General features: G+C 48.8%; 1 protein-coding gene across 2 annotated transcripts; it reads right to left on the minus strand.

Annotated features, from left to right (window-relative positions):
* Window positions 1-19,744: 19,744 nt before the first annotated feature.
* LOXL1 (lysyl oxidase like 1) lies at window positions 19,745-44,292 on the minus strand. 2 transcript variants are annotated; one of them, XM_081293177.1, is made up of 7 exons: window positions 42,805-44,292; window positions 27,954-28,062; window positions 24,913-25,050; window positions 24,294-24,450; window positions 23,851-23,946; window positions 22,196-22,311; window positions 19,745-20,061 (listed from the first exon to the last, which is right to left on the minus strand). In XM_081293177.1, exons 1-7 carry the CDS (start codon window positions 43,964-43,966, stop codon window positions 20,055-20,057), a joined length of 1,785 nt encoding a protein of 594 aa, XP_081149303.1. In that variant the 5' UTR covers window positions 43,967-44,292; the 3' UTR covers window positions 19,745-20,054. The 2 variants fall into 2 exon arrangements, with proteins under 2 accessions (XP_081149303.1, XP_081149304.1); XM_081293178.1 differs by lacking the exon at window positions 23,851-23,946.
* Window positions 44,293-71,069: the final 26,777 nt, after the last annotated feature.

The raw sequence follows: 71,069 nt of genomic DNA on the forward strand, positions 1-71,069 counted from the left end.
AAACTTTTATTAATTTTAATTATTCTGTAGTTTTTAAACTTTGGAGCCAAGGTTTTTCAGGTTTTTAACATTTAGGCCTCTGAAAAGCTCAAGCCTTTTGGGGAGTTACTGCTTCGGAAAAATAAGTGATCCTAATGGCACAGCCCAGAGAGCTATAAAGATTAAAAGTGGGATACTAGATAAAAAGCACTTAGCACATTGTTTGGCATACTCTAAGCATCCAATTAAAATATAGTGATGTTATTAAACATATTTTAGCACATATACTCACATATTAATTCATTTGTTTGTTTAAAAAATTTATTGGGCCAGGTATGGTGGTGCACACCTGTAATCCCAGCAGCTCAGGAGCCTGAGGCAGGAGGATGGTGAGTTCAAAGCCAGCCTAAGCAAAAGCAAGGCGCTAAGCAACTCAGTGAGACCCTTTCTCTAAATAAAACACAAAAAAGGGCTGGAGATGTGGCTCAGTGGTCAAGTGCCCTGAGTTTAATCCCTGGTATACCCCACCCAAACCCTTCATCTACAGTAAATAGTCCACCCAAAAAAATTATTGGGCTGGGGCTGTAACTCAGTAGCAGAGCACTTGCCTAGCATGTGCAAAGCCCTGGGTTCAATCCCCAGCACTGAAAAACAAAACAAAAAAAGAAGGGTTAGGGGTTAGGTACTCACTCTGTGCCAGACAAGGCAATGATCTAGGTGGTAGTTCTGTAGCAGTGAACACACTCAATCTAAACAACTACTCTGGGGACTTTACGTTCTAGTTGGGAGAACTAGACATAAACAATAAACATTAAAAATAAGAAAGCTCACACAGTATGTTAGGAGGCCATAAGAGTCTTGGGAGAGGGCCTGGCATGTTCCAGAACAGCCAGGAGTCCAGTGTGGTTAGAGCTGCAAAAGGTGGAGAGTGGCAGGTGAGGCCAGGGTTCGGGTTGGGGGGCTGGGGCCCTCTTCATGTGAGGCCTTGTAGGCTATTATAAAGACTCTGTCCAATGGGGATTCACTGGAGGGTCCTGAGCAGAGGAATGTGAGAGGTTGAACATATGAAGGGAAAATATATAAAACAGAACCCACAACCTGCCACCACCTGCCTAGGAAACCAAACCCTTCATCTACAATAAATAGTCCAGGAATCCAGGATGCTGTAAGTCAGACTCACAGAAGAAGCCAGATGCTGTCTCTAGTAATAATCTAGGGAGCAAAAAAACTTCTGTAGCATATAGTCCCAAATAGTAAGGACTTTATTAATAACTGGCAGCTTCCCTAATGTTTGTCCCTAATTCCAAGTTAGGACGAACCAGAGAAAGCCAAATTTGTACCCCCAATCCCATAAGGTACCACTCATAATTACCCTCTTCAGCTTCCCGATGCCAATAGCCTCCTTCACACCTGAAACCCTCCTGTTTTTCCACTGTAAGATTTCCCACCCTTCTGTCTGTCTTCCAGTCGCTGTCAAAATGCAAGCTCTGGTGGTCAAGTCCCTTATGGCAATTTCTGAATAAATAGGTTTTATGTTTCTCATTTGATTGGTTTTTAGTTATTTCTGCAAATGAAAAACTCGGTCTTACATTTTTAAAATCTGCTCTCTTGAGAATAGATTGTAAAAACAGAAAGACCCACTGAGAATCTGTTGCTATAGTTTAGACAAGAGACAAGAGGCAAGGGACAGGCTTGTAACAGGACAGGCTTTGTATTCTGGTTACACTTTTTTTACATGCGTGAGAGTCTCACTAAGTTGCTTAGGGCCTTGTTGAATTGCTGAGGCTGGCCTTGAATTTGCAATCCTTCTGCCTTAGCCTCCAAATTGGCTGGGATTATATGCCACTGTGCCTGCCTCATTAAACATGTTTTAAATTTCTTACTTTGAAGTAATTATAGCTTCATGAAAGTTTGCAAAGGAATGTACAGAGAAGTCCCACTTGCTGGCTCATGCCAACATTCCTACAACAGCAAAACCACGGAATCAACATTGGCATAATCCACAGAGTTTATTCAGATTCATGAGTTGTATATGCACTGATTTGTGTGTGTTGTTTGGGTGTAGCTGCAGGAAATTTAAAGTTGTATGTATAATGGGAAATACAGATGGTCCCCAAGATGGTTGAACTTATGATTTTTCAACTGGTAGTGCAAAAGTGATAAGCATGGAATATAAACCATACTTTGGATTTTGAATTTTGATCTTTTCCTGAGCTATTGATCTGCAGCCTGATAGTCTTATGATGCTGGACAATGGCAGCAAACCACAGCTCAGTCAGCCACCAGATCCTGAGAGGACAAGATTGATCCTCTACGGAGCACTCTGTGGCTAGGCAAGGATATTCAGTAGGTAGGATAATTCACACATTTTCAATTTAATAACTTTTTTATTTACAGTAAGTTTATTAGGATGAAACCCCCTTTGTTAGTAGAGAAATGTCTGGATATATTTGGTCTTTATCCTGGTTCCTGGCAGAGAGCTCCAAAACCCCTCCTAAAATTTCCTGAGTGATAGAGAAGTATCTTTAGTTCTTCACAAGCCCCTTTCAAACCCTCTGAGTTTATGCCAATGGTGGGTATTGCAGAACCCTAGATAGCACCAGGAGGCAGGCAGGTCACCAGAAAGACTAAGTCATAATGGTTAGAGCTAGAGGTTTCAGCCCAGTTCTACAGCCTCCCAGAGGGAGAGGAGCTGGAAATGAGTTCAATAGCCAATGACCAATGTTTTAATTAATCAAGCCTACATAAAGGAATTTCTGTAAATACCCTAACAATGGGTTTTGGAGTGTTTCTGGATTGGTAACCACATGGAGATGCTGGAAAGGGTTGTGGCTGGAGTAGGCAAGGAAGCCCCTCCTTGCCTTTGCATCTCTTACATTGGCTACTTCTGAGTGGTACCCTTTATAACAAGCCAGGGATAACAAGTTAAATGTTTTCTTGAATTCTGTGAACAATTCTGGTCAATAATCAAATCTGAGGAACAGGGATCATGGGAACCTCCAAATTTGTAGTTAGCCTGGAAGAAGCAGAGGTGATCTGTTGCATGGTACTACTTGTGACTGACTTCTGAAATGGGAGCAGTCTTGGGGGGCATACATGAACTCTAGGTAGCTAGTAGTCAGAATAGAGATAAATCATCGAACATTCAGTTGGTGTCTGAGAAGCAGAAAATCGATTGGAGTTGGAAATGATACCACTTGCTTGGTGTCAGGCAAAGAGCATAGGGTCACTTTTGTGCAGCCTCGAGTTGCCTTCACAACAATCCAGTTTTCATTTGAACCATGACCACAAAATTCCCTGGCACTAACCCTTTAAACCATTCCCTCCCCTCCCATCCTTTGCCCCTGAAAATCACTTACCTGTTCTGTCTACAATTACATCATCTCACAATTGATACACAAATGGAATCATACAGCATGCATCCCTTTGAAATTGGCTTTTGTGGATACAGCATGTTCGTTACTTGGATCAACAGTTCATTTGTTTTCATTGCTAAGAAGCAGTCTATGGTATGCACAACAGTTTGTTTAACCGTTCACTTTTTTGAAGGGCATCTAAGTGTTTTCTGATTTGGGGCTGTTACAAATAAAGTTGCTCTGAAAATAAGTGTTTCATAAATTGCAGGAAAATAGTGTTTATTTCTCGGTGCAACAGTGCAATTTCTGGGTCCTATGGTAAGTTCATTTTTTGTTTTGAAATGAACTGGTTCTGTTGAAGATAGAGTCTACCATGATCAGCTGCTAGATTGGATGTGGGTGAAAAAAAAAAGAAGTGTGTGTTTGTATTGGGGGAAGATTCCAACCGTAGATGAGCAAACATACTTGGAACCATGCTGGAGCCTGGTAAGGACTTGGTGAGCACCAGCCACACCAGAAGAAGCAAATGTGACTCAACATGGAGGAATGAGAAAAGCCAATAAATAAGACACTGTAAGCTGTGAACATTGCCCTGGAGGGTGTTAAGGGTCACTCAAAGGACACCTAGTGTATGGAAACTCCTTTGATTATTTGCATATGTTAAAAGTGAAAGGCACACATTGGCTTCCTCTGAGGATGTAGAAAGCCACAGGAGAATGTCACTCCCATTTTAACAATAAGATAATTTGCAAAACCCATAATTTATTAAAGCTGGCAGAGAGCTGAGATCCAGACAACTAGAGAACTCAATTCCAGAGGGACAAGCCCCTCCCAGGAATGACTGGCAGGACCTGCTGTTTTGCCATGGTGGGCATGTGAGGGCAGGAGTGTGCCTCCCCAGTGGACTCTCTTGCATAGGTTTTCACTGAATGTAAAGGAGAAAGCCCCTGTGGTGGTGGGAAGAAGAGGTAAGAAGTGCTGCAGGGTAGGAGGACAGGCTCCACACCCCACCAGCTTCCCTAGCACGGAGCTCTCAAGCAAAGCCACAGCACACTGGCTGGCCCCAGGGCTGCAGGAAGAGAGGCAGAAAGAAAGACCCACGGCATCTGGGGCGGACGTGACATTATACACCACCCTGTGGAAGTGGCAGGAAAATTCTTGTCAGATCTATCAGAGGTGGAGGGCACCAGCGACAAGGGTAGGCAAGCTGTGAATATCCCAACTTCCGAGACCCAGAACATACACTCCGCAGAACTGGGACTAGGAGAACCACGCAACACCCCACCAACCCAAACACGGACCCACACTCGATGCAAACTGCCTCCATCGCCCACTTAACAGGGAGTAACAGCAACATCACTTACCACTAGGGGGCGAGCAAAAGCGCAGAGAATGTCCCGCCACAGAAGAGGCAGGCTGGGCGTTGAAAACAGGATGGAGCTGTAACCCAGGCTATGACAAACTCACCTTAAATTCAAAGATCTAGGCAGGCTAAAAGAAAAGGAAAGGGGGTGGGAGGAACATGTCATGCAAACACTAATCAAAAGAAAGCTCGAGGGCTGGGGATGTGGCTCAAGCGGTAGCGCGCTCGCCTGGCATGCGTGCGGCCCGGGTTCGATCCTCAGCGCCACATACCAACAAAGATGTTGTGTCCACCGAGAACTAAAAAATAAATATTAAAAATTCTCTCTCTCTCCCATCCAAGTACTAACCAGGCCCGACCCTGCTTAGCTTCCGAGATCGGGCGCGTTCTCTCTCTCTCTCTCTCTCTCTCTCTCTCTCTCTCTCTCCTCTCTCACTCTCTCTTAAAAAAAAAAGAAGTGAAACTGTCGATTAAAAAAGAAAGAAAGAAAGAAAGAAAGCTCAAAGCTGTGCACTGCAGGGCATGCCTGTAATCCCAATGACTTGGGAGGCTGAGGCAGGAGGAGGATCGCCAGTTCAAAGTCAGCTTCAGCAACTTAGCAAGGCCCTACACAACTCAGTGAGACCCTGTCTCTAATAAAATATTTTTTAAAAGGGCTGGGGATGTAGCTCATAGATTTAGTGCCCCTGGGTTTAATCCCTGGTACCCCACTTCCACCCCCCCCCCCAAAAAAAGAAAACAAACCTCAACTGCCTATATTAATTTCAGCCGAAGTAGTCTTCGGAGCTCAGAATATTCCCGGGAGTAAAGGACTTTACATAAAGGGGTCAGTTCATCAAGGAGATTTAACAATTCTCAATGGATGTGCTCTGGAGAACAGAGTCTCGGGATTCAGACTGATAGAACAAGGGAAAGAAATGGACAAATCCACTTCTCAAAATCACACAGAACAAGCACATAAAATGCATCAGGAGGTTGCGGGTATAAGTCAGTAGTAGAGTGCTTGCTAGCATGCGTTTGGCCTGGGGTTCTATCCCCAGGACCCAGGAGTCGGGGACAGGATGTAGGGGGAAGAGAAAAAGAAAAAAAAAATCAGGCCTTATGTGGGACACTTGTACAATACCATTAGCCAACATGATCCTATTGACATTTATAGGATGCTCCACCCAACAACAGCAAAATTTACATTCTTTTCAAGTACACGAGGAACTTTACCAAGATAGACCACATTCTTCTCCACAAATCAAATCTTAACAAATTAAAAATAATTGAAATCATACAAAATACATTCTATCATCCTAATGAAATTAAATAATAAATCAGTAATAGAAAGATACCTGAAAAAATCTTCAAGTATTTAGAAACCAAACAACACACTTTTAAATAGTTTATGGTTTTCAAAAAAGAAACCAGGAGGATAATGAGAGATATTTTAATGAAATTAAAATAAAAACACAGAGCATCAAAATTGGTGAGACACAATTTAAAGCAGTGCTTACAGAAAATCTTGTGATATTATTTAGGTAAGGATTTTTTAGATGAGCTGAAAAGCATAAGCCATAAAAGAAAAAAACTGATATATCAGCTCTCATCAAAATTAAAAACTTCTGCTCAAAAAGGACTAGTAAGAAAATGAAAAGACAAACCACAGATTGGGAGAAACTATTTGCAAAATACATAACTGATAAAGAACTTGTATACAGAATAAAGAACTCTTCCAACTCAATAATAAGACAAACAAGCCAATTAAAACTGGGCAAAGGATTTGAACAGAAACCTTGTTGGAGAACAGACGTGATATCCATAAGCCCATAAACAGAGGCTCAATTTTATTATTCACTAAGGAAATGAAAATTAAAACCACAATGAAATACTACTACACACCTACTAGAAACTTAGAAAAGATGAGAAGTGATGCTGGAGAGCACAGTCATAGTATTTTGGAAAACAATTTTGCAGTTTCTTATGCAGTTAAACATATGTATATTGTGTGACTCAGTGACCTCATTTCTGACTATTAAGCCAAGAAAAATAAAAACATATATGTCCACCACCCAGAGACCTGAGTGTGAATGTTTAGAGTGTTGTTGTTGTTGTTTTCTGTGATGGCCTCAAACTGGGAACAACCCATATATTCATCTACTGGTAAATGGGAAAACAAACTGTGGTATGTCCAAGGCAGTGGGATAAAGGGACAAAGTACTGGTATGGCAACATGAACGAATCTTGAATGCATTATATCAGACAGGAGATATATACAAAAGCTTTGTGTTGCTGTGACCAAAATACCTGACAACAACTTAGAGGAGGAAAAGCTTATTTTGAATCACAGTATCTGAGATTCAGTCCATGATGGGCAAGTTCCATTGCTCTGGGCCCCAGGTGAGGCAGAACATCATGGCATAAGGGCATGGTGCAGGAAGGCTGCTCAGCACATGGCAGCAGAGAAGCAGAGAGAAATGTCAGGGATAAAATATAAACCCCAATGGCATACCATCAATGACCCACCTCCTATAGTCACATCTTACCTGCCTTTAGTTATCACCCAAACAGTCCTTTCAAACTGGGTTGGACTGATTAGGTTACAGCTCTCACAATCCAGTCATCTCTGAATATTCTTGCATTAACACACAGGAGTTTGGAGGGACCAAACCACAACACATTGTCTCCTAAGCTTTTTTCTTTGAGGTAGCACAGCATAGAGAATAGAATAAATAATGTATGGTATGTTTCAAAATTCCAAGATAGTAAATTTCAAAAGTGCTTACCACACACACACAAAATATTTGAGGTGAAGGTTATGTTAATTAGCTTGATTTAATTATTTCACATTATACCCATATGTCATAATGTCACTTTGTACCCCATAAATATATATAACTATAATTTGTCAATTTCCAATTTAAAAATTAAAAGTTTAAATTAGAAAAAAAAGCATTGTGTTCAGTGAAAGAAGAGAGATACAAAATATTACACCCTCTGTGATTCCATTTATGTGAAATTATGGAAAAGGAAAAACTACAGGGATAATAAACAGCTTTGTGGTTGCTAAGAACCAGGGGTAGTGGGTAGGGATTTGACTATGAAAAAGCATGAGGGGACTGCAAAGGGTGATGGGATTTTTCTCTACATCTTGATTGTGGGGCGATTTGTGTATTTCTAGCTTTGCATATATTTTTCAAAACATCACACTGTATACCTACAAGGGTGAATTTTGCTATATGGAAATTCTTCCTTCGTATACCTAAATTGTATTAAAAAAATGAAAGAGACAATGGCTGTGAATCAGAGATGAGACGGCCTCTGAAGTTACACAGCCTGGAAATAATCATGTATCCCTGAAATAGTCCAGGGGAACCAGAGACTTGCTCCCCCTGGTGGCCTTCTAGGAACAGCGACAGTTTGCTTCAGGCTGAGAAGCTCCCAGGCTGCTGGCATGGGTGCACTGACAGCTGGATCAGGTCCTCTGGGCTCAGAGTTTGGTTGCCCAGGGCACTTCAGGCTCTGTCGCCAAGTTTTGGGGGAGTATGACTACTGATACAGCAAAGAGGGGCTTCTATTAGGATTTTATTTTGCAGCGATGGGGCAGTGAGGACAAGGTCTCCCTGCTTCAGCCTTCCTGAGTAGCTGGAACCACAGGCACCTCCATGTCTGGCTAAATGGACTTGATTTTTCAAAAAAATTTTTTTGGGGGATCAAGGGCTTTGTGCATGCTCTACAACTGAGCCACATCTCCAGCCCAAGAACTTAATTTTTAAAATCAGATGTTATCCAGCCCTGCGCAAGGAAGAGCACAAACTATTAAAAAGAAAAACAAACAAGCAAATAAGCAAAACCCCCACTTAAGTACTTCTCCAAAATAAGAGAAATGTCAAATTATCATGCTCACAGGATATTCCAGCTAGCTACAGTTGCAAGCAAGCAGCAGCCATCCACCTGGTAGTCATTGCATACAGTATTTTTGCTAGCCTTGCAGATTGGCTTCTTACTCTCTCTGCTTCCTGAGAGGGGCACTTAGGACCACACAAAGTAGATGTTATGTCCAAATTACAAGGACCCAGATCTCAGCTCCCAGTTGTCCTAGCACAGATCCAAGTTACAGGAGACCCAAATGCCAGCTGGACCAGGCAATAGAGTGGTGTGGGTTCAGGTTGCCAACATTTAATCCAGCACTTTCATATCCATGGCCAGACGTAAGATTGGTCTATGGTCGTCAGTGTGAAGGTGGGTGGGCTAAGATGGCTTATCTTCACCAGATTTGGTGTCAGGATTATGTTAGCTTCATAAAATCAATGGAGACATGTAAAAATCAATTCTATATTTTTCCCTATATACTCTGGAAGAGTTTAAACAGCAGAGAAATTGCCTCTTCTTCCAGTTTGAAAGAACTCATGCTAAACCTGTCTAGGTCTGATGTCTTTTTTAGAGATGACAACTTTTAAATTTTCTTCTCTTTAATAGGTCTTTTAGTGTTGTTTACTCCTCAAGTTAAACTTGGCAATTTATATATTCCTAGAAAAAATTATTTACTGTTGAAACACTCCAATTTATAAGCAGGCATGAATTCTCTTGCATTTCAAAATCCATCTCGTGGCTGAACTACATTCTCTTAGAATCCTACTTTTTGTATTATTACTACATTTATGACCAGCTGATGGTTTACTTTAATTTGCCTTTCCCCCTTTCACTAAGAACAGTCTAATTCTGAATTATACTACTTCCGGAAGGAATTATGCTTCTTCTTACCCATCCTCTTTTTTCTTTTTTATTTTTTGTACCAGGGATTAAACCCAGGGTGCTTAACCACATCCCCGGCCCTTCTTTATTTTTTATTTTCAGATAGGGTCTTGATAAGTTGCTTAGGGCCTTGCTGAATTGCTGAATTGAACTATCAATTCTCCTGCCTCAGCCTTCCAAGCTGCTGGGATTATAGGCGTGTACCACTGCACTCAGCTGTCCATTCTCTTTTTGAGCCGCTGTTTCTGAGAGGAAGGGGATGAGAATTTGGACCATGGTCTGGCTGTTCCCAAGTACAGATATCTGCCTTTTTTCTGACCCCAAGATTCCTTTGAGGATCCAGGGAAACCATGCTCTTATCTCCAGAAATGTGCCTGTGTTTAAATCCTGACTCCCATCCTGAAGGAACCAGGAGAAGTCACATAACCTCTCTGTTCTTTAGGTTCCCCATCTGATGGGGGGAAAATAGTGCTTCCCTTATGGAGTCTCTGTGGGGATTACACCGTTTAACCTTTGCTTATAGCATTTAGAGCAGAGCCTGGCACATGCCAAGTGTAGGAGAAGTTTAGCTATCATCGTCGTTATTATTCCTGGTGTTTTTCCTCTTTAGTGTCTTTTTCTCTTCCCCATCCACAGGAGCCCCTTGTGCTTCCCCACCCCAAGGGCCGGAATCCAAACTGGCTTCTGTAATCTAAGGCACAGGGTGGGACGATGGAACGCTGGAACATGGAACAGTGACCCAGAAGGGAAGGGGAAAGGAGGGAGTAGTTAGGGAGGGGAGGAGAAGCCCAGGAAGGAGGCTGGAAAGCTTCCCCAGACTTGGGCGGTGGCCTCATGGTTCTGCCAGCGGCGAGGACAGTGTCCAGCTCCTGGCAGTGCTCTGGGGAGGTGTGAACCTCGAGGGACATGGCTGTGTGATATCCTTGTTCCCAAGCTTTGCAGGAAGCAGAGACACAGGACACAGCCCTTGGAGGTTCAGTCAGCCAGTCTGTGCACAGTGATGGGGAACTGCGGACCACAGGGCCCCCTTCTGATGTGCCAGGCCACAGGGCCACCCTCTGGTAATATGGCCTCAAGGGTAAGAAGAAAATGACTCAGGACATTAAATGTCCCACTTGGTATCCAGGGGGCTCCAAACAGATTAAATCTGATTTTGAAAAAAATTTTGTAAGAAAAGCTATGTCATATAACCAGGGTCAGGGGGGAACCCAAATCCATCTCTGCTTCTCTGCTTTCCAGGTGCGGTGTTTATCCTTACTGCTCTTCCAGGACTTTCTCATTCTTCTCAGAGTGAGATGCAACTTTCAGAGTGACATGTATCAGGTGCACCCTTGTGTCCTGGTGAGCTGGCTGCTCACTCCCTCATGCGCAGGCTCCGGTGAGGCTCCTAGGATTCAGTCAGTGCCTCCCATTCTCTCTGCCAGCTGGTGCCAACCCTGGCCAGGCCTGCCCACAACACTGCCTGCATGACTCAGCCTGGGAGTTGCAAGGTGTGCGGCCACTTTCCAACACACTCTGTGGCTGTGGCACACTGGATACAGCCGTGGTGGAGAGCCACTGTGTAGGGCCCTGCGAGTGACCAGCTCAGAGGTGGCATGTGGCAGTCTAAGAGGACCTTGATCTCTCTTGCCTTGATCCCAAAGGGCAGGAGATTACTGGCAGAGCTAGGAAGTAGCCCCCTACCCAAGGCTGGAGGGGTGTCCCCAAAACCCCTTAGGAAGTGCCAAGGGAATCACAGCTAACACCAGCTGGTCCAGGGGCTGGGTGTCAGAGTGAGCCACACATGTGGGCCAGCACAGAACATCATGAAATCATGCAGAGATCTCCAGTGTGAGGGGGGCCTCAGACTAAGGAGCTGATGGGTCCTCTTTCTCCAGAGTCAAACTTTGAAGTCTCTTTTTTCATGGGGTCTGTGAACATCCTTTGTAGATCCCTCGCCTCTAACCAAGCAGCCTATTGAAGTCCCTCCTCGAAGTCACTTTGAGGATTATCAGACTCTTGGTCTAGCAGATGGCACATAGGGCCTTCCCTGCCATTCACACCTGAATTATGGAATGTCTTCGTAACACTGGCCCAATTACAGCTTCTCACAATAGGGGGTTATGTGTGGCTCAAGAAGAGACAGGACACGCCCTAGACGAGGAGTGCCTCTGCCCTGAGTAGAGGGGACACGGCCTGGAGCTGTGTCTGGGGCTGGGAGAGCAGAGAAGGTAAAGCAGTGGCCTGGATGGACATCTGGTTCTAAGGTGTCCCATCATGCTGTTTTTGCAGACCACCTACCTTGTCCAAGGCAGCCAGGCACTCTGTCTCCTCCAGTGAGCTTTCCTGAAAGTGCCAGGCTCAGCTCCTAGTTTGGGGTCTAATGTCCCTGCTTCAGACCCCAATAGTGGCATTCCACAAGCTGGGTGATGCCCCAGAGAGAACTAGTCCTCAGCCTTAGCAAACTCTCAGCCTGGCTGGCTACCAAGTCCAGCGGTGGCCCCGCAGCCTGCCTCTTGCCTCAGGATGGACCTTCCCTCTTGTTATCCTTTTCTCCCTCCCTTTCCTTCTCTCCCCTCTCTTCTCTTATTCTTCCCTGTCCCCTTCCCTGCCAGACTAGAATGAGCATTGGGGGTCAAGGAGCTTGGCCCCTTCAAGATGCAGGTAGGGACACTGAGGCCCATTGGAGGGGAGAGTTAGGGCCACTGGCATTTCCTCTGCTCTTTCTGTCCTTTCCTGCTGAGGGCCATTGCCAAGTAGGAATGACGCATCGAAATTTCCTTGCCAGCGTACCCCATGTTAAATGGACTTGCCTTGGAATTTTGCTGTTGACATTGCATGTAAGGTGACCTTGCTCAAGGACCAGGGCAGATCCGGGTTTAGAGCTGATCAGGTTTGAGGAAGTATCCCGGTCCTTGGGTTTAGGGCGTTCCTGGTTTAAGACAAGTTTAAGGCGTTCCCAGTTTAAGACAATAGGGGTTTTAGGGAAGTTTGAGGTTGAAGATTATTGTTGCTGGGAATAGGGCATTCCTGCTGCCTGAGTTCCCGTTGAGTTCTCGTGAGATTCAGAAAGTATTTGGAAAAAAGCCTCGTGGAGTAGGTGAATTGGGCGGCGGCAGAACTGGGATTTCCCCAGAACGTGTGTGGAGGCCGGTGTGAGTTCGGGAATAAAGAATTGCTGTTTGAATCTACAAGGTGTGTGGTGGCTCGTGATTCTGTGCCCAGCCAAGACATTGGCATTTGGTGGTCTGTACACGGAGCGTCTGAAACTTGGAGGTAAGTGAAATTGCTCGCCCCTGAGGGAAGGCGAGAGAATGGGTGACCATTTCAAAAAACAATGTGTTCTTGTTTTGATTTATTTTGTTTTTATTTCAAGCTGCCTATCCCTAGAAATTTCTCAGGCAAACTGGGAAAAATGGTTGGCTCAAGGTTTGAAGTTTGTCAGCCCCAAGGAAGAGAAAATTGATACAGCGAATTTTTATTCCGTTTTTGTTTCATTCAGTTGCGGTTTTGTTTTGTGTTATCTTATTGGGTTGCGTTATCTTTATAGTAGATTAGAAATTAGTAAAAAATAAACTGAAAAGGTGTTAAGTAAATTGTTAGAGGTTCAGACCATGGAGAAAGACATTTTAGATCAAGCAAAAGAGAAGGTCTCTCCAGCTAGTCAGACAGAGGAAGAAAATTTAAAGGAAAAGGGGTTATTAGGAAAAAGGCCACAACAAGAGGCTGTTACTAACTCCGTTTTATTACCAGAGGGCGTAATTCAACCAACAGCCCCACTGATGGAAACAGCTGAGTGGCCCTCAAACCCCGTAGTTGATAAGTGGGATCCTGAGACAGGACCTCAAAGATTAGCATGCCCTGTACTTGAACAGGTAGAAGGGCAGCGAATTCACCGTGCTTTAGATTTTAAAACAGTGAAGCAGTTAAAGGAGGCTGTAACAACCTATGGTCCCCAAGCTCCCTTCACGGTAAGCATGGTCGAGTCCATTACTAACTTGGACATGACGCCAGCAGATTGGGCTAGCATGTGTAAATCTGTGCTCAATGGAGGACAATATTTGTTATGGAAGGTTGCCAATGAGGAATTTTGCATGGAGACAGCTAGGCAAAATGCAGCAGCCGGTTACCCTCAAAGAAATCTAGATATGTTGTTAGGAAAAGGACCTTATGAGGGTCAACGGCAGCAAATTGAATAGGATCCTGCTATATATGCACAAATTGCTGCAGACTCAGTTAGGGCATGGAAGACTTTACAAGGACATGGAGATTTACAAGGTCAGCTATCTAAGGTAATACAGAGAGCTAATGAACCTTACGCTGAATTTGTAGATAGGCTTATTCAAACAGCTACCAAAATTTTGGGGGATACAGATCAAGCAATGCCATTAATAAAACAACTGGCTTATGACCAAGCAAATCGTTGCTGCAGAGAGGTTATTAGACCATGGAGACATGAATATTAAGTATATCAATGGGACCATCATGGTATCCTGTAGAAGGATTTTTCTTCAACAAGAAAGAGATGGCTAGTTCTGTTTACTAGTCTAACATCTTGGTTTTTACAGACATCTGATTAATTTACAAAGCTAAAGTGTTAAAATATCAACCACTAAATATAAAATCAAGTACTCTTTACTTATTAAGTTCCATAAGGTAATATATTTAAACATTATGTGTGTTTTCATAAATTGGTAAATAGAAAAAAGTTTAATATTGCTTTGGTCTGTGTCTTTGCTGAAACAAGGTTACTAAGTCTTAAGATTCTATCAGGTGTAATTTATATACAAAGAGTATAAGAAGTTTCAGTTGGGTTTCAATTATAGTATTATAGTACCATAAAAAACATGAAAGTATTTCATCTTATTAAAGTGGAGTAATTTGTCTAAATCAGAAATTTTATAAGGGTTGTTTCAGAATGTGAATTTATATAAAGGGTTAATGGTTAAAAAAGAGATAAAAAGATTCAAGATGTGGAAATATATTTTAATATAAAAGGTTAAAGGAAAGAGAAATGTTTCTAGATGAGATAATCTCTGTTTTAAAGTAAAAAGTTGTAAATGCCATTTAAAAAGATTTTGAGGAAACTAGACTTACTTTAAAAGCTTGAGAAAGGAAGAAAGAAGAAAAAAGGTATTTGTACATGGCAGATTGAGACAAAGCTTCTTAATGGAGTAAATTTAAAAAAAAAAGAGCCTTTGGTTGAAAGGCAGCCATGTAAACTAACATTAAAGCAATTTAAACAGAATCTAAGCCTCATTTAAAAGAGTGAAGTTGTAGGTTGTGAAAAAGTACATTTAAAAGTACAGTATAGATGATAATTGGAAGGCTTTAAAAGGTTAAATTGAAGGTGGTCGAGATACCTTCATGGCGGAAAAAAGATTGCTTTACTCATCAAACTATTAAAATGTACTTATTAAAGCAAAAAGAGGGAATTGGAAAGGGGTATATATCCCCCAAAGATAAACTTAAAATAACCCTTTTTACTCTAAACTTTCTAAATTTGGATTCATCAGGACTTAGTGCTTCGGAAAGACATATGTATCCGAAAAATGTACATAAGCCTAAGGTACTTTAGAAAGATATTCTAACAGGACAATGGAAAGGTCCCGACCCAGTTATTGTCTGGAGTCGGGGTTCCGTTTGTGTTTTTCCACAGGGAGAACAGCAGCCGATTTGGATTTCAGAGAGATTAACTAAAGCAATTTCTACAGAAAAAGAAGATGATTTGACTCAAATCCATAACAGCTGATATCCAGAGCTCCAGCTTGGCTATTCTTACATCTGTGACAGTGATTAACCACGGTGCTTTTTTCAATATCTATTTTATTATTGCATTTTTCCCACATCATAAAGTTCTATTTTTTTTTTGAGCTCATACAAACCTAGGTTAATGTTTTTCTGATAAGTTTTATTTTTTGACTGTTTTATTTTTTGACTGTGGAGTTTTTAAACATTGCAATGGAGATTTCACCTAGGTAAAACTACAAGGCCTTTATCATTGTCTTATGTGTTGTATGTTATGTGTGCACTGTTTTGTGTTGTATGTCTGTATGTGTGTATGTCCATATTTCATATATGAGGAGCGCTCATGAAAAAATGGATCCGAATTTTATTTTTTATTCACGTGATTTAAATGGTTTAATTTAATTTAGGTAAACAGCTGTTAAGGATTGTTTTTAAAGGTGGTTAACAGATCTGTTTGTTTACTAATTTAAATTAGGTAAACAGCTGTTAAGGATTGTTTTTAAAGGAGGTTAACAGATCTGTTTGTTTACTTTCACCCTTCCTTTTCATTATATTTAATAATTCTGTTCAGGATAATGTCTCTTTAGCATCATTGCCAGAATTCCCATCTCCATCCCAGTGCTGGTGAAGACTAAGATAAAACCAAACTACAGCTTCTATGATAGCTATCACAGTAAACTGTATAAACTGATGCATCGATGAATATAACTCAACAAGTAATGCTCAATCAAGGACTCAATTTACTTTGGGAAGAAATGGACATATTGATAGACTCTTCCACTTTGAACTGCTTGCAGAACTTGCCTGGACTATATATCAGTTGCATGCATTGTGAAATATCGTCTGGTGCAGCGAATTGTGGTAGTGCTGGCATATCTTTGCTGATGGTGTCACCAGTGATGTAATTTCCTTGCCAACGCACCCCATGTTAATTGTGGTAATGCTAGCATATCTTTGCTGATGGTGTCACCAGTGACGCAATTTTTCCAAAGGAGCCGTCAATTGCCTTGGTGTCGTGGCATTTCTGTATCCTCCTCCCTTCTACTAGTGATGGTCTAAAATTTGGGGGCCAACAGAGGTGAGGCAAAGAACCTCACCCCCCCCACTGGCACCAAGGCTAAATTTGGGGGCCAACAGAGGTGAGGCAAGAACCTCACCCCCCCACTGGTGCATAGGCCTATCCAAAAGCATGGCTGAATGGTGGACCGGTAGTCAGTGACGGGTTGATCTGATTGCAGTGGTATCAACCTAAGACAGGAAGCTGACGCCTAAAGGTCAGTTTTCCCATGACGGGTAAGAACCATATGTTGAATTGGACAACCTACCAGGCACGGTCCTTAAGCCACATTGCTTGTTGTTTAATTAATCAGAAGGGGGGGAGATGCTGAGGGCCATTGCCAAGTAGGAATGACGCATCGAAATTTCCTTGCCAGCGTACCCCATGTTAAATGGACTTGCCTTGGAATTTCGCTGTTGACATTGCATATAAGGTGACCTTGCTCAAGGACCAGGGCGGATCCGGGTTTAGAGCTGATCAGGTTTGAGGAAGTATCCCGCTCCTTGAGTTTAAGGCGTTCCCGGTTTAAGACAATAGGGGTTTTAGGGAAGTTTGAGGTTGAAGATTATTGTTGCTGGGAATAGGGCATTCCTGCTGCCTGAGTTCCCGTTGAGTTCTCGTGAGATTCAGAAAGTATTTGGAAAAAAGCCTCGTGGAGTAGGTGAATTGGGCGGCGGCAGAACTGGGATTTCCCCAGAACGTGTGTGGAGGCCGGTGTGAGTTCGGGAATAAAGAATTGCTGTTTGAATCTACAAGGTGTGTGGTGGCTCGTGATTCTGTGCCCAGCCAAGATTGCGGCACTTTCCAATCTCCATGCGTGTCCATGCTATCCCTTAAGGGATTCTGTGGTTCACACCAAGGGAAAGCCATAGGAGGCCCGCTGCACCTCATGGGGTTCCCACAGGCAGTACCAGGAGTGGTGGTGAGCCCCTGAACACTGGGCAGAATGAGGAAAGGACAGGGAAGGATTCTGGGCACGTGACCTTGAGGGCCTTTATAGCCCAGGTTGAGTCCAGCACACCAGTGCCCAGAAGTGCTGATGGAGACCCTCTTGGTCTGTGAAGGCCAGAGGGAGGTGCTGCCTCAGGAATGGAGACCATACATACACACACTTCCTGGCCTGGGGAAGCCTGGAAACCTTCTCCCACTCCATGTATGTCCACGGCAGGGGAAGGGGTGGGAAAACCCTGGGTGAGCTACATAGGGTACCCCAGTTTATGTGGGGAGAAGGAAAGGCTAAGGAAGGCTTCTAGGGATTGGGGTTTTAACTGGTCCTTGAAGGACAGATGGGAGACTAAGGGGGGCAGGTGAGCCTGCTTCCTGTGGCCTGGCCTCCCATCGGATATCTCTCCCTGCACCTGGGTTGGGGAGGGGTCAAGGTGATCCACTTCTTCCCAGATGAGCATAAGAGAGGAGCCAAAACCAGGTGACAGCAGGGCCAGAGCAGAGGACGCTGTTCTCCCTGTGGTGGCAGAGGCAGGGAGAGACCTGGCTCCCACTCAGTTGAAGGCCTCCTGACTGCCCCGCACTTGCCAAGCCCACTGCCATCTTTACAACCTTCTCTCCCCTCCCCCAGACACAGACACTCCATCCTGTAGGGAGGCAGAATACCTCGTGAGCCCTGCCCTGAGGCAGTGCTGTGAGGGGGACAAGGGCCACCCAGGGTCCTCGTCATCATGGCTGTATTCCTTTTCTCTGGGTGGGAGCCCTCTTTCCTTTTCAGCCCCGACCCCAGAGATCTGTCTCAGGAGGTTCTGCTGGCATGTGGAGACTGGCCCAGGTGTCCCACCCCTAAGGGCCTGAACTTCAGGTAGAGGTTTGTATACACATGGGGACAATGTGTCAGGAAGTCTCCATGTTTGAGAGTCCCCCACTTCCCCATGGTTTGTATGTAATGTGCTTCTTTAAGGAAAAGCCCCCACTCTGCTCCCCTTCCACTCAGCCCTGTTTTCTGCGCCTGATACCCGCCCCTAGAAAAGCACACATGCCTGGCATTTGGCCCTGGCCCAGGCTCAGAGACATGGGTTCTGGCACCATGACTGCCCTAAACTTGCCTGTGGCGCTACACAGGTTCCCATCTTGAGCCTGTTTTCTGACCTAAGAATTGAGGACATTTGAATCTACCTCATAGGGGCCTTCTCAAAGTCTGGAATTGGGTGGCTTTGTCTGACTCCTTCCTGTTTACTCCTGGGGGTACCTAGAAAGGCAAGGGGGCAGGGCTGCAACAGGACAGTCACTCAGAGGCACTCATGGGCCACTGCTGTTTCCCAGCTCCTACAGTCTCCTGGGCCAGCCTCAGAGGAAAAGTGGCAGGCTGTGGCAACCATCCTATGCCAGGAGAGTCAAATCCTAGCAAGACTTGGTTGGGGAAAAGCGGGGTGTAGCCATGCCTCTCTCCCCATCAGAGGACCTACTTCCAGGACCCCTGAGGCAAGGATAGTGTCAGAGCCCGGAACAGAATCTCCTTAGGGGATCTAAGTCCAAAGAGGCTAGTCTGAGGGTTGAGGGCCAGCACCTGGAGCTCACCCAGGGCCTCCCTACAGCAGCAGCCATTGGCTTTTCATAGCAGCATGTGAGCCAGGCAGGAGAGCATTTCCATTTTATTGATGGGGAAACTGAGGTCCAGAGGTAAATAGCATGTCTGGCCAAAGTCATAACCAGAATTAGTCTGGATTCCAGAGACCTGGTTCTTGGCCCAAGTCTCTTTCCCTTTCTCACTAGCATTCCTCAGGTGGGAAGAAAGAGACCTGGCAGAAGGCAGGGGGTGCAGAGAAGTTCTGAGGGATGGTGGGAAAGGAAGGAAGAGGGGCTGAACCCTCCTTTTTCTTCTTCCAGACCCAGCCCAGTGTTTAGGACTTCTGGGATGTTGCTAAGGCAAGAGAGCTTGCTTCGACTCTCTCCATCTCCCAATTCCACCTTCCTTGACTCTAGGACCCCCTCGTTGCCTTTGCTCAATGCTACACCCTCTGCCTCCTTTCTAGAAGGAGGCCTCCTTTCATGTGATGGCTCCCCCAGGCCTCTCAGGTACCATCTCCCTAGGTGTGGCATATACCCAGTCCCCATGTGGTTGTGTGAGTACCCTGGGGGCAGGAACTGTGATTCTCCTGTGTGTGCCCCAGCACCGTGCCTGACATTCAGCAGCTGGGCAAATACAAGGGAGCAAGTAGCTGGTGGGAAGAGTGATCATAAGAGGGTGCTCATGGGAAGGAGGCTGCAGGCTGCGGGGACGTGCAGATGAAGGGGTGGGCATCACAGCAGGGCCCGGGGGTTGCAGCCACCCAAAACCTGCTGGGGCCCTCACCCAGTGGGATGGGGTCCTTTTTCAGGGAAGTGGAGTTGGCCTTGGGCTAAACTCACAGGGTCTCCACCATGGCTTGACACCCTCAGACTCTGGGCACCTGACAGGTTGGTGGCTGGTCTTTCCACATTTTGCAAGAGGAAGGATGAAGCCTGAGGAGAGCCCCGGAGCCAACCCAGTGGTGGCCATCCTGACCAGCAAGCCACATGCAGAGCCCCAGAGTAGAAAAACCTTGTTTTATTCAGCCCCAACCTGGGCAATCTTGCTCTGTGGTATGGCCAAGATATAAAAAATAAAAACCAACAACTGGCAAAACAATGTTGTAGAGAAGAGTTAGGTACAAAATAGGGCCTGGCATCCAGAATCCCTGTGGTTTGGTCCACGTTTGCTCCCTGAGGCCGGCAGGGAGGGATGCCCCTGGCATCTAGCTGCCCCGCCTGTTGGTTGGGGGACTGGGCTCCTCCTCCGTGAGAGGCTGCCTGGGGAGCAGGGTCTGCTTTGGAAGGGGAGAGGTTGTCTGTCTGTCCCTCTCGGAGATCAGGATCTAGAGTAAGAAAGAGAGCAGGTCAATGGTGGCTGCAATGTGGAGCCCCCAGGCCTCCCCAGCTGGGGCTTTCCTTCCACACTCCAGACCCCTTGAGGAGAGCTCCTGAGGCGCAGGCTCCCTCAGGAATTTGGGTTCAGGGAAAAGGGGCTAAGTCCTCAGCCCAGGTCTAAAAGAAGAGGTTTCGTGGATTCCCACCCACCCAGGGCCCAGGGTCAGTATGCCCCCCACCCTCACCCCAAGTCCAGATTGTTTTCTAGGCTGCGTCAGTAGAGCTGCTACTGTCTGGAAATACTTTTTGGCTTGTTTTTTCTAACTTAGCCCTTAAAAAAAAAAAAAAAAAGCCTTCTTTTTCCTCTTCAGAAACATGATGGGAACCCACAGGCGTCAGTCCCTTGGCCTTTCTGGGAATGCTCCATCCGGCTTCCTGTGCAGGCTGGCCCAGCAGCCGCCTGTGGTCAGGGTCACGGGGACGCTCTAATAAGACCTGGGCCTTTCCAAGCACTTATGTAAAGAGGCTTCAGAAGGAAGGGCCCCGGCCTCTTCAGCCCGCAGGCTCCCCTAGGAACAGAAGGGAGGCCCGGCTGCTTCTCTGTCTGCCTTCTGAGGGCCTCCTAGGTGCTCAAGGTACTTCTGGGACATGGGACACTGCCCCAAAACCCCTAGAGGGAGAAGCAGGCTCCCTGTCCACCTTAGCCCTCAACAGCCTTCCTTCCTTCCAAGTTCCCTAGAGTTACTTCCCAGAAACCCTCTACCACAGGTTGCCCCAAAGGCTGAATGGCTGATTGAGGTAGGCCTGGGGAGCAGGAAGGTGCTGGAAACTCAGGCAAAAAACAAAACAAAACAAAACAAACAAACAAACAAACAAACAAAAAAACCAACTGCTAGAGCTGAAGCAGGTGTCAGTGATTTCAAACACCCTGTGTGCCCTGGGTAATTGTGACCTGATCCTACTCATGAGGAACTCAATCTCCTTATTGAATTAGCGGCTGCTATTTCCGTTTTTAATATTCATGGTGTGGTGTGTGTGTGTGTGGCAACGGGGTGGAGGTGGGAGGTCGTAAACAGGTTAGAGGTAGCAGCCAAGGGTGAAAGAGCTATTTCTAAATGAACTCTGACCTAGGCCACACAGACTGAACCCTGACCCTGGTGACATACTGAGCCTTGACCCTGGTCACAGATTAAACCCTGATCCTAGTCACATGCTGATTTCTGACCCTAGTCACACACTGAGCCTTGACCCTGGTCACAGACAATCCACAGGCTTAACCTTTCATACCTACCTTCCATTAATGAGCATACACTTTTGGGGCAAAATGTTTCTCTGGGCCTTGGAATCTCCATCACCTGTCCCTATTTGATGGACTAAAGCTCAAATTTCCAGGGCTACTTTTTTTTTTTTTTCCAATGGACAAACTGCTTTGATCTGATCAATTAAATTCCCATGGAAGGGGTGGGGTTCTTTGTGAGCTTGTAAGCAGGGGGTCCCTCTGCCAAGTGCTTCCTGTGAGGAGAGACACTGAGGACCCTGCTCAGCAGTCAGGTGACAAAGCCTAGGCCCAGATTTTATTAACTTCCTCCACAGTGGGCCTTAGGGACAGACAATGGTCCATTCTAACCAGAATTACTTCTAATCTGGGCCTGTGTGATGGTCACAGCTGCCATTAATTGAGTGCTACAATGTGCTGGACTCCTGAACATGCAGATGTCAGGCCTGTAAGTCATCATCCCAAGCTTATGCCAGAGGTATCTGTTTATCCTTAAGAAAAGTAGCTCAGAGGGGAAAGGTGAATTATCCAATATCACAGAGGGGAGAAGTCACAGAATTCTCTGCATGAGATCACATAGTCATGCCCTTGCACTGAACCTCTCTTCCTTCTGCTGGTTTCCACTTGAAAAATCTTAGGGAGCCACATCACTGGGCCCTAGATCAGCACTCCACAGATGGAGCCCCACCATAAACACTCAGCTTGGGACTGGCTTGGTCTAGGCTCTTCCTGCTGGGCCCAGCTGTAGCTGTGTTCAGTGACCCCCCCTCCCCCAAGTACAGGTGTCTTAGGAATTTCATGTGGCTCTGCCTGTTCCCCAGGCAGGAAAGTGGCTGGGGTAGGAAGGATGCTGGGTAAGCACGTACTGAACAATTTTGCAGTTTGTTGTAGAAACATAGCGCCCTGTGTAGTGGATGTTGCATCTCACCACATTGTTGGTGAAGTCAGACTCCAAAACAATGTACTTTGGGTTCACGTGCACCTGGAGAGGAGAAAGAGAGAGAAAGAAACTTAATCAAGGAGGCTGCCCTTCACCTGTTCACCAGAGAAAATGGTGGAGAGGCAGGCTGACAGATAGACATGGAGGTGACAGAGGGAGACAGGGAGATGAAGAAAGACTACTAGAGACCAAGAGACGGGGAGAAGGAGGTACCTAGAATGACATGGAGAGGAAAGAGGCAGCTGGAAGACCAAGAAAACATTATCCAATCTCCTTTCTTATCAGAAGATGGGAAGCTTCCCCAGAGCCAGAACCTGGACCAGGTGTACCCTGCACAGGGCCTTTGGGGTCAGAGAGGCCAGGGCCTACCTCAGAGAATGCAGTAACGAGGGGCTGAACAGTCAGTGTCTCCAAGGCTCACAGTCAATCATTGCGCATCCTTATCCAGATAACCCATGGTGGGGGCAGTCTGATGCCAGGTGGCATCTCCTGCCTTGGAGCCCAAGGAACCTGATATTCATTGAGATGATGGTCTGGGCATGACTTGTAATTTTTGTCTGGAAAGGAGCTACTGGGACATAACACTGACAGGTTGGATTAATCGGGGTAGGGACCTGCATTATTTGCAGAACAATGAAGAACATACAGTAGTGTTATTTTAAACCCTAGCATGCTCCTTATGGCCAGGAACTGAGTATTGCTATGGGGTCTGTATGCCCAGCATAAGAATGAACTCAGGTCTTCACTCATGTTTGATGAGAAGCTGAAGGAGGGATGGAGAAGAATACCCTGACATTCCCAGCCCAGGGAGAGGCCTGGCAGGGTCATGCGTATGGAGCCCATTGTGAGGAGTTCAGATGGGGCTGCAGTGAATTGCTTCTGGCTCTTGCTTTCTGGATGCAGCCTCTCTCCCAGTCTGTCTTTCTGCAGGGAAAGACACCTCCTGCAAGCCTGAACTCCACTGCCTCCCTGCACTGAACTTCTGCATGGAGTGGGTCCAAGAGAACTGGCAGAGTGATCCCCAGCCTCGCTTAGTATCTGCACAGAGTAGGGTGAGACGGGGCTTCCCCAGGTGAGGCCTTGACGGAGTGGCCCTGCACAGCCTTTATGGATGTACCAAGTTGGGCTGTGTGTCCTGAGCATGCTTTTCTACTTGTCCCCCCAGCTAAGGGAAGGGGTGATGGAGTGAGTGACATCCTTCTCTGGAGCTGGAGGGGCTGCCTCTGGAAGGGCCTCTTGGTCACAGGAGCCCTCTCATCTCTTGCCCAGGTTGAATAAAGCCTGCCCAGCCAGCAGACAGGGGGTATATCGTTGGCACTTTGTCACTCTGAGGGGATGGTGTCATCATTTTCCTAGCATCACTGAAGCTGGGCTGAAGGTTCCTTGGGGTCTTCAGAGAAAGCGATGCTTTAGGTGTCTGCCTGAGACCTAAACCCTCAGATGGGAAGTATAAAACCTCAGGTGGTGGCCCAGATGGTGACTGCTTGGCAGCTGGGGAAGAGGGAACATGTCTGGGAGTTGAAGTTGGGCACTGGGCATGGCCATCAGGTTGGAGGGAATGTAGGAGACCACAAGGCTCACCTTGAGGATGTAGTTCCCAGGCTGCACATCGGTTATGTCAATCCATTGGCAGTCGATGTCCGCATTATAGGTATCATAGCAGCCTGGGCTCAGGCCCTGGAAAAAGGGACCAGAGGAGAGGCTGTGGTGCTCATCCCTCTGAGCCACCACATACCCACATGCAACAGTCAGGAGCCTCCTTCCTCTAGCTTCTCCCCGGACCCTGGTCCATGGTGGGTCTGCCCTTTAACCTGAGGTCACTGGATGGATGGACACAGAGAAGACAGAGCTACAATAGACACAGAGAGGAATGAAATGGAGTGGGGAGGATGCTTGGCAGGGATGGGTGGAGGAATGGATGAAAAGACAGACACGGCAGACATTCTGTGGCCACTGGATGGATGGTTAGAAAGACAGCCCGATCCCTGTGTTCCCATGCCACCACCCAGCTGCCCTAGCCCAACCTGTGTGTGAGAGGTGCACGCATAGCGCTTGAGGTTTCCAAAGTCGCAGGTGCTGTCCTCCAGGCAGAAGCTGGCCTTGTGGCCCTCAGCCACCTTCTTGCCCGTGGCTGCGTCCAGCAGGTCATAGTGGCTGAATTCGTCCATGCTGTGGTAGTGTCTGGGGGCAGGGGAAAGGAGGAGAGGAAAGAGGTCTAGTCTTCCTGGATCTCCCAACCCGTCCCCTTGGGAGATGGGTCAGATGACATGTTGTGATGCAGTCTCCTGACCCGTCTGGGCTCTTCTGTGCCCCTGAATCCCACTCTGGTGCTCTCCACCTAGCCATATAATGCTGCCTCAAGATTCCTCACTTCCTTTTTAGGCTCCTTCCTGTACTGACTTCCACTGGGCAAGGCCCTGTATTCTAGACATTTCCATCCCTTACCAAGACCAATCATTCTATGGCCATCTTCCAGCCTAGTCTGGCTAAGGCTCCTCAGAGAAACTCGCCCAGTGATCGATTCTTGGCAGGAAACACCACGGTGAAGGGGGTGTACCTCCAGTGGGCACCTGCATAGAGCTCAGGTACCAAGGCCCCTGGCCCAGAGGAGGTGGAAGAGGCAGGTAAATCCTGCTCACTCACTGGTGGCAGCTGTGCCACTCCCAGGTATGCCGCGGCCGGTTGGGGAGGAAGTCTGCTGTGCCCTGGTTCTTCACGCGCTGGGGGAAGCGCAGCAGCACCCGCAGGTCATAGTCGGTGGCCTCAGGGGCATAGGCTGTGCTGTGGGAACAAGTGGAGAGACAGGAGTGGGCCTGGGGCATAGGGACACCAAAACCAGAATGGCTGCATCAGGCCCTGCCCCCAGCCCTTGGCCACTAGTCCTCCAGGGCGACCTCCAGCCTCTGAAAATCCTAGCATCTGATCCTGAACTACAGAGAGGCCCTGGCCTCTTCCTTTCTCCCAACTCCACAAAGGCCTGGCTCTCTCCTCCTGTCTGGCCTCCGCTGTGTGGCTGGAAGCTGCCCATGGGGTCTTACTAAAGTGACATTGGCCTAGCAATGAGCCTCTGAGGGTTCCTCATGCTTGTAGGTGACTCAGCTGGGGACAGCCCCTGGGGCCATTTAGAAATAAGCAACCCTACCCAGGAGATTCTTATAAGTCTTCCCTCCTCTGGACAGAGCCCTAACCCGTGACCCAAGAATATGCTGTCTCCAGTATGAGCCTAAAAATCAGGCTTGAGCTCCTCGGATCAAATTCTTTGCACTTTCCGCTTCCGTGTGTTGTCCTACTCCCACACACCCAGCTCCCTCTTTCTCCAGTTCACCCTTTGCCCATGCTCATCATTCGGCCTAGAACTACAATGTACACCCAGCCCCCTAGGCCCACCTCAAGTCCCCTGCTCCCAGAAGTCTGCCATGATTGCCACACTTAGAGGAATCTGGACCGCCCCTGAGGTCCCACCTGCAGCACACCCTCCTGCCACATGCATGCTGTGCTGGTTTAGGGGTAACCAGGCTACCTCTCCTTGATGGCATGGCTTCACGGCCAGCAACCTGCCCTTTTCCCTTCAGGGAACATGGGTCTGGCACACACTGCCTGCTCACAATTCACTTGCTACTCCAAATTCCCAATGGAGGCAGGCTTTGTAGGAAGAGGAGAGAGGGCAGCAGTGAGAGGAGACGCACACATGCATGCATGCACACATCCACACGCACGCGCACACACATGCACATGGGGGCAGTAGGAACAAGAAGGTGGGCCGCCAGCTCCCCTCCCTGCAGCTGACTGCTGACAGCTGTCCTAGCTGGCCTCAGGGGCGCTTCCCTGGCAATCACTAAGGTCTGGGTTGTAAGGCCAGAGGCGAGAGGTGGCCAGTTGTAGGGATTAGCTCTCTCTGAGAGTATGTCTGGACAGCAGGCAACTCAGACTCCGTCTGCCAGGATGTAAGGCCCTCGGCCTTGTCTGGGGGAGGCTTGGAATCCATCTGCGTCTGGGTTGAAACAAAACATCCTCCTTCTCTGTGTTCAGTTAAATCCTGCCCTTCTGTTCAGCTCAGCACATCGTGGGAAACCATCAGGATCTAGGTTCTAGGCCCAGCTTGGCTGCAAGCTCACAGCGAGACTTGGAGCACATCCCTCTCCTGCTCTGGGTCCGGCCTGCAGTACGACCTGGCCCAAGTCTACAGCCTACACCGCAGACAATCTTGGAGGGCCTGTCTGCTTCAGGGCTCCATCTCTGCAGTATTTTCTGGGTCTGTAACCCTGCTCCCAGCCTCCCTGCAAAACCTCCTTGCTCTGACCTTGCCAGCCCCAGCCTGGGAACCATGTGTCCCAGCTCTCACCCTGCTCCTGCTGCCACAGGGGCATAGGCAAGGGGACACACTCTCCAGCTAGACCAGGAGGTCCCTCAGGACAGAAGGCAGGCTACCTCTTCCTTCCTGTCTGGGAGCTCAGGTCTGGGCACCTGGGGTACTCCCTGAAGGTTGGCTTTGACTAAAACCCTTCTGAACTGCAGGAGCGGCCACCGAGGCCATGAGTTCCTCATCACTGAGGGGACTGACAGCAGGAACATTATGCCCTCTTCCCTAGGACAACTGAATGAAAAAGACAAGACCTGAATGGGCAGGCTGACTGTGTGGTCCTGGGACCAGGGCCAGTTTGATGTGAGTCTGTGATAAGAAACTTTCACCAGAATGTAAATCAACCACACCACTAATCACTCTGGTTAGTTCATCTGACACTTTTCTTTTTCTTTTTTATGCAAGTCTTTCTCAATGAAGAAAGCAATAAACTGAGTTATGTTCTGGGGCAAGCTCTTTATCCTGTCACAGACGGGTAACAGTTTGTGATCAGCCACTCTGAGCGTCAGTGAACTAGAAGTTCTAGAAATGAGATAATGTTGAGATTCCAAAGGATTTCCTAGATAGTAAAAAGCAAAGGGAGAGTTCAACTGTCAAAGTGAGTAATTCAAGGAAAACAGGTGCTTTCAACATGGATGTCAACAAAAACAATCTTTAGTTTTTAGCAGAGGAGATGCCCCCAAACACATGGTTGAGCAGAACATGAACCATTAATGTAGACACAAGTTTTGTAGGAGGCAGAATCACCCTTGAATAAAGCAGAGTGGGCCAAGCTCACTGCCTGGGCTTGTGTGAACTGGATTCCTTTCCTTCTCTTAGTACAACACATAACAGGCCTCTGTCCTTTGCCCCTGCTGTGACCAAGCAGAGACAGCCTGGGCCAACCATAGGACACAAGTGTCCTCTGTGGACATGCTCCATAATCCTGCATTCCTTCTTGCAGGCCTGTCCGCTCTACGGGACTTTCCTGATCCTGTGTGAGCACAGAAACTTGGCTGTCCTTAAGGAGCCTTCCCATTGGGCAGCTCAGATCTGAATGGTTTAGTTGCTTTCATTGTACCTCGTTTTCCAGATGGGTCAACACACACAGCAAAAGCAAAGTTCTTTGTATAGTGATGCACAGGCAGGTTGGCTGTCTGCTCATACCCTTCCCTGCCTGAATTCTTGCAGCAGGTAAGGCTCACAAATAAAGATGGCAAGGTCACTAGAGGCTAGGGCACTTGGTCAGGGTCATGAGTCTTGCAGGCAGCCTTGTGTGAGTACTGGTTCTGGGTGATTCCCAGGGACTGTCCCGAGGCTCGACACTTCCTCTTTGTCTCCTTACCTGGCCAGACACTTCTCTTCTGCAGCACAGCGCAGGGAGTAGAGGTGGGCTCTCTGCACGTAAGTGGATGCCTGCACATAGTTGGGGTCCGGAACCAAGTCGGGGAGACCTGGAGTAGGCAGTGGGAGAGAGGGAGGAGGGAGGCATTGAGAAGGTCAGGCTGTCCACTGCTAATGCCCAGGGACCTACCCCACCCCAACCACCTGTTGCCATTCTCCCTGGGCAGAGGATCCTGGGTCCAGAAGGTGGGTCTGAGAATTTGGGCAGCAGGAGGTCACCCCTAGAGCTCTGTGTTGTGAGAGCCACTGAGATCTCCTGGAAGAACTGGGACACAGACAAGAACTGGGAGGCAGGGTGGAATTTGGAGTGTTAGAAAGGGAAAAGGTGTTCTTGGCAGGGACGATGGCCTGGCATGAGCAAAGGCCTGGAGGCAGGACTGAATCAACCAAGTAATTTCCTGACAGAAGCACTCCTTCCATGTCCTTATTCCCCAGGCCTCGGACACCAGCCCCCAAATACCCTCTGCTTCTCTCACCTTTGCAGCCAGCTTCCTTTGTGAACCACCAGAACAGCCCTGGGCTTCTGGCCCAGAGTGAGCCCCAGAAGGCTTAGGGCCAGAGCCAGGTGGATATTGGCTGGCAGCAGGTGGTGGGCAGGAAGGGACGGGTGGGAAGGAGAACAGTTCCCCAGAGCAAGCTGCTGACCAGGCGGGATTCTGAGCCACTCCAAGATGCTTCCCTTCTGGCATGGCCCCTGTTCCTGTCTCCCCTCACCTGCTACTACTCCTGGCCATCAGTCCCCCAGACCTGCCCACACCCTCCCCTGTCTGCAACATCTGGCTTCCAACTGAAGGAGGCCCCAGCTCCCTCCCTGTTCCAGCCCTTGTGACCACTCCTTCCTCAGGCTGTGCCAGAGCCAAGGGTCTGTGCTTCCTGCCCTGGCCCCCTCCACCTCCCCTGCCGTGCATGGATTAGTCCCAGTTAATCCAGTTATTATTAGGAACAAGTAGAAACCAAACTCAGGTGTCCAGACCCCATCTGGCAGTGGAATACAGAATGGTCTCTCTCTCTCTCTCTCTCTCTCTTTTCCTGTCCTGGGGTTGAATCCAGAGCCCTGCAAATGCTGGGAAAGGGCTCTACCACTAAGTTACATCCCAGTCCTTTTAAAATTTTTATTTTGAGACAGGGTCTCACTCAATTGTTCAGGCTGGCTTTAAAATTCTCTTGCCTCAGTCTCCTGAGTTGCTGGGATCACAGGTGGGCACCACTGTGCCCAGATAGAAAAAATGATCTTTTGATTTGTTTTTGGTACTGGGGATTGAACTCAGGGGCACTCAACCATTGAGCCACATTCTCAGCCCTTTTTATATTTTATTTAGAGACAGGGTCTTGCTAAGTTGCTTAGAGCCTCGCTAAGTTGCTGAGGCTGACTTTGAGCTCACAATCCTCCTGCCTCAGCATCCTGAGCTGCTGGGATTACAGGCGTACACCACCGTGCCTGATGATAAAACGATCTTAATGTTGGGAGGGATGGGTGGAGGCAGGTGGTCAGTGGGTTACTCCCAGAGCCATGCACTCTATTCCAGTTTGGCCACTGGCTTAAAAGGGAATGATCCTGGTACTTCCAAGTCCCTTTTCTCAGGCCTCAGGGACTCTGTCGGACTAGTGATGACAAGAGGCTGTAAGTCCTTCTTGGTTTCTTTGAGCTCTCTGCCCTTGGGCTTGAAATGGAAGGAGAGACCAGAAAGGGGATTTTAGCATGTGGGGGGCTCTCAGTCCTCCTTCTTGCTGTCAAAACCCTCCCATCAGCTCAGGCTCAGACATTAAGGCCAAGGAAGAGAAGTCCTCTAAGCCTTTGACAGAGGTGTTTACCTGCGTGTACACAAACCCTGGGCTCCCAGACCCTAGCCCTGCTCTCCCTGGGGCCTGGGCCTCCTGGGGGAGCCCGAGCTAGGCAGCCAGGGTGATCTCACCTACTTGGAATGGAGAGGAAACTTGGAGTACAGGGTGGGTGAGGATGAGGTGGCTCCTGGCTATTGGGGGACCTCTTGGCTAGTCTAGGTCCCATTACTCGAGCCCCCTGGAATGTTTGCAGTCATTTCCCAAGGGATCCTCCTCAGGCTCTCAAACCAGCTGGGAGCTGGTTCTTACCCTCTGGTTCCTGGAAGCTTCTGGAGGAAGGGTGAGAGGGAGAGGGACGGTCCCCTTCTCTATTGTCCAGTGCCTCAGCAATAGACAGGGGTGGGGCAACTTGTGCTGGAGCCTCATGGGACCCAGCATTCAGCACCAGACAGTCTGCCGCCCCCACCCCAGGCCCGGTTTCAATAAATACTGCACAGATGGCTCCGCAAAGCTTTTCTGGCCTGACCCTTCCTCCCCAGGCCGTTTCATAAGCTGGCTCTGCAATCTGAGGGTGTTGGGAGAGACACAGTGAGAGGCCACCAGGGGTACTTGGGGCCTGTGATATCAGTTTCTGACGATGGTCATAGGCTAAACCCTGACTGTGGCCACACATGGAGCCCTGCCCCTGGTCCCACACCAAGGCCTGACCCTGGAGATACAACTGGGCCTTAAATCTGGCCACACACTGAGACCTGGCATCTACCAACAACTCTGAACGTCAGTCTTACTATCCCCCGTCTCTGTCCACGGATCCTGGGCTAACGCTCTGTATTTTTAAAAAAGAAGAAGAAAGAAAATGAAAAAACGAAACAAAACCTTAAAAAGGAATTTGCTTTAACATCTTCTGTCCTTTCTTATTAAACCAGAGTGGGTGGATTTGTTGTAGGGGCCACAGCTGTCGGGGAGGGGCGCTTGCACAGTACTACATGTGGGGATTTGGGGGAGAGACCAAGGACAGGGATGCTGGCCACAGTCTGAGCCCTAACCCTGGCCATAGATGGTCATCTTCTTCCTCCCACTGTTGGGCAAACACAGGCTCAAGCAGAGGCCTCCTGCTCCAGGAAGTCTTCCCTGATTGGCAGTGACAGTCCAGGCCATACACATTTGTCCTCTCACTACCCATGGTATTGATCTATAATTAGATGTAATCATATTCACCCACGTCTCCTCCCCTCCAGACTGAGGGCTCCCTGAGGGCAGGGCCTCAGTGACAATTCACAGTGCTCAGGAACTCTGGCTTTGGGTATTACTGAGTGACCTGAGTCCCCTTCGCCTGTCAGGCAAGCTTCTTTAGTGATTAGGCTCCCTATGTTACTGTTCTAGGCATCCATAAGTGTGCTCCACCTGTAACCTCAAGATACCAGGGTACATGATGTTTTGGGAAATGTAGATGAAACAGGCTCAGAGAGGGCAATGAATTTGCCCACAGTCACCCAGTCAGTCAGGGCAGCCCCAGGAGGAGATCCTAGGTCCTGACTCACTCCCAGGACTCCACTTATTCTTTCCATAAAAATGAACATCTTTAAAGGTATAAGCTATACACAGTCAAATACACAGGTTTTAGGAGCACAGTTGGTAAGTTCTAGCAGATGTTTATGCTGTGTACTCACTATCCCTAAAAAGCTAGGGATTGCCACCACCATCTCTATTGTTCTTTTCCAGGGAAACCCTCCCTCTCTGCCACCCAAGGCCATCATTGATCTGCTTTCTAATGACCATATATTTTTCTAGTATCTAAACAAAATTACTCTAACCATTATCTGATCATTTTCTTTCTGGCCACCACCAGGTCCTACTGTGATGCCCTCCCCTAAATCCCCACATCACCCCTGTCATACCCTCATTTCCCTGGGAATTCAGGCTGAGTGCCCCCACCTCATCCTCTGATTCCCTGCTGAGGTCCCAGGGAACAACAGGCCCCCTCCCTCTGCTGGTATGTTTTTCCAGGAGGGAACAATGCCTCCTTCTCCCTGCCATTCTCCCAAGGGACATTCAGTCAGCAGCCAGGCCTGCGGGCTTGGGCTTGGGCGTGAGGTGGGGGGGCGGGGTTGATGTTGGAAGGGGATGAGGGAAGGCTTGAGTGGCGCTGGTAGGCATAGGGCTGGGGGGAGCAGTCTGCTGTTGCTGGCTTGTGGGGACAACCACACCCTCCAGGCAGGATGGTCAATATGAAGTTGTAATCAGACTGTGTGATCAACCCTCATTCCAAGAAATGCACATTTTAAAGAAAAATCCTGTGGAGTTGGGGGGCTTTGCTTGCTCCAAACAGTGGAGGATCATCAGTCATCGCGGTATAATTTTGAGGAGGAGCTGGGATGACTTTTCCAGCATACACAGAGTCATCCAACCCTCTGGCCTGGAACAGGAGACTGTAGAACTGTGGGTTTTGGGGAGATCTTTTCCCTGAGACTCCTGTATTTATAAATGTAGAGAATTGAGTTAGTCATAGTTCTCAGTTCAGAGCAAACTAAGCAGAATACATGGTCCACTCATGTAAGGCTTCCCTCTCATCTTATTTTAGCCTTGACCCTCACCCTGACTCTCAGACATGCCCCTGAACACTGGTGGCTACATATGGATCTGTGGTGCATTTGAGATGGGCATGCATTTTTTTTTTTTTTTGAGAGGGGCGACTGGGAATTGAACTCAGGGGCCCTCAACCACTGAGCCACATCCCCAGTCCTTTTTTTGCATTTTATTTAGAGACAGGGTCTCACTGGATTGCTTAGCAAATTGCTTTTGCTGAGACTGTCTTTGAAATCTTGATCCTCCTGCCTCAGCCTCCAAAGCCATTGGGATTATAGGCGTGCACCACCATGCCCAGCTCAGATGGGCATGCATTTTTAAAGTCTATAAATGAGTCTCACAGAGCTCATGCTTTCTTGATTTTGCAGTCAATGTAAACTTTTGAGGCCTTTCAAGAAGGTTTGTGGCCTGTCATTGCTAAACAGGAGCCCACAGGGTGCCTCTCCATATTCCATCTAGTCAGTGTCCTGGAGGGACACCCAGGTGGCCTTTGACCCCCTGTTCTGCACTCAGGCTGAAGCAGCGAGCGGCTTGGCATGTGCCTCCTGGGCTGGTGAGGACAGATATCACTCTCTTCTTAACCCTGGGTCACCATCAGCCTTGCTCAGCTTCCTTCCAAGCTCCCAGAACCACTGGTGGGGCAGGGTCAGATTGTCCAAAGGCTGGGAGATGGCCTAGCTCAAGCTCCCCAGGGAGGCCCTGGTTACCATCACCCAGAAGGGAGATTGAGCCTGGCTCTTACCTTCCTCTGTTGTAGACTTTCCATGTGGCCCTGGACTGACAGGTCCCTTCCTAGGCCTCTCTTCTGCGCACCTGCATTTTATCCACTTCTGATTGCCCCCTCCCCCATTTGTAGCCTGGAGCCCTGTGCTGGCCTCTCCTGGGCACTCTTTCCCAGAAGGAATGTGTTGGCCATAGGAATTCATGCTGCCCACAGCCTGGGCCAGAATGGTGGGGACACTGGGTCAGAGGGCAGCAAAGCTGCTTGGGATAGCCAAAGCCAGGTTGTTCTGCTGGGGAGGGGCAGGATATGAGATGATTGGCTCCCAAGGCCATTCTGCAGGCAGCGAGCCACGGGTATGGGGGACATCATCTGACCCTGGTGGGCACAGGCGGTGAAGACTACTAGCCAAGGGAAAAGGCCCAGCACTCTGCATTCCAGCTCTGACCCTGGAGCTTCCTCTGCAGGCCACCCAGGGTCCAGTGGGAGGACACACCATAGTGACTCTTAGGGCCAATGTGTACAGGACAAACCCACCCTGCCGTTCTGCCCAGGCTGGGCCTGGCACTGCTGGCCGTCTCCCGTGACAGCCCTGTGAGCCTATGGGCAGCATCTATCAGTGTCTTCCCTGGCAGGTTCCAGTAGGGGCCCAAGACTCCAGAGGCAAGTTCACTCCCTTGTTCTGCCTATGTCCAATCTTTCTGTTGCCAAATTCCCTTACTCTTAGGCCAGTTTCCCTATCTGGATGACGGGGAGATTGGACTAACTGGCCTTTGAGCACAGGTTGGATGGATCCATAAACACTTGGTGATTAAAATATTTTTTCGGAGCTATTCAGTCCATTCCCTAGCCTTGGGCAAGAGCCAGGGACCTCTCATGACCTCCACAGACCATACTTCACCAGTCAGGAAATTCTCCCACTGTCTGACCTAAATCCTTCCTGCTTCATTAGAAATCTGTTCCCTCCTGCTTGGAGGGGAGGGCCCTGTGGCTACAAGCCTGTCACTGCCCACGCCTCACCTGCTTCCCTCTTGACTTCCCCTTTTCTGTGGGTTCAATCAACCTCCTCTCTGAAATCTGTCTTCACTTGGCCTCCTGCTCCCCAGGAGCAGATCACGGGACGGGGAATGCAAAGGAGCCCTAATCTCTTGAGCCCAGGGCTGGAGGATAAACAAAGTCCAGCAGGAACCCATCAGTCAGTCGGTTGTGAAATATGTGCTGAGCGGGATGTTTTGGCTAGCGCCGCCAGACTCCAGAGGAGCCCCTAGGTGGGGGAAAGCAGCAAGCTCTGCGGAGTACAGCACTGAATAAAGATGAGCCAGAAGAGGGCCTGTAGGGCAGAGCTGGCAGCCCTGAAACCTCGGAAATGATCATCTAATAATCGAAACACTGAGTTGTCCACATCAGCCCAGGGGTGCCACACCTTCCTGGGAGAATCCACTTTGTTCCATCGTGAAGGGGCAATCCCTACCTGGGCCCAAGGGTTATGATGGCTACAAAGTCAGACCTAGAGCCTTTAATGGCTCCCAACTGCCTACAGAATCAAGTCTGGATGTTTCAGGGTGGTAGCTAGATCTGCTGTGGTCTGGTCTCTACTTGGCCTGCCAGACTCTTAACCCTAAGGATTGGGAGGCAGCTCCTTAGCCTGGTCCTTAGCACTGTGCCATGGTCCAGGATTTCCCTGCTACACAACACACACACATACACACACACACACACACACTCATGCACGCACGCACGCGCACGCATGCACTCACACTCTCTTTTATGCTGCAAAACTAAAGCCCACCTGGTCAGTCTTGGCCTCCCCTCGTCTACCACCCTCCACCTTCTTACTTGTCTCCCACCCCCCCACTGACTGGGAGACATCAGCAGCAGTGACGACCCTGCCCCTGTGTGTAGCATGGCCACCCAGTGAAGGGGAGAGGTATGTGTTCAATTGAAAGAACTGCCAGGGAAGCAGGCTGGGCCAAGCGAGAGGAGTGACCCCCTTGGATGCTCAGCACCTCCTCTGGCAGGAACCTGCTGCCACCTCTTTGCACACCTCACTCAAATCTCTTCCCAGTGTGACCCAGCCCCTGCCCTCTAGCCCTCCTGTCCCTCACTTCCCCGGATGCTTCATTCAGTCCCCTCAGGTTCCCTCCCTGTCCCTGGAGGCTTTTCTCAGTGATCTGAAAATTTCACCTTTCTTACAAAACCAGTTCCATCCACAGTCTTCCCATCTCAGCTACTGTCATCCTTCCAGCAGCACAGACCATAAACCATTGTGCTTTCCCTGGCCCTTCTCTTTCTGTCACTACCCACATCAACCCATCAGGAAATTCCATAAGCTCCATCTCCAAAATATATCCTAAATCTGGCCTCCCAGCACCCCCATGGTTCCCACTCTGCATGGGCCTCCGGGGTAGCTGCTCTCAATCTCTCTGCCTGACTCCTGACTGCCCACTCCCAGCATAGCAGTTGGACCCCTATTTAAATGCCACTGCCCAGCTCAAATTCTGCAGCGATTTCCTGGGGCACAGAGAATAAAAGCTAAAATCCTCACAGTGACCCCCTTGAACCCGTCTCCTTTTATTCCCCTAATTCTATTCCACTCTGTCCTAAGCAGACTGAAACACACTTGGAAACCCACAGAATTTCTGCCTCAGGGCCTCTGCAGTGGAGATTCGCATCTCTGGAGTACTCTTCCTGCAGATAGCTGCACAGCTCACTCATATGTCTCCTTTAAGTCTTTGCTCAGATGTCACTCTGACCACCTGGGCAACCTGCCCCTTCCGCCTACTCTGATCTTCTTACCTACCTCCATGGCATCTATCATCTTCTATCACTCATTTATGTATGTTTACACATAAAAATACAGATCTGTAAGAGCAAGAATTTTGTCTTTTTTCACTAATGAATACCCAGCTCTAAAGCAGTACCCAGAGCACAGGGAGGAACTAAAAAATATTTATTGAATGGCTTATTAATACATGATATATGGATTATTGATATTGACATATGCCCTCTCAGCCAGACAAGAGCCCCTGAGGTCAGGGGTAGGGGTGGGTGGCACTGCCCTTTGTGCATACCCAACTGCCAGCCTGGTCCCACAGGTACACAGCAGGAACTGGGAGCTGGACACAATGAAGGGCTTGGGTCACTCTGCATCCCAGGAGCCTGAACTCTTCTTGCTAGTGGGTTCAGACCTTGGCAAGGGCAGGGATGGGCCTGGGGCACCTCTGAATCCCCTACACCCAGGTACCACCCTCAAGGACTGGTACCTGTATGAAAGCACACGCCTGAACCCCCAAAGGGTCTGGTGACATGTAAGTCAGGCTTCACTCTCAGACAGAGGCTGCAATTGATTCCCAAAGTCCTTTTTTTTTTTTTTTTTAGAGAGAGTGAGAGAGGGGGGAGAGAGAGAGAGAGAGAGAGAGAGAGAGAGAGAGAGAGAGAGAGAGAGAGAGAATTTTTAATATTTATTTTTTAGTTCTCGGTGGACACAACATCTTTGTTGGTATGTGGTGCTGAGGATCGAACCCGGGTCGCAAGCACGCCAGGCGAGCGCGCTACCACTTAAGCCACATCCCCAGCCCCAAAGTCCTTTCTTTTGAAAAAGGATTTGCTCTGGGTTTGGAAAACCCATGTTTCCAGTTGGCCCACAGTAGGGAGAAGGGCGGGCTGTCTCCCAAAGTTTTGATGGCAAAGGCCTCCATCCCTTCCTGCCCTGACATTCTGAGCCCCTCCCCCAACATTTCCAGGTGTTTGTGAAATGCTCAGTTTCTGGGGTGCCCATAACCAATGAGGAGAAAGATCCAGGCCCCACCCTCACTCGGTAATCCAGACTGCACACCCGAAGGCCCCTCTGTCCAGCTGCCTGTGGTGAGGAGGTGGTGAGGTCAGGGCCAGGGGAGGGAACAAGTCTGAGCCTCTCCTTCCAGCCCCCACCTCCCAGCCCTGCTGTTCCACAGGAATGCAGGGCACAGGAATTGGAAGCAGGTGTGGGCTGCCTAAGCCGACCTCCGCCTCCTCTCTGTTCTCTTCCTCTCCTGCCCATTGGAGCCATCACCCTGGGGAGATTTCCATGTGTTCTTGGCTTGGAAAAGAAGTAGGGTGGATTCCGGCTGGGAGCTTTGGGGGAGGGTGCTCCTTCTGATACCAGAGGACCGTGTAAGATGGGGATCCCTGGGGTCAGGAGAGAGGAAGGAGTGGGGACAAAAGGCCAGAACTCCCTAGCCAAGTCCAGCAGGATCCTGGTGCCAGCAAAGGCACTAATGACTTCCCACACTGTCTCCCCACCATGACTGGGAGGGAGATATGTGTGAACTCGAAGGAAAAATCTGAATTTTGGTGGGGGGGAATATAAGAGGGACTATGATGAACAGAGACAGGTGACTCAAGATGTAAAATACTCTTTCTTGAGGGGCAGAGCAGAGGGAGAGCGGGGTCGTTAGGTCCAAGCTTGACCACTCCTAGCCTTGTGACCTTGGGTGAGTTCCTTAGCCTCTCTGAGCCTGGTTCCTCATCTGTAAAGTGGGGATGATAATACTAGCTATTTCACAAGGTGGTTGAGGGGATTAGATGAGAACAAGAGAATAAATACTTGGCACAGTGTCTGTCCCATAAATGGCAGATGCTACTGTTATTTTTATTATTTAAAGTAGGAGCTGTCTCCTCCCATAGGAATGGGCCAGGCTGAGGCCAGGGGAGGTGCCTTATAAGTGGTTGATGAAAGAGGAGACAGAAAGTCTGACTAGAGGCCTCCTAAAGAGGCTGCTCAGGACACTGTTGTTTGTTCAGACCCCCAGACCCCCCCCTCTCTCCACCGCTCCCTTGTCAACTTTCTCAACCCAAAGGTTACATTTCTTTCTGAAGAAGCAACTGAGACCACTTCAGGGAAGGAAGGAGGGATGCGAGCTGTGACTCTGGCTCCAGGGAAAAGCACTTAAGCTCTTAGGGCCTCAGTTTTCTCACCTGCAAAATGGGGATGCTGGCAGTACCTTTCTTCTAGGGCTGTTATAAGGACTCCAACTATAGAGCTCCAAGAACAGTGAGAGGGCTTGGAAAGCCCCGTGGAAGTGTTTGCTAAACACATTTTGGAGCCTAGAGTGAGGATGCCAAGGCCTCACTCCAACCCACACTGAGGAGGGACTGTTCACCCCCCCAGTTTTTCATGTCCACTGTCCCATCTCACCCTGTTATAACCATGCCCAGAATATAGTAGCCAAATATCTACTGACAAGGAATACATGACCAAATGAATGAGGGAATAAACGAAATGTGCCAGATAAGCAATAATACACAGAAACAAAATTTAAATGGTGCATGGTTAAGACAGCCAGATGGAGAGTCATGCAGACTCCAACCCTGTTTTTCTCTGTTAAAAAGCAGCAAATGAGGGTTGGGATTGTGGCTTAGCGATACAGTGCTCGCCTAGCATGTATGAGGCACTGGGTTTGATCCTCAGCACCACATAAAAAATAAATAAATAAAATAAAGGTATTGTGTCCAAGTACAACTAAAAAAAATTAAATTAAAAAAAAAAATTGGGCAAGGGAGCCCATTACCTTAGCTACAGAATGGGCCAAACAGCAGTACCTGGTATGGACCTGGGAATTAGAGGAGAAATGTTTAAGAAGTTAAGTCAACCGGAGCGGAATTCTCTCCCTGGATGCAGAGAGAGCTGAGGTGCAGAGAGGGTCCCAGCTCACACCCGGCCTTGCTTGGCAGGCTGAGCCTGATGTCCTCCTGGGTCATCTCAGTGCAATGCAGAGAGTAGGCTTGGGCTCTCTGAATTCCAGCTTAGCTACACCCCACTGAGTCACCTCCTTAGGCCTCAGTCTTCTTTACCAGGAGCACTAGAATCTCCACATCACTAGGGGTTTGTGGGGATGAATGAAATCACACATTTAAGCCACTAAGCTCAGTAGGTGCTCTTCAGCAAATGGCCAAATTGTTACTATTTGTACCTTAGTGCTCTAACTCTAGGAATTTTTTGAGTGGAGGCCTGTTCTGTCCTTCCCTGAATCTATTCCAAGCCTTGTGGAGGAGGAGGTAGGTGACCCAGAGAGGCAGACAGGCCCAAGTGAGCTAGGGGGTCCAGCAGTGGGAGTAGGGGTAGAGATTCAGGGCTGCTCTCAGGGACAGAGGGTCCCAGTTCGGCCTCTTGGGCACAGAACACTGGACAGAGAAAGGGGGTTATCTAGAAGCACCCTCAGGTATGGATAGGGAAACGTGGCATGTGAGCCCAGGAGCAGTACAGTCCCCATGTGTGTTACAGAGACCTCTGAGAGGAAGGAGAAGCAAAGGAAAGGAAGGAGATGCCTACACTGAGGTATTGAGATCTTGTCCTCAGGGTCCTAGGGAGCCACAGAATCTTCTTGAGCAGGGGAGTAAACTGGTCAGCACTACAAGGGTTTATGTACCCTACATATAGGGTGGTCTGAAGAGAGAGAGGTTGAGACCAGGGGAGCAGGAAGGAGGCAGCTACGATTCCCTCCTGGCCTCTGACTGGCCAGGTGAGGACAGGGTGGAGGACACATGCTAGGCAAGGCCAGCACAGCCATCACAGATGGCCTGGAAGGTCACCTGGAGCAGCCTGCTCTGTGCTCTTTTCACAGGATTGCTGGAGCTGGTGAGTGAGGCCAGGTAGAAAGGGGAGGCTCTTGAGGAGAGCTGTAGTCTTGTGGGGCTCATCTCAGCACCAAGACCCCCAGCTCAGAGAAACTGAGGTGGGGGGAGGCAGGAGCTGGGAGAGGATGTTGGGAAAGGAGGGCCTGACAGCAGCAGAGTGCGAGGCCACGTGTGAGCCGGCTCCGTGCACGTTACACAGTGGGCCTGGGAAGCAGTCGGCCACCCTCCAGTCCTCTCTGTGAGAATGTGCTCTGAGAGCTGGCTCTGGATGTGACCCTCTCAGAGCCTCTGTTTTCTCCTTTCATTCTTTCCAGCTACAAGTTTCAGAGTTGGAGACGATGGTACTGTAGGAAGCCCTGGGTAGCCCCAGCACCAAGTGGGAAGGAAGAGGGTACAGGCGCCCAAGGCAGAAACAGGCGCAGGACAGCCACTTGGAAACCCACCCGCCCATGGAGGGACGTGGGCGATGCTCACATGTGTTTGGTGTTGTGAGGACACATCCACGCCCACACACACACACAGTCTGCCAGCGCCGGGCCTCAGACCCCTGGGTGTGTGGCCAGGAGGAATGAAGTCAGTCTCAGAGAATCCGCCCTGGGCTCCCACACCAGGCCTGGGGGTCTGATCTCAAGTACAAGGCTTGGACTTCTTTGGGTTGGGATTTTCCACAGTCTCAGCCTAGTAGGGTGGGGAGGGAAGAACCAATGATGGGGGAGACTAATGTTCCTACACTGGCTTCTTTGAGGGCCCCAGACTAGCTTGTATCCCCCCATCTCATTTTCTCCATGATTAGGGGAGGGATCATTCTCTGAGAAGTCCTCCCTGAGCCCCAGCCTCTGACTGGGGAGGCCCCTCCTCCAGATTCCCATAGTCCCTTGCTCCTGGTGCTCACCAAATCACAGCAACAAGCCACTTCTCTGCTATGCTTCCCCCAGGACAGGGCCTGGATTTGATGCATCTCGGCCTGCTCAACTTGACACCTAGGACACTGCCTTCAGGGGAGAAATGTCTTTGACCCCCAAAAAACTGTGGAGCTCAGGAGTAGTGGCCAGAGGCCCTGCTCAGTACCCATCCCACCACTTCAGACATGGCCTTGTCCTGCCCAATCCTCCTTTGAACAAACTGACTTCCTTAAGAACCCATAGGCCAAGGAGGGGCCCTAGAAAACATATTGGCTTGAAGCCCAGATGCCTAGTCCCAGGCCTGGCTCTGCCTGTGTTGTGGCATTTGAGGCCTCAATTATCCCCTCTATCCAGAGTTGGGACCATTCTGGCTGAGCCTCACACTGAAGTCTTGAATTCTAAGAAAAGTTGTCACAAAGATTGAGCACCTGATAGGTCAACATCTCCTCTAAGGTGCTCTTGGAGCAGTTGGTGCATAGCTGTAATATAGCCTGCTGCAGGATGCTTCAAGTTTCTGGTAACACCCAGGAGGGGTGGATGTACCCTTCAACACATTACATAAGGGCCCCTCATCTTATTCTGAGCTTCCGCAGTTCTCAAAGTGGGATTCAGCAACCAACTCATGTGCTGCACCTTGGATGTATGAGAAAGGGCACAACCTGGGAGATACTTCTCTCCCCTAGCTTTGGGCTCCACCGGCGCCCTTGGCAGCAGCCCTTCACTGAGGCCATCTTGACTGGAGACTGAGCATCACTCCCATGCTGATAGGGGCTGAGGAGTGGAGACTGAGGCCAGCACTAGCACCAGCACCTTGGGTCATGTATGGTTCAGCAACTGTGATGGGGAGCAAAGAATCATAGGCAGAGGGCACTGACAGCAGCCTGAAAGAGGCAGGGCAGAGTGGACTGAATGTGCATCAAGGACTGAGCAGAAAACTTGGACCAAAGAGCTGAAACCTAGGGAGAGAAGTAGCAAGGGGATACCAGGACAGTGAGGATGGGCTCATGGCCATCCAGCCCTATCCAGACCCACCAGTCGGCCCTAGTCCAGACTGCTAAGAGAACTGTGGAGTCTGTCCATCTGACACAGGAAGACTGGTTCCACCCCTGTGACCTTGTGTACAGCAAAATGGCTTGGCCTTTCCAAGAATAGGCCACATCTTCACTCCCTCTCCCCACAAAGCCTCAGGGTGGCCTCTTTACAGTTGCCTCCTGGGACCTTTCCCTAGGGCTGGGACTAGGGTAAGGCTAGTGTGGCCCTGACCTAGGCTACAAAATTTAAGTGGGCACCAAAACAAAAACCCAAACAAAAAACCTCAGTAATAAAGATAAGTGATATTTAATATATTTTTTTTCCAAAAAATCAAAATCAGTGCACAAAATCTGTGAACAAATATCCAAATAAAGACAGGACCCAAGTTGATTTTTGAATTTGCCTCAGGCACCCTAGGGCACCATTATTGATTCTATTTAAAATTTGGATACACTTGTTCATGGTGTATTTGGGAGCATTGTTTTTTTCTTTAAAAAACAAAAACAAAAAAACCCTCGAATTATTACTTATCTCAATTTCGAAGTTTTTTGGTGTCTCCTTAAATTTCGTGCCCAGGTCAGTGCCTCGGTGGCCTCTCCAGCATAAATCTCACACACTCCCCACCAGGGGTCTCTCAGTCATCTAGTCTGAATTCCTGCCTGGGGCAAAAACTTTCTCAGATCAGCTTAGCTGGGGCAAGCTCGTGCATGCCCAGTGATAGGGAAACCGCACAACTAACGCCTTTCTGCTGAAGAGATGGCACAGGGGCATCTCCAGGAATGGAAGGAGGTACCCCGATTGGAATGAGAAAGAGTCAGGAAAAAAGGCTTCTTCCCTTTGTCCTCAGATGATCCAAGCTAGGTCTGAAAGGGGCCTCCTCCCAAAACCTGGGTAGTGCTTCCACCCTTATCTCCAAAGCCTCGGTTGGAGCCCAGGCCTGCCTGGCTAAGTCCTGACACTGATTGATGATGCCCGGCTGTTAGGCCGGAGGTGAAGCACCACGGGGTTGCGCACTGGGGCTAGGTGTGGTGCGGGGTTCATACTTAGCAGCGCAGGGGAGGCCTCTGGAGAGGGATGGGGAAGGGGTCTGGGCGCCTGGAGTCATGAGGTCGGGCAGCCGAGCCTTAGGCCGCGGGCGCGGGTACTGTACTCACCACGACCGTTCTGGTTAGGTCTGTACACGCTGCCCACGCTGAGGCGGCCCTGCTGTGCGCCGTTCCGCTCCCCACCCGGCGGGGGCGCGTCGGAGCTGCGCACGGGCAGGTAGGGCGGCTCCAGTACGCGGAAGGGTGGCTGCGGCTCCACCGCACGCGGCGGGACATAGGCCTCGGGTGGCACATTGGAGTAGGGTGGATACCAGCCGAGGCGGGGGTCGCCGCCATAGGCCCCACCGCCGCCCGGGCTCTGCGCCGCATCGGGGCTGGGGTCGGGGTAGGCCTGCTCGAAGCCCGCAGTGCCCTCATTGTTGTACAGGCTGTGCGAGTAGCGGCGGTCCAGGCCGTCGGGGGGCTGCGGCTGTGGTTGCGGCTGCGGTGCGTAGGGCCTCTCCAGAGCCGGGTAGAAGCCCTGGGCCGGATACTCCGGCTGCTCTTCGCCGCCGCCTCCGTACTCCTCGTAGCGCGCTCGGGGCTGGAAGGGGTAAATGACCCCCGCCGAGGCCACAGCTGCTGCCCCTGCACCCATGCCACCGCCCGCACTGCGGTAGTACACGTAGCCCTGGTCGTAGGTCCGCGACGCGGGGTCGTAGTTCTCGTACTGGCTGACGAAGGGCGCTTGCGGGTAGGGGAACTGCTGCGGATAAGAGGACGGCTGGCGGTAGGTGGTGGCGAAGGCCGAGGCCGAGACCGAGGAGGCGGAGCCCCCGTGCCGTTGCTGGGAGACGGAGGTGCGGGCCCGGGCCATGCCGGTGCTGTCCCCGACGGCCACTTCGCGCCAGTTGTCGGGCACCTGTCCGAAACCGAATGGGTGCCGAGCTTGGCCGCGCACAGTGTCCGAGCCCACGCGCCCAGGCAGGGGCAGAGAGGGCGCCTGCCGACGCCGGAGGCCCCCCTGGCTGCGCCGCTGCGGGGCCTGGGGTGCGCCAGCCAGCAGCACCCGGGAGCTACTCTCCGCGCGCTGAGGCCCGGCAGGCACGTACTCTGAACCCGAGTTGAGCAGGCTGTACACCTGCCCGTTGTTCTCCCACTGAATCAGCTGCCGCCAGCGCCCAGGGTCCGAACCCTGCCCCGGCTGTGCCTGCTGCCCATGCACCAAGACGCACAGGCAGGCGCCCCACACTACGGCCCCCAGCTGCCAGCCGGCTCGGACCAGAGCCATGGTGGCCCCTCAGCAGAGGCCGGGTAGACAGAGAGGCTCTCAGGAGTGGCCCCTTGTGCGTACTTCTCTTCCCACGGCCTCGAGGATAGGACGGTTCCTTGCCTGCCCCAGCTCTAGCTTTGTCCATCCTGGCCTTGTCCCGAGCGGGACGACTCCTCCGATGACACCATTTCGAGGCCAAGAGGTCAGGGCAGGGCAGGGGCGGTGCCCAGGGCTGCACGAGGCTCTCCGCAGGGCACGGGCGAGCAGGACCGCCTGGGGGCCTTACATGGCCAACCCCACACTGGCTGGCCGCTGGGCTGGCGCTTTCCCACTCTGAATGAATAAGCAACAGGCTGGGAGCGACGGGAGGTTTCGGGAGCCTGGTCCGCCTGCTGGGGCCTCCTCCGCGGGGCCCTATGGCCCGCCGGGTTTTAGCTATGTGGCCTGTCCCACAGCTGCAGTACTCCCCCGGTCCACTGAGCCAAGCCGCAGACCTGCCTCTGAGGAAGGGAGTGAGGCAGAGAGTGGGATTAGGGGCAGGCGCCCTCTGGGGACTCAGGCCTGGTAAGTGGGTCTCTGACAGGCAGGAAGGGACTGGGTGTCAGCCCTGCCCTGCCTGTTCCTCTCTGCTTTGGACATGGCATCCATGTTCTCAACCGTACCTAATGGTTTTGCCTTTCTCCAGGATTCCTGGGTTCCCTTTTCCCTTGTTCTCCAGAATCACTGCCAGGAGACACCCTTCTTGTTGATGGATCTCCTTGGGGAGATGCTGAACAGGATCCACCCTCTAATTCTGGACCCCTGGTGCACCTTTTTCCTTGGGCCTGGGTATAAAGGTGATGGAGCTTCAACTTTTCCTTCTTGGCACACCTTCCAGCCTTATTCTTTCACTCTGTAGGATGGGGTGTATCCCTGTGCTCAATAGGGCTTGTGAACTCATGGAAGAGACCAACTCTTGCACACTCTGAGTGGTTTCTGTCTTGCTTCTCTTGATTCTGTATGGCCTGAGAATAATCTGAGTGTACACATGAGTAAAATGAAACCCAGCGGCTGTCTCTGCTATGGGATGGGGTCTTGATGAGGCAGAGAAGCCTATAAGCATTGAACAGCAAGAAGGAGGATTCAGGAGAATTGTGGCTGCGAGATCTTGGGTAAGTCCATTCCCCTGATCTAGTTGCTGCTTCTGACCAATGGAGGATTAGCCCACATGGTCTCTAAAAGTGCTTTGGGAGGGCAGCACCTATGGGGTGCCATTACAAGAGTTCTGTTTCTATTTTTCATACTTGAATAAATCCTACTCCTTACACACACACACACACACACACACACACACACACACACACACGTGTGCTTTGGGAGAGTCTCTGTTTCCACTGGGGGATTGCAATGATAGGAGGAGTCCCAGAAGTTTGAACTTCTTGCTTTGGTGTCCAAGAAATCACACTCTGAATGCTGCTCTCAGGGCCCCACCCACTGGGCTCCCCTCTCTAGCCTTGCTCCTTGGAACTGGAGAGAAGAAATTGCCCCTTTGTGTTTATATACAATATAGGGAAGACCCTGCAGATTCTCCCTCTATTTTGGAAACTCTGAACCCACCTTGGGAGGAGACAGAGTGGACACTCCTCAGGGACACTCCATCCTTGCCAGGCAGTATTTTGTTGTTCTTGTTTATTTTATTGTATTTATTTATTTTTATCCATTGCTCTATTCTTCAGGACTGAGGCTTGATTCAGATGACTTGGGACATTAAATGCCCATAATCTAGCCAGGATGGTGGAGAGCTTCTAACACCATTCCTGGCCAGAGATCACTCAACACTTAGCTCCCCAGCATGTGGTTTGGTCTCGGACTCCAGATGGGATTCCTGAAAGGAGCCAGGACACCAAACAAGATCCTGAGGCCTGGGCTCACTTAGGGCCGGGACCTGGAGGGTTAAGCCTTCCCTCCCTCCTGCCTGCCCCCTGCAGTGTTGGCCTCAGCTGCTTGGAATCCCTGGGGTCCTGTAGGGCCCTCCCGACAGCCAGATGGGCAGCAGAGAGGAGGAGGAGGAATGGAAACAGGCCTCAGGGTACCCCTAGGCATGGAGGGGAAGGGAGGAGGAATTGAGGGAGGATAGAAAATGGTTGCCAGGTAAGGGAGCCTGTTGGCAGAAAGTGGAGAAGGCAGGTCCCCTCTCCATAAGCTAGATGGGGGCAGAGGCTTCCTCAGGGCTTTGGTGTGGGGAGATCAGGGCACAGGCCATCCCACTCAGCCGGCTCTGCTCTCAGAGCCAACTCTTGGCGTGAAACCCTACCCGGAGCTGGCTCCAGCTCCTCTTTCTTTTTTCTTAATAAGGTCGAATCAGAGTGAGTCAGAAGAGCCAAGTTTCCTGTTAGGCTCTGTTTGAATAAACTCTGCTCTGAACAGAGCTTGGGCCAGTACTGTGGCCCTGCCAGCCATCCCTGCTGAGGCAGGAGAACTTGGGTCCACAGGATGACTTGAGCAATGGGCCTGGCCTGGCCAGACCACTCCCCAGAGAAGCTGTTAAGCTCTCAGAGCTTCAGTCTTGCCTCTGAGCCTGGGGGAAATAATACCTTTCTTGGGGCAGATATGGGAGGTTGGAATGAGAGGATTATGAGAAGTACCCAGCACATTGCCAGATCATGTGGCCACTATTTTCTTCTTTTCCCCTTGACTTGTGAGAGAAGGGAGGGGTTATATCTGGAGCCGGGGGTCCCCCATGCCATTTCCTCTGTCCCTTTCTTGTTTTTATGTGTCTTTATTCTTCCTTGCCCAGGATGAAGCTTGTGCAGGGCAGGATCAATCCTCTTCCCCCCTCCCTTCTCTCAGAGTCCAACCTCCTTCTGTTTCCAGTCTAGGCCTCCTGCAGTATCTGACTGGGACCAGCTGGGCCATGGCCAGCAACTCTGGGAGCCCAGGAGTCTGCCTGCCTCCTCCTCTCCACACGCAGGGCAGAGCTTGCATCTGTAGCTTAGGTATCCTGGCATCCTTAGGTTGAAACCTGCAGAGTGGGGGTTCTAACAGAAACCATGACAGAATATGGAGGGTATAGAGCATGGGTCAAATGAGGGCTTAGATTCACTGGGCTGGGCTGGGACAGCTGTCTTTGGGAGGACAGCTTCTCTTTCAGCCCTGTCCCTATAGACTGGGATTCACACCCACATTTTTAAGACCTAGATATGTGGTTGAGGCCAGATCCTGGTACTAGAAACCAGTCTCAAGGGATCTTGGAGGGCTGGTGATGTAAAGTTGAGTTTGTTGGTAGTACACATCTTTTTATAGCACCTACTTTGTGCTTAACTGTGTTGCTGGGGCTCCCATGGAGCAGCCAATGTCCTGTGACCCTGAGATGGTCCTGAAAAATCCATGGGGAAGCAAGGAAGTGCGGATGGACCTCATCAGCAGAGGGGTGTGGGAACAGAGAGGGATAGGAACTGTGGATGCCCCTTTGCTTGGTAGACAAGGGCCATGAGGCCGACTGTGTGGGTCAGAATTTTCTGTGGTTGAAGGGAAGGGATGAGGGTAGGCACTGGGTCGCCTCTGCCCTCTGGCTCCCAGCCTGGGCCTGACTGGGTTCTCCCTCTTCCCCATGGTCACTAACTTCTGAGGGCAGGTCTGGGCACCTGCACCACCAACTCAGGGAGGCCACTGATGGGATTCGTGCTGAATTGGGAATGAAGCCCCAGTCCCAGCAGTGGACTGTGTGGTCCCAGCTGCTGCCTCTGGAAAGTGGGCTGGAGGAAGTGCTGAGCGAGGAGGCTGGGCGAGCTGGCACAGAAAGCGCTGACTCCACAGGGAGAGGACCACCGAGTGACCACTGCCAGCTGGGCCCTGGGCCCACCCCTCCCCCGCAGCCACATCTGGTGGAATGGTGGGGAGGCAGGGGGGACTTTGGTCCCCAGAGCCAAGGCAGTGGTGGAGGGGGCCCGAGGAAGGGGCTAGGGCATTTTGGTTTGGAAGTGTCTCTCTTAGGGGCTGGAGCTCCTAGAGAAGTCAGGAAGTGGGGGAGGGGAGGTCAGAGCATTTTTCAAGGGGCAGATGATAGGGGTGGAGGAACCTACCTTCTCCAAGACCCAGAGGAATTTGGGGCTCTGGCCACTTCCCCCTCCCTGGCTCTCCTGAACCCCTCCCCTAGGGTTCTGGGGAAATTGGAAAAATCAGAGTTGAGAAAACAGACTGGGCATGGAGGACAGACCCCAGGAGGGCAGGAGGCTCCCTCAGCCCCTTCAGAGCTTCTCCCCTCTGACCTCCCTGGACTCTGAGGTTTGCTGAATGGTAACATTCCCTGTCTCCACTCCCCACTTAGGGCCCTGGGTGATTGGAGGCAGAAGTGGGTCATTATTGCAGGAAGAGGGGCAAGTGAGGAGGATCTGCCTTGGGTGGTGGAGGGATTTTGCACGGTTGTTGGCTAGGGCCTGCTGGGTGGGAAGGCTCCCTATGACAAAGTTCTGGGAATGAACTTCAGCCAACAAGCAATTAGGGGAAGGAGGCACTGGCATCCACAGCCCCAGGGAGAGAACTAATAGAATCAAGCAGGGTGCCAGCCCTTTAGGCTACAGGCCCACAGAGGCCTGCAGAACTAACCGGAAAACTAAGGCAGGAGCCCACTGTTTCTGATGGATAAAACTGTGGCAGGGCTAAGGGAAGCCCTTTCTGCCCAGCTCCACTTTAGTTTTTGCTTCTCTAACTTTCATTTGGATCTCCCTGGGTTTTGAAAAAATTGTTCAACACCCTCCCTGTCTTCTCATTCATTCATTTGTTGTCTCGGTCTCCCTTTCCGTGTCTTGCAGTCTTCATCTGTCTCCATCTGTTTCTGTTCTTTCCTGTCCCTCACTCGCTTTCTCTAGGTGCTGATATTTCCCCCTCTTATTGGAGTCCATTAGTTCATTCATGCCCTCAGACAGCATGTTCCCCGGCTGCCTGCTGAGGGCCAGGCCTTGTACTGGCCAATGGAGTTACAGAGAGTCACCAGACCTGCCAGGTTCCCAATAGCTCCCAGGGTGACACAAGTGACCTCCCATGTGGAGGAGAAGCCAAACATTGTATTGACTCTCTGACTGACCTTTGAGAGGCATTGCTATTCTCCATCTCAGTGTCTGTCCGTTCATCCATCCATCCATCTCTGTCCACTGGTGACTCTACCATTGTTCCATCTTTGTGAGGTGACTTTTTCTGCTTGCTGTAGGACATCTGGAGTTTACTTGCTTCCCCCTGGTGGAGGGAAGCAGTGGAGCCCGAAGAAGGGCAGGTGGTCTAGGCTGAGGGTGGGGTGGGTATCCGGAGAAGTGAGGACATGGGCCTGCCCATGTGAGGGACTGTACCCCTAGGACATAAGTTAGCTTGGGAGTCTACTGCAAGGGTTTCTTTAAAGGCAGTTGTTGGATGAGTTAAGATGATGGTCATACGTATGGGTTAAGCTCTACTGTGTGCTAACAGGATTAGACAAAGTAAGGCTTTTTACTAGTGGTATTTCCTATAATTTCGTGTATGTGATCCCCACCCACACCCAACTCCACAAGTCCTCACTGAAGTCTAATTTTGCCCAGCTGGGGTCTGGGAAAGGAAGTGATGGAAGAAAGAGATGAGAAATCAGCAGTTTCTCCCTTCTGATTTTTTGTATAACCTTTTATTTCATATTATAAAAGAAATATGTTGGGCTTGGGATGTGGCTCAAGCAGTAGCACGCTCGCCTGGCATGCGTGTGGCGCTGCGTTCGATCCTCAGCACAACATACCAACAAAGATGTTGTGTCCGCTGAAAACTAAAAACAATAAATATTAAAAATTCTCTCTCTCTCTCTTTAAAAAAAGAAATATGTTAATTCTAGGAAATTGAGAATATAGAATTAAAAAAAAAACAATTCTGTAAGCTTAATGGTTCTTTGCCTACTCGTTTAAAGAAACAATGGCATATGCCCTATAAAGGGCCTTTTGATGTTCACTGAAGAACAGTTCAGGGATCAGGGTAAGTGCCAATTCACCTTGATCACAGGGGCTTTGGCCTACCCAAAGAGGAGGTCAAATCTTTCTTTCCCCACTACCTGCCTCCTACTGGGAGCTGAGGGGCTGGCTCAGGTGAGGCCTCAGCCCTTCCCCTGTTAGTACCTTGTCTTTTCCAGAACTGGACCTGGATCCTGAAAATACAGTCAGATCCCCAGGTCTGCTCTGAGAACTGAGGTCTGTAGTTCTACCACGCGGCCTGCGCAGTGGTTTCATTAATGAGGTTCTAGGCATTAAGTTAGTTAGAAGAGATCAAAATAAAACACACAAACCAGTACCTTATTTTACATTGCTAGGTCCGAGACAGCTCGCCTCCCTGGTTCCCGCCTCTAGCCGCCCAGCAGGGCAGCGAGGATTACTCTGGGCTAGCAGGAGAGAGAGAGAGCGAACACGCCTGGGAGTAGCCCTTTATTGGGGAACAAGAGATTCAGGGGAGAATTCCATCCAATGAAGGTTGAGGGGGGGGGCTGCACTCCAAGGTCAGGGCCAGTGATTGGGTCTCTGGGGTCAGTGGTCACGCACACCCCAACACGGATGGGCTCTCTCATCAGGAAAGGGTCGGGAAAGCTCCGACACAGCCAGAGCGCCTCAGGCCCTTAACGGGAGTCACCCAATCACGTGTCAGAATGGCTCTCCACGTGTAGTAGCTGTAAGCTTATCCTACTGGTTGAGATGGACGTGGGGAGGGGGTAGGTACCTTAATTTCTGTCTGCCCAAGTATCCAGCCATTTCCTGCTTGTTTTCTTCCTGAAGTATCAGAAGAACCAGGCTTTCTCTGACTAGGAAAGTTTGTTAGCAAACTCCCATTGGAGCAAATAATGACTGTCAGTATATGTAACTGAGAAGGATCCCCAGGACCTGCTCCCTGAACCCAGTAGATCTGCTTCACAGACCTTCTATGTTCCCCTAGGAGAAGAAGCACCCAAAAACTTATTGAAGGAACTTGTAAAGAATGTTCATATGACATACAGGAAAGTATACAGATCCTCCATGTACAGCCAGACGAATGATCCCAAAGGGAACGCTCTGCTGGAATTGCTGCCTGTATCAAGAAATGGAACAATCAAGCGGCTGGCGACTTCTAAAGAGATGCTCCTTGTCACGGTACCTGGCTACATTCAAAACTAGTTTTCTGAGACAAGGTTTTAAATTACTGAATTGTCTGGAAAAGTCATACTTGAATGAACAAGTTGTCTGTTGATTTCTTTGTACCGTCTTAGCTATCATAGGTGATGCTCTAATGAGCACTCTTGAACAGAAATCTTGGCGTCTACCTCTGCTAGGTATCAGCGTCAGGGGGCCTGGGTTTGGTTCTAGCCCTCCTTGTGTGTAAGCAATGAGATTTCTGCCTTTTTTCTTTCTGTGAAATGGGAATGATAAGGATTTAAATGAAGTGGGTTTAGTACAGAGCCTGGCGCATCTAAACACTTAATAAACACCAGCCATTGTTAGTCTAGTAGATTATTTTATGGAAAGTTGGATTTCTGGTGAGAGGATTTTAATGTTGTTAAGGCTTTGGCACAAAATAACTAGCTTCCCCCAGAAGGATGATCCCCATTTCCTGTCCAGAGTGCTGTTACTTTTATCAATATAGGGGACTGCCTTTGTTTTTTAAAAGAAATATCATTAGCACAATAGCCAAACTGTGGAACCAGACCAAGTGTCCATCAACAGATGAATGGATAAAGGAAATGTGTGTTTTCTCTCATATGTGGAAGCTAGAGAGGAAAAAGGAAAAGAAAGGTGGGACAGATGGCATGAAAATCAAAGGGACATGACTAGAGGAAAGGGACCCTGGGGTGGGAGGTGGGAGGGAGGGGGGAAGTACTAGGAAGTGATATTGGCCAAACTATATTGTTATATTGTGTGCATGTATGAATATGTAACAACAAATCCTATCATTATGTACAACTATAACACACCAATAAAAATGTAGAAAAAATAGCATTAAAAGTTGGCTAGATTAAACAGAAAGTGAATAGTTAGCCCTTGGTGTCCACAGGAACTAGTTCCAGCACCACCCTCCCACCATGGATACCAAAATCTGCAGATGCTCAAGTTCCTTATATAAAATAGTGTACTATTTGCATCATTCTCCTGTGTTCTTTTATTTATATATTTATTTTAGAGACAGGGTCTCACTGAGTTGCTTAGGGGCTCACTAAGTTGCTGAGGCTGGCTTTGAACTTTCGATTCTCCTGCCTCAGCCTCCTGAGCTGCTTGGATTACAGGCCTGCACCACTGTGCCCAGCCTCCTCCTGTGTTCTTTAAATCATCTCCAGATTATTTATCATACCTATACAATGCGAATGCATTGTATAGTGGTTATACTATATTATTTAGAGAACAGTGACAAGGAAAAATGTCTGTACATGATGCAACTTTTTAAAATTTTTCAACCTGTGGTTGGTTGAATTTATAGATGTGGAACCCAAGATATGGAGAACCAACTGTTTTTAGTTGCTTTTTTTTTTTTTTTTTGGTTACCCATGAGAGTGAACCTTGTGTCTTATGTTTATTGACCTCCCTAATGGCCTTCTTGCTTTTCCTTTGTTCCCTTCAGCCTAGTCTCTTGAGAGAATGCTCCTTTTGAAACATAAGTCAAAATTTCACTCTTGGGCTCAAAGCCCTTCAGTGGTACTCCATCTCACAAAGAATAGAAGAGAAAGTCATGTTTATGGCCTGCAGAGTCCTCACATTTGGTCCCTTGTTTTAGTTGCTCTAACCAACCAGTTTCTCGCCAGCCCTCCAGAACACTAAGACTGTCTGGTCCATGCCCTCAACTTGTTCCAGGTTTTACTCACCTCCCTACCCATGAGCTGCCCACCCTACTCCTGATTTTTTTTTTTTAACCAATAGTATATATCACCTTCTAAAAGACCTCACGTTTTACTTGTTTATTGTCTTTCTCTCTCCATTAGAATGTGAGCTCCCCGAAGGCAGGGACCTTTGTCTTCTTTATGGCTGTGTTCCAAGTACCCAGAACAAGTATCTAGAACCTTTAGTCTGGCACATAAGAGGTGCTCAATAAATAATTGTTGAACAAATAGATGAATAGTGAGTTTCCTGTTCATATTCCTAGACTATTTTCTGTTCAGACCGTTGACCATTTTTGTATTGATTTGTAAGATGTAGAATATTTAGCAGCCTTTCGTGTATCACTCTTTATCACACATTATGCAAGTAATTTGTCTTTGCATCAGACTTTTTGATGCTTTCTTTATGTACCAGAGCACATGATTTTTAAGCTGTCACATTGTTAATCTTTCCTTCAGAGTCTCAGACTTCATTGTTGTATAACCTTTGCTTTTGCTAAGAATTTGTGTATTTTCAGTAAAATTTTTGTCTATGATTTCATGGTTTCATTTTTTATACTTCATTTTTTGTTTGTCTTCATATGTGGTGAGGGAAGAACACAACTTTAAAGCAAATTAAGCAACAGTCTCAACATGAATCATAAACAACTTCATCATTTCTCAATGATCTGAAAGGCTATTTATCATAACCAAATATTTTTATTTATTTATTTATTTATAAGATAGAGAGAGAGAGAGATACAGAGAGAGAATCTCAACATTTATTTTTTAGTTTTCGGTGGACACAACATCCTTGTTCGCATGTGGTGCTGAGGATCGAACCCTGGGCCCCACGCGTGCCAGGTGAGCGCCCTACCGCTTGAGCCACATCCCCAGCCCAACCAAATATTTTTATATGTTTGACTGGGCCTGCTATTCTGGTCATTCTTACACTAGGATTGAGTACTCTATTTTAGTCATTGTGTCTTTCTGTTGTTGTTTTTTGGTGCTGGGGATTGAACCCAGGGCCATACACATGGTAGTTAAGTGCTCTTCCATTGAGCTACATCCCCAGTTCCAATGATTGTGACTCTTGAATAATAACTAATAATTGACAGCACAAGTCCCCTTTATTTATTTTTAGAAATTGTCCTTTGTGATGTTACCTATGTAATCTTTAAGATGAATTCTGGACTTTTCTTGGCCAACTTAGGCAAGCAAACAAAAATTTCTCTAGGATGTACAGTTGGATTAAATTTAGTGCCAATCAACTTCTTTGCAACACTGAGTATTTTCCTTAGGCCATCTTTATTGTAGTTTTTCAGTGATGTTTTATTTCATGGAGGAATATATGTGTTTGGTGCTCATTCTCATGAATTGCAATGGCATCTGCGGCAGGCAGCTTCTGAGCCCTGCCTACTAGAAGTTGCCCTCTTGAGTGATCCCCTCCCTTTGTGTGTGGCCTGCACCTGGGGATTGGCTTGTAATGGGCAGAATATAGCAAAAGTGATGGGCTGTTACTTCTGAGATTAGTTTATAAAGGATAGCCAGTCTCTCTCTGGGGTCCTGTCACTTGACTGCTCTGATGAAACCAGCTGTCACAATGTCAGCTGCCTTAGGGGAAGGCCATGTGGTAAGGGACTGGGGGTGGCCTCCTGCTAATAACCAGTGAGGAGCTGAGGTCCTCAGTCCTCAAGTGGGGACAAACTGAATCTAGCCAACACCCAAGTGACTAAACTTGAGAGCAAATCATTCCCGTTAAACCTTGGCTGACACTTGGTTGTTTGTAGCTTTGTGACAGACTTTGAGTCAAAAACTCAGCTGTGCCATACCAGAATCCCTGACCCACAGAATATGTGAGATAATGGATGTTGTTGGTCTAAATAAGTTTTAACTTGTTACACAGCATTAGATAACAAATACAGCTTTTTTTTTGGGGGGGGGGGAGTACTAGGATTAAAGCCAGTTCTTTTTATGCTTTTATTTTGAGACACAGTTTTGCTACGTTGTTTAGGACCACAAACTTGGGATCCTCCTGCCTCAACCTCCTGAGTCCCAGGAATTACAGGTGTGCTCCACTGTACCTGGCTACAGCCTCTTCAAAATCATGTTTTTAAACAAGTTATTAGGAAGTGGGAAAGCTATTAACTTTTCTATAGTTGTTTTTTAACGACTACTTTACTTTTATTATTTTGTGTTTATTTTGTTAGTTTTTCTGGAAAGACAATTCTGAGGGTACACAGAGGCAAACAACTCAGTTTCTCCTACTAAACTCTCACAATACCGAACACCCCTGTGAGGTTTTCCTAAACACACACCAAACAATCAGTTCTGCAGGAGCTCTAATTCAGTTCAGTCAACTTCATCAAGCACTATGTACCTGGAGTAGTATCAGATCCCACAAGTTGAGAGCTCTGTCCCACGAGACCACCCCCATATCTAAACCTATTGAAAGTGAGGGACCCTGGAAACTTCTGGCCAACCTGGCTATAGATCATGGTTCTAGGACCCCTTCCCACACCTTCCCGGAACCTCCACGAGTCTGGCTATCGGAAACCCTCCCAACTCAGTCCCTGGTGGGTTTGATGGAGCAGCCCTATGGACAATAAGCCTCCCCATTATTGCTGGATGGTGTGATCCTCACTGGACCCTGACAGATACACCCCACGTCATATGCATAACAGGTTTTTTTTTAATTTTAATATTTATTTATTTATTTATTTATTTATTTATTTTTGTTTTCAGCGGACACAACATCTTTATTTGTATGTGGTGCTGAGGATCGAGCCCGGGCTGCATGCATGCCAGGCGAGCACGCTACCACTTGAGCCACATCCCCAGCCCGCATAACAGGTTTTAAATGTCTACTTCCAGATCTTTTATACAATGACTTTCCTGCATTGATTTTACTATTTGGATTCTTGCTTGTTATGAGTATATCTCTGAGTAGATCTATAGAAGATATGGATGACATTTCCCCTCCCCATGAAAGGTAGAGCCATTCCTGGCAAATATCTTAAGTTCTGGCATGTAGGAGAGTCTTTTTCACTTGTCTTCAAGCATGAATACACCCGGCAAATTGTTAACATTTTAATCATAACAGTGCTTTTTCAAAATTCCATAGAAGTGTGGTTCCCAAAGTATATTCCATTGAGCACCAGTATTTTCACATAATCTATGGAAAAGAGGTTCTTAGTTAAGTAAATTTGGAAAATGATGCTTCTTTATATTGCCAATTTAACAACATGCATGGACACTTTAAAAACTCTGAGAAAATTTCAGTGTAGGCTTTTGTCTTGTTTTGATTAATTTGGCTTTCCTCAAGTTAGTTGATTATAGAAGCCCACCCCCCATCTCTTGCACAAGTACTTAATATTCACTGGGACCTCTCTTCAAATTAGACATTGTAGGAATGTTCTTAAAGATATTTCCCCTATGTTTCTTTCTACATAGATACTTACAGGGTTATTTCTTCTTTGGGGGGCAGGGTAGTACCAGGGATTTAACCTAGCAACGTTTAATAATTGAGCCACATCCTCAGCCCATTTTTATATATTTTTTATTTTTGAGACAGGGTCTTGCTAAGTTGTTTAGAGCTTTGCTAAGTTGTGAGCATGGCTTTGAACTTGAGATCCTCCTGCCTCAGCCTCCCGAGCAGCTGGGACTGAGCCAGGCAGAGTTTTTTCTTTACTGTTAAAATTGAAAAGATTCTGCTTGGAATTTCTAGGTCTTAATTTCTTTTTTCATTTTCCTTTTTATTTGGGCTGCACTGGTGATTGAATCCAGGAGTGTTTTACTTCAAGCTACATGCCCAATCCTTTTATTTTTTATTTTGAGACAGAGTCTCACTAAGTTGCTTAGGGCCTCACTAACTTGCTGAGGCTGCCTTTGAACTTGTGATCCTCCTGCTTCAGCCTCTTGAGCCGCTGGGATTACAGGCCTACACCATTTTACCCAGCCTTTTAAAAAAATTTATTTCAAGACAAGTTCTCCCTAAATTGCCCAGGCTGGACTTCATCTTGTGATCCTCCTGCCTCAGCTCCTGAGCTGCTGGGATTATAAGTGTATGCCACTGCACCTGGCCTGTGTTCATTTATTTTTGTTAATTTGGTTTAGAGAACAAGGAACTTTTTAAATATATATGCTCTGTCTTTTCATCAACTCAGGAATATTTTCTTCTCCTTTCTTCTCGGTTCTTGCTTTGTCTTCTTTAGGTCCAGATACCAACTAGGTTCTCTGTGGTTTTGTTTTGTTTTTAATTCCTTTGCATTCCCAGAGAATGTCTCGTATTTGTACTCCACATTTCCTAATTCAATTTTCTGTGGTTTCTGTTCTTTATTTACATCCTAAAGCAAGTTAAAATTCTGCTACCTTTTTGGTTTCTTTATAGTCCTCCCCCATCCCCGTACTGGGAATTGAACCAAGGAACACTTAACCACTCAGCCACATCCCCATCTCTTTGTATTTTTGATTTTGAGACAGGATCTCACTAACTTGCTTAGGACCTCTCCAAGTTGCTGAGTCTGGCCTTGAACTTGAACTCCCACCTCAACCACCTGAGTTGCTGGGATCACAGGCGTGTGCCACCACACACGGTCAGTCTTCCTTTCTCTTGTATAGTTTGTTTTCTATTTCTACCTGTTTCTCATTTCAGTCATTCCATCTTGTTTTTCAACTCTCGTTTCTTAGCATTCATGATTTCATTAAACGAATTGAACACAAAGCAGATGTGGCCTGAAAGTTATTTATGTTTCTGTGATAAATCTTTTCAAATTAATTTTCTCTGCCCTTTAAGGGACACACTGGCTCTCATTCATGATGCAGAATGTTTTCAAAGGTGTGTGTGTTTGCAAGTGTACGTATGTGCGTGCAGGGCTAGGCGTACAGGTATGTGGTTGATTTTCTGTGTACTCCTTTAAAAATGAGTGTTTAATAAAATCTTATTATTTTATCATCAGACTATTCAATAATAGTTATTATTTTACAATAATAATGAAGGCATGATAATAATGGATTCTTTTTTAGCTTCCCATCCACCTGGATGTTTTTGCCAATTGTCCTTTCACATTTTAGGCTGATGAACTGGTTAATACAATGTCACATCACAGATGACTGTTGACGTATGTGACATGCATCTCCTCTACTCATTGCTACTGTTGACCTACCGCAGCGCACGCATGCACGTATGGGTGCTTTCTCAAGCATTGTCCTGTTATTGCCTCACTGCAGCTAGAGCCTTCGAGGGCCATCACCAGCTCAGAGGTCTAGCTGGGCAAAAGGGTGGGGGGTGGCTGGGGCAGCCCAGCAGGGGACCTCACCTCTGCAGCAGAGTTGGCTCTACATGCCCTGTTCAGGGTTTCCAGGTCGTTCCTCTAGGTAATTGTCGTATCCAAGATGTGACTTATGCCTTGGAGGAACATGTTCTCTGGGAGAACCTGACTCAGGGAGGAAGCCCCCTGCCCCCTGCTTCTCTGGTCATCTACTTGGCAAAGCAACCATGTGGTTCCCTCTCTCAGGCCTCCCAGTCATCTCCCTCCAAACACAGTAGATCCACAGCACTAAGAGGGGTTTCCAAATGATGTATTCTCTGCAACCCCACGTCTCACAAACTGGCCTCCTAATCTGAGGGCAGTAAATTCTGCCCAAATTTCATCTGGTTACTTTTCATGGTATGATTCTGCTGTCTCAGATATTGGAATTTGCAAATCCACCTTGGAATGTCCCTTCAATTTGGATCATGCACATTTTATAAGAGATCTCTGGCACTGCTGGCTCAGGAATGTGTCTTCCCTGGCTTCTGGGTCCGCTCAGTCTTCCCTGCTTGATAGGCTTTGATGAGTTCACTGGGATCTGGGAGGGAGGAGGCTCTTTGTAGCATAACAGGATGTTCTGTGGGACTCTTCCTCCTGTTCTGGAATTGCAGCTGAGACCCAAAGCTAAGTACAAAAGTCAGGAGAGCCTGAGGGACTCTGCACTTGGCATTCAGAGAGTTGCCTGTAGGTGGAGAGTATCACCTCCCAGAGGGACTAGCAGGGAACTAGGGGTGGGGAGCAGTTGTGGGCCATGTGGAAAGGGCAGCTCAGGGTTTTCGGCAGAGGCTGCTTGCTGCCCTCTTCATGAGGTGGGGGTGATTTCCTCCCTGAAGCCACAGGGTATCTTTTATAAGAGGAGACAAGCCTGTCACCTTCCCCCTCCCTCCACTACCCGTCATCTATAGACTCCATGATGCACCTTTGAGCTGCTTGAGCAGGGGAAAGGAACTGGGGACAGGTGACTGGGGCATGCTGAGTGAGGTGGCTGGGCTCAAGTGGACAGGCTGGTGAGGCCCTGTGTGACCTCCCTCCCAACCTTGGGAGAATGCACAGGCTTTCCAGAGAGTCACTGGGCAGAAAACACGGGAGGGACAACCAGAGAAGCAGTGACAGCCAGGTGAGCGTTGCTCCCACATCCCACTCTCGTCCCCCTCTCCAGTCCCAGAGAGGCCCAGAAGAAGCAGAGGAAGGGAGGGTCTAGAGCTGGATGCCTGGGCCTCTGGGCCATGCCGCTGGGGGTCACAGCTCTAGTCTGAGAAAAGGTGCCGATGGCAGGAGGGGATGAACAGGAGTCTTGGTGCCTGAGAGATTTCCAGTAGTTGAAAACGACATCAGAATTGTGGGATGTAATCACGATATCATTAGGATCCCCATTGCCCAGCAGGAGAGGGGATTTGAACACAGCGCCATTGGGAGGGGTCATTAGAAAACAATTTCACATTTATAGCAACAAATTGAGGCTCTACAGTAGATACATTATACTCAGATTTTAAGAAAATCTTTCTTAAAGGCAAAGGAAGAAAATAGAGTCATGGAACCCTTTAGGGACAGAGAATGGGCAAAAATGTCAGGTGAGAACATGCTGATGAAGGGGATGGAGGAGGCCATTGGCAGGGGACAGCGGATTGAGGAGCCTCATACTTTTGGTTACAAATGACAGAAGCCCAACTTGTACTAGCTTAAGCAAAAACAGGGATTTATTTAAAGAAGCCTGGAGTATCTCATAGAATTCAAGTAAGAATCCAATAATGGAGACTGAGGGGGCCAGTGGTGCAAGTGGGTATCAGTGACACTGGAACCAGGGATCTGTGAGCCATAGGAGCCTCGCCAGGTTCTTGCTTTTGCTTTCTGCTATAGCCAGCCTATTAGGTCCTCTGCTTGCAGACTAGTTTAGTCCACAAGACAGACCACTGACAGCCTCTGAGTAACCCAGAGGCTCTGTCATGGGAGAGAAATGACTGTCAGAGGCCATAAGTCTAAATCACCAAAGGAGGGGCTCCTGGTGGAGCTCAGGCCATATGCACAGCCCTGGACCATCAGCCTGGCCCAGGAGAGGAGCCTCGCCTGAGGAGGTGAGAGGGGAGCCCCAGAGATGAGCCAGGAGGGGCTGCCCAGGAGAAAGAAAGTCAGGCAATTGTGACTGGTGTTTCCTGCAGGACTGTGACTTTCTGCAGGACTGACTCTAGCAAGAAGCAAAATACAAGAACCTGGGGAGGCTCATGTGGCCCTCTTCAGAGATGGCATTCTGACCACCCTGTCATTCTTCTACCTCCCAGGGTGTCATGTCAGCTGTAGAAGCTCTGATGAGACTATGCCCTTCATATCTTGTGAAGCCCGTGGAAGAGAGTAGTAGTAATGATAATAGCCCGGCCAAGAGTAGTAATGGTAACCAGCATTTATTATCATTAGTAAATGTGCCAGGCCCAGGGCTGTGAGCCACATGAATTTTTATTTTATTTTCATGGCAACTATAATAATCCCTCTGTCTTACAGATGAGGATCCAGAGGCTTGGAGAGGTTAGGAACACAAGGTCGTAGCCAGGCATGGTGTCACACACCCGTAATCTTAGCTACTTGAGAAGTGGAAGCCAGAGGATCACAAGTTCAAGGTCAGTCTGGGCAATTTAGAGAGATCCTGTATCAAAGTAAAATAAAAAGTGCTGGGAATACAGCTCAGTGATGGAGCACCCCTGGGTTCAGTCCCCAGCGCTGCAAAAGATAGGAGTGAGGGGCAGCAGGGCACACTTCCTGAGTCAGTCTGGCTCCAAGTCCATGCTCTTCAACACCAAGCTCTCCTGCCTCCAGGAAGGAAGGTCTGGCTGGACCTTGGTCCTTCCAGGGGAGGTAGAAAAGGCTCCTGGCCCAGTATGTGGTTCTGTTGTGTAGATTAAAAGCATCACAGCCAGAGCCTGAAGGACACCCCCCCCCCCCGCAACCCCCTCTGGGGGGCGGGGGGAGAACCCTGTGCCTTTCCTACTAGTAGCTATGCACCGGAGGTTTCCAGAGCTCATTGTGAGCTCCTGGGGAGGTGACTGCTGTAAGCAGCTGCTGTGGTTGGTGAGTGGCCACATAGCTGTATCTTCCATCCTGGTGGCTTTGGGTCCTGGTTTTCTTCTCCCTTCATTTCCCATCTGTTTTTTCCCTTTGCCTACTCTCTTCCCCAGGCTTCCATGGGCTTGCCAAACCAGTTCCCGCACTGGGTTCTCTGTGGGCTGCCGGCAGCACTGTGGTCAGCAGAGGGCGCCAAAGCCTCTTCACATACCAGGGCCCAGACCTGATTCAGGATGGGAGAGCCAGGTTTGAGGCAGGGCTGCAAGCTCTGGGCCCATTCTTCCACCTCTAGGGTCTCAGTCAGACAACGGGTCTGTGTGCCTGCACCCTGAGCCAGAAAATGTGCATGTGTTCTCGTGTGTGTGTGACTGCTTATAGCTGCCTGTGCATCTGATTGTGTACCTGTGTCTATAAGTCTGCAGAGCCTTGTACACCAGTAGTTTAATTCACCTCTGGTGTGTGCATCTACATGTGAATTTGTGCATGGCTGGGTGTGTCTGTGCTGTGGGAGTACACCTCTGTGATGGTGAATATCTGGGAGTGCTCATGTGTTTGTATGAATAGGTATACTTTTGTATGTGTTCATGTATCTATTACGCACATCGGCTGTAAATATCTGAGTTTGCTTGGCTGTGTGTGTGTGTGTGTGTGTGTGTGTGTGTGTGTGTGTGTGTTAGTTATCTTGTTCCCCTAGGAAGCACATCTGAGAGTCCCAGAGTATCAAAGAGGAAGGTCAACGGTCAGAACATAGGGACAGATACTATCTATAACACACTACTCATTTTTATAGATCTCAATAAAAGCACTTTCTGGGGCAGGCATTGTAATTCTAGTTTCTATTCTACTGTGGGATAGGCACAGAATGATTTTCTATGAAGAGAATGGACAGTTATCTAGTCCTTCCTCTACATGAGGCTGTGGTGAGAAGCTTTATATTTATTATCCTAGTTGGCCATGCTAGCAGTCCTGTGAGCTAGGTAATATTAGCCCCATTGTACCGATGTGGACAATGAGGTTCAGGGAGGTTCAGTAACTTGCCTGAGGTCACATAGGTAGGAAGTGGCAAATCTAAGATTTGAACACTAATCTCTCTGAGTCCAAAATTCATGCCAGTTTCTCACTTTCTAAAGCTGACCTCTCATTTTCCTCACTTGCAGACCCCACCAAAGATGGGATTGAGAGCAGCCCAGGGAAGTTCCAGGAGCAGCAGCTGCTCATAGCTGGAACGACTGAGCTGAGAAATTAATGCTGATGGACAGTTTGTGGCTGATTCCTAGGACTGAAAGAATAAGGGACTATATTTAGCTGTTTGCTGTGGGCGAGTTAGCTGGGAGGGAGTGAGGGCCCAGAGTGAGAGGGAGGAAAGGGAGAGGTCCAGTGTTGGCCCCTGGCCTGGGGTCCTCGCCCTCAGAGCTTGGTCTCTGCAGCTGATTTTGCATGGGACAGTGGTTGGCGGGTCTTTTGATGAAGGAAAGGCCTGATCATATATCATCAGGCTGATGGGACAGAGACTCTTCCAGGTCTGATCAACCTCTCCACATAATGTAAGTTTGGTCTACAAGTCATTTTAAGCTTGGGAGCACTGGGGCCCTGTAGCCCAACCCTTGGCAAACCTTATATCCAAAGGACAGTTTCTCAGCACTGATAATCCATCTTCCATGAGGTTAGGGGTTAGGTTTGTCCCTCTGATTAACTCAATCTCAGTTTCCCCTCCTCATGGACCAGGACATCCCTTTTCTTCCTCACGAGGGGAGATCAAGGCACTTAGTCTGGGTAGACTCAGTCCTGGTTGGCCCAATCAAGCCAATCCCCAAAGGAACAGGGAGGCAAGGGCCTGCCTTCACCCTGGGCACCCACCCATCCCGTGGAGGTCTGTGGTTCTGCCTCAGCTGGCCCCACCTTCCTCCTCAACATACTTTGTCCCCTCCATGTGTAACCAGTGGAGCTGGGCCCTCATCTTCCTCTTCAAACTGCCACACTCCTCCCCACTCTAAATTCCACTCACTCAAAGACATCAGGAGCAAGGTCAAGTTGATTGACAGTTTGGGCATTGATGTAAATACTCCTAGAAGATCATGACAGAACAACCAAAGTTCTTCTGGGACATTTCTCTTCCCACCTCCCCAACTCCTCCTCTGCCATCTTTGCCTACCCCTATCCTTTTCCTCGCTTGTAGACCCCACCAAAGACTGAGAGCAGGGATGGGATTGCTTCCTTGTAGCACAGAGAGCCACCAGCAACCAGGACTCCTGAGTAGGCCCTGGAGAATTATAAACTCATAACGACAAAAACTTTTTTTATATGAAGAAGTAGCACAACAAAATTCCTAGCTTTCTCCACCTGAGTAGCTTTGACTCTGAGAAAGGACATCAAACTGGTGCCCAGGGATCAGTCAAGTCTGCCCCATCCATGTCATAGATGAGCAAAAGCTGGTCCCCTCCCTTGCTGAGCCTGGGTTTTCTGGATTGTCACTCAGAGACATCTGAGTTTTTCTGATTCTCAGGCAGGTACACTTCCTTCCAGACCACACTATCTGGATGGGGAGGCACAGGATCCTTGGGACAGAGGCCAGGGAAGGGACCAACACCTGGTCTTTTCCCAAGTCTGCTGATTCTGCTCTGTTCCTTGAGACAGCCTCATAGCTGGGACCTGGAGCAAATGCTGGAAACCCACAAACAGGTTCAGGGACTCATCATACTGGTAGCAAGAAATTAGTAAGGGGGGCAAGTGTTGGCTATGTGGCACTCTGAAGAAAAAAAAATAAAGCTCCAGTTTGTAGGGGTTGCTTATTTCCATGATGTAAATACTCCTATGGTGACTCTGAAGAAAGTAAAACCCCTGATTTTTAGCATTTGCCAATTTCCATGGTATAAATACTCTCAGATGGCTGATGTCAGACTATCAGCATGGTGGTCCTGGACACTGGGATGAGATTCAATTCCCTTGAGCCAACACAAGCTGAATTCAGCACCCCTCTGGACAAGGGAAGGGCCTCCTACCTGCCTGTGGGGTCTGTGGGGCCTGCAGGGCCTGCAGGGGCTGCCCACAGGGCCAGCCACAGAACCCCACACTGTGGCCCATGGGGCTGAGCTCTGGGTCACCACCCCGCTCCAATCTGGTTGGCTCTTCTTATAGCTGACTTCACAGCAATGCTCATCTAGGGTGGGGCGGGAGGCCCGAGGAGGACTGATTGTGATATCCAAGATATTGGGGCCGGGGTGTGTGTGTGTGTGTGTGTGTGTGTGTGTGTTAACAATAGGTAATTCAGTGTTGCCTGAACCCATGTCTAAGGCTGAAAAAGCAAGCGATAGTATTGAAGAGGCAGAAGGGACAGGGCCATCGAGGACTTTGAATCCTGAGTGAAGGAGCCTGATCTTACAGGTGATGAGGAAAGAACTGGATCTGATGTGTTGCTTTTTTGGTTTTCCTGAAAACAAGCCCTTTGAGGAGGATTTGGATGAAGCCATTTGCTTGGGAGGTGATCCCAAGAAGCCTGTGAGGGAGCGGGGATGAGGGAGGGAAGAGGCCACAGGAAGGCTGCTGGTGCTTAGGCGACTGCTATAGACAGCGGGGCTCACTCCCTCTGGAGCCCCGACTCTGCAGAACAGGCTTCAGAGCTGTCCCATGGAGAGATGAGAAGCAGGTATTTACCCACCAGCTTCCATGCCTCCACGTGGAGGGCTGATCCTTGGTGTTAATACCCTTGACATTCCAGTCAAACTCCCATGTGGGCCAAGTTCAGTCCAAGGCCAGAGTGCCCTCATAAAGAGAGACCCAGGAAGCCAGAGGGCTGGGCCCAGGGAGGGAACAGCAGAGAACCTGTTATGGTAGGGACTGAGTGGTGTCCTTTGATGGGCAGTAGGGTGTTGTCTGAGGCTCTGGGAAGGGCAGCTGCAGTGGAATAGAAGGGCAGGAGCCAGAGAGGAGTGAGTTTATGGAGAGAATGGAGAGAAGGAAACAGTGACTACAGACTGTTGTGAAAAGCATGGAGAACAGAACTGTTGGAACCTGGGGCTGGAAAAAGGCAAACTGAGAGCTGATTATGGTATTGCTCTGAGCTGGGAAGATCAAGCAGGTGACCCTGCAGGAGTGACAGCATGTCGCTCCACCTGCTGCCAGAACTGGATTGGTGGAGCGTAGGTGGGCCCCCCTGGGCACCCCAGCCTGCACCGATTCAGATAGAGCAGCCAGGGCACTCAGCTGCCACCTTGCTCTTCCATCTCACTCCTCCAGAGTTGTGGATCTGTTCGGCATGACCCAATTCTGCAAGTGTTTGATTGATTGGAAGCAGACAAGGCCCTGCTCTCCAGGGGAGCAGACCCCGTGCTAGGCATCACAGGGAGTAGGAAAATGAGAAAGACCTAACCTCATAGTTTAGGGGAGATGTAGGCATGCAAGAACAGATGCACACAGCAGGCTGTGGGGTGTGCCCCTGTGGTGGTGGGGAGGGTAATGAGCAAGGCCAGGGAGGAGGCAGCTATTCCAGCTGGGTGGGGAAGGCTTCTTGGAGTGGCAGAGCCTTGATAGATGGAGAAGAGGGGACTGGTATCCCTGGACCTCAAAGGTTTCCAACTTAAGCCTCCCTAATAGCTGACATCACACCTCCTTGGGACTAGGGTGTTTGCGGGCTCCAGATTAGGTCTGTGTGGACAGATTAGGTCTGCATGCTCTGTCTGTCCTTGATGGAGTGAGACTGCCTCACTGCGGAGGTGTCAACAGAAGACACTTGGAGGGAGATGAACGGGCCCACAGCCAGCTGCTAGATTGGGTTCCTTGGTGTAGGAGGCTGAAGGACAGCCCTGGCCTTACCTCCTAATCCCTAGAGACTGTTTGTGTTACCTTATATGACAAAAGCGACTTTGCAGATGTGCTTGTCAGGATCTCAAAATGGAGGAATTATACTGGTTTCCTAAATGTAATCACAAGATCCTCATTTAGAGGGAGGCAGGAAGGTCAAAGAAGAAAGTAGGAGACATGACAGTGGCAGCAAGAGGTTGGGGTAATGTGAGCAAGGGGCCCTGGGCCAAGGAGTGCAGGCAGCACCCAGAGCCAGAAAAGGCAAGGAAGTAGATTCTCCCCAAGAGCTTCCAGAAGGAACCAGTCCAGTCAACACCTTAATTGTAGCCCAGTGAAACTGATGTCAGACTTCTAGCCTCCAGAACCAGAAATAAATGCCTCCTGCGGTAGGCAGCTGCCTAGGTTGCCCTGTACCCAGGCAAATGTTACACTGCTGGGAGAACAGCAGCCAGTAGCTGGTTGGCATTCTGGTCTTGGTTCATGCTGACCCTGTACTGTTAACTATACCAGGATGTCAGCATAGTTGAAAAAAAATTGAAATTCATGTAATAAAATTAATTAAAGATCACATGTAGAAATCCACAAAGATTGAATGGCTCTGAATTAACCCAGCTCTTAGCTGATGCTAGCATTATGCTCAAAAAGATAGTTCTTGGAAACTTTTCATCTGGCCCAGTGGACCCAATGATAGCTGATGCCATTGATTTCATGGTGGACAGGCTGGAAAGTTTGGATCAGAGTGAACTGGCTTCAAGACTTACCCTGAATTGTCAGAATTCTTATGTGGAACCCAAACTCGGGACATCCTTGTAACCATTATGGTTGAATTTGACCAGAGTGCACTTTCAACTGAAGCTAAAGAAGAAATGTACAAACTGGATCCTAATGCCTGGAGAGCTCACTTTAAAACAGGAGGCAATTTTCCCTACCTGTGTAGAAGTGCACAGTGAATCTTTATGTACAGATACATTTGCTGCAGTTCCATGCAACCAAATATGCTGCCATTGACCCATCTATGGTCAGTGCTGAGGAGCTTGAGATGCAGAAAGGCAACCTCAGCATCAGCCAGGAGGAGCAGTAGATGTGGCCTTTGCTGTTACTGTGAGGTGACCCAGTGTGTTCTTGTACAATCAGTGGCGTCAGCACCACCAGTCGGCCTCTTCCTTCAGGCTCGTCAGGCTCACCGGTTCTCACTGTGTTTTGGAAGTAGGACTGATTGTCATCTTGACAGGCAGCAGCTCTTCTATGCCAGTGTAACTAACTGTCCCCACTTCAATTTTTTTAGCTTTTGAAATTGAAAAAATACTTTTGAAGACTCCCATTTTACAAATTGTGAAAATTTACTATCAAAAGTCTTCACCATTGTGTTAAGTGAATACTAATTTCTGAGGGTTGGGATTTTGTTTTTCCTTTTTCTGTTTCCTGTGTTCTTGATTTTTGTTCTTTGCTGTAAATGTTCACATCCAGGTTGTGTATCAGAAGGACATTTGGTTGTTTTTGTGCTTTCTTGGCATACCCATCATCAGAGTGCTAAGGCTGGCACTCTGCTATTAGCTCTCCTGCACATCAACTGCTTTTAATTTCCAGTTAAGCACATTATTTGGAGTGTTAGCTGTTTTCTTTCTAGACTTTGCATTCATTTGGAATAAAAATTAAGTTTCAGAAAAAAGAAATGCATGCTGTTGTAAGCTATCAAGCAGCAATTTGCTACAGAAGCCAGAGAAAACTAATAGATCTGAGAAGAAGCTTGCCATGAAGATTTGTACCCAAGAATTTGAGTGGGGAGTGCCCCTCACCTGGGGGGATTGAAGGAGCAGATGGGAACGTGGGAAGCTGAACTGCTGTGAGGTTGCAATCAACTCCCTGGGGAGCTCTGGGGCTGCAGTGGCCCTACAGGGTTGCCCCCAGATTGAGGCCAGAGAGCCTAGCCTAGGCACCCCCACAGACATTGGACAGGGCTTCCCTGAGCAGGGGTTGAGACATGGACTAAACTGTTCCTTTTGGCCAAGGGCAGTTCATGGGGAGGGACTAGGCCGTGAGCCCTCAGCAGGCCATGCTCAGCCTGGTCCTGAGGGTGTCCAGTGGTTCTGCTCAGCATCCCTCAAGCCATGGGAGGTGCCTGTCCCTGAGCCTTCTTCCTTTGGTCAATTGGCCCAGTATTTTGACAACTTTGTAGCATCCCAGACTTCCTCCTTATGGATCTCTGTAATGTACCCACATCTTTTCCTAAGCAAGGAATTCAGGGTTTTCATTCCAGTTTCTATAATTGTCAATAAATACTTCCCATATGTTTCTGTCTTTAGCCCTAGCTATTATTATTTTCATTTTATAGATGAGAAAACTGGTACTCAGAAAGATGAAATGACTGTCCAAGGTCAGGGCCAGGACCCTCCCTAGGCCACCTGGCACCCTTATGCAGCACTGACTTTTCCTCCCATCACCCACCATTACCTGTTGGCAATGTGCTCTTAAGCAGGTCACTCTGGACTTGGTGTTTTGTTTTGTTTTGTTTTTAAGAAAACAGGACTCTAATCTCTGCCTCTCCTAGGGCCTGAGGACAGATGACCTGTACCCAGGCTTTGTACCTGGACCTGGTCCTCTGCTTTGCTGACCCCCTGGGCCCACCAAGTTTGCCACTACCTGTGTCTCCTTAATGTCAGCCCCTGGGAGCTCTGAGCTTCTGGTTATAGGGGAGGAGGAGGAAACAGGAAGGGAGGTGTCTCATCCAAAGGTCTCATCACTGGTGGTTTGTGACCTTGACCCTGGGAATTATACAGAACTGCCGTGTATGGCCATATGGTCTGTGTGGTGGTACTTCAGGGAGGGAATGTGGGGATTGAAATCCAGCCCACACTGGGCACTACTGCTTGGCACAAAGGCACCTTCTTCCCAGGAGGCAGCCTTATTTAATGTTCATAAAATCCTGTATCAGTTCTCAGAGGTCTGGGAATTGTGAGCTGGATTTGTAGGAGCCCTGGGTTAGCAGCTCAGCCCTCAGATCCTGGCATTCAGAGGAACAGAAGGAGCAGGAAGGGGTGTGTGGGAACGAGAAGCAGTCCAATTCTGATTCATAGTCCCATCTCCCAAAGAAACCAATCCTGCAAATCCCTCTGTGGGAGCTTCTTGAACCCTCCAAGAGGCACACAGAGGGAGCCCCAGGAATCTTGATCATTCACCCCAACACCTTTGGCCCACTTAACCTATGTAGACCCTTGGTGGTGCCAGATGGCAATTTTCTGTGAGCTGGAAGGCCCTCACCCCTACCACACAGGAACTGACTGCCCATTCTGCTATGAGCTAAGGGCCTGGAGCTGATTCCCAAGGAGGTTCTAAACATTCCTCACTGGAAGAACTAAGGGTTGAGACTCAGAGACCCCCTCAAACAAAGCTACCACTGGATTCCTGGGAAACCCATCAGCCTGTAGGCAGTCAGCAAAGACTAGTGAGTCCCTACTGTCAGAAGATAACAAGTATGAGTGACTGTCCCAAACAGGAGCCACTAGGCATATGCAGTTACTAAGCATTTGAAATGTGGCTGGTCCCAATTAAGATATGCTAAGGGGCTGGGAATGTGGCTCAGGAGGTAGCGCGCTCGCCTGGCATGCGTGCGGCCCGGGTTCGATCCTCAGCACCACATACCAACAAAGATGTTGTGTCCACCAAGAACTAAAAAATAAATATTAAAAAAAAAGATATGCTAAAAACAAAGTATATACCAGATTTTGAAAACATATTACTCAAAAAATTGTAAAAAGTTCATTAATATTTTATATTATGTGTTGAAACAATCATATTATGGATATATGGGTTGAATATTTTTTTACCTGCTTTTACTTTTTTCATGTGGCTATTCAAGTATTTAGAAATACCCTGGTGGCTCACATTTTATTGCTATTGAACATCACTTGTCTTGGGTGTAGAAAGACGTAGGAGAGGTCCTTGGATGGTTTTTCACTGTGAAACAGGTCATGTTTAGAAATTGGCTAGAGATACAGAGATGGTCTCTGACTCCAGCCCACATAGAACCTCGACCTTGGCCAGTGACCAGCACTGGTTCCATGGCTGCCCTGTGGCCAGAGGGCATGGCTAATGCAGCTGCTCCCAGTGCTTCTGAGCAGAGCCCCAGCTGGTGAGAACAGTAGCTCCCTGGGTGTATCTGTGCATGGTGTGTGTGGGTGATGATCAGTGGGCCCAGGGAGGAGACCCGAGGACACATCCTCTCCAGCCACCCTCATTACCATACTAAGAGATGACTCAGCGCAAGTCTTGGCTCTCCTTAGGCCACCCTGGGTAAGCACAGGCCATCATTTGGGCCACTAGGGTGATTATTGTCATTCACCGTGAATCACAATGGACTACTGTGTGTGTGTGTGTGTGTGTGTGTGTGTGTGTGTGTGTGTATTGGGGGAAGAATCTGAAGTGAGCCAAGGAAGGGGATGTGGAGGCAGGGCATGGTCTTCACCACACTTGCCTGTGGGACTCTGGGGCTCCCAAGAGTTACTTCCAGGGAGATGCCCAGGGTTCCCCAAGCCCCAAGCTTCCTTCTCAGCCAGAATGGAAGGCTTAGGATCCCTGAGAATCATGAACAGAATCCTCCCCCCATCTCCCCAAAGAGCTCTTACCCAGGCAGTTGGGCTCCTTCCCTTCATCCCTTCCACCCCAGTCAGGGCACAGGGATTGCCCAGGGACTCTCACAACCTGGGCAGGGTGCCTCCTCCCTGAGGCAGCGCCGCTTCCCGTGGAGTTCTAGGTATTTGTGGAGGAGCGCCCTCTGCAGTACACAATGTGCAAATACAGGTTCTGCAGGATAGAGGCAGCATCATTCTTGCCTGCAGTTATTTTGGGATTGTGGGAAGCCACAGGCTCTCAACTATTGCTTCTTGGGTTAAAGAATAAACGATAATGGTGCACCAGACTCCTGGCAGTGTCTTTCTGGCTGTGATGGTTAAATTTAGGTGTCAACTTGACTGTATTAAGGAATACCTAGAACTCTGTAAAGCATTATTTGTGTGTCTGTGAAGATGTTTCCGGAGGAGATTAACATGTAAGTCTGAGTGGACCAGGTGAGAAAGATCCCTGCCTCCAATGTGGATGGGCATCGGCTAATTGGTTGTTACCCAGAGAGAACAAATACAGAAGACAAAATGGTGTTTTGGGGGGGCTTTTA

The sequence above is a fragment of the Spermophilus citellus genome (assembly GCF_964194105.1).
Source record: "Spermophilus citellus genome assembly, chromosome: 4".
In the NCBI taxonomy this organism is placed as follows: Eukaryota; Metazoa; Chordata; class Mammalia; order Rodentia; family Sciuridae; genus Spermophilus; species Spermophilus citellus.

Coding starts and splice junctions, on each gene's coding strand:
- LOXL1 (XM_081293177.1), bottom strand. CDS start 43,966: ATGGCTCTGGTCCGAGCCGGCTGGCAGCTGGGGGCCGTAGTGTGGGGC. Junction 23,947..24,293: donor CGTGCACCTCTCACACACAG/GTTGGGCTAGGG, acceptor CCCTTTTTCCAG/GGCCTGAGCCCAGGCTGCTA. Junction 22,312..23,850: donor CTGGGAACTACATCCTCAAG/GTGAGCCTTGTG, acceptor TCTCCTCTCCAG/GTGCACGTGAACCCAAAGTA.